This window comes from Gossypium raimondii, chromosome 12 (assembly GCF_025698545.1).
Source record: "Gossypium raimondii isolate GPD5lz chromosome 12, ASM2569854v1, whole genome shotgun sequence".
Classification (NCBI taxonomy): domain Eukaryota; kingdom Viridiplantae; phylum Streptophyta; class Magnoliopsida; order Malvales; family Malvaceae; genus Gossypium; species Gossypium raimondii.
This window is the reverse complement of record NC_068576.1, coordinates 12,939,450-13,004,653: the sequence shown is the minus strand read 5'-3', so window position 1 is coordinate 13,004,653 and position 65,204 is coordinate 12,939,450. Positions and strand designations below refer to the sequence as shown.

Below are 65,204 nucleotides of genomic sequence, written 5' to 3'. Positions count from 1 at the left end.
TTGGGGCATGTGGATGAAGCAGTCACCGATTTATTTGGTTGGCTTGATAAGAAGGTTACACTGATTCCGGCAATTTTGGCAGAAACCTTCAGGTCATTGAGTGCATGCCGAAAGACGGGTGAGGGTAGATTTATCGGATGTGCGCAGCTTTTACTCGTATGGTTTCACAGTCACTTTTGGAAGGTGGATAAAGTTTCGTATCGGGTCTTCTCTGAAAATTATTCACCACTAAAAGAGATAGTTGCGATGCCGAGGAGGGATGACATTTCGGAGGAAAAATGGATGGCAATTCTTCAAAACCTTCAAGAGGAAGACGTTGAGTGGAGAGCTCCTTGGTTACTTCCAGATGAGATCCTATATAGGTGTGGTAATCTCGATTGGGTACCTTTATTGGGTATTTGTGGAGTTGTCGGATATGCCCCATTATTGGTGCTAAGGCAATATAGGTCAATGCAGTTTATACTTGCGACACAAGAGATAGCTGATTGTGAATTTTCATACAAAAAGGAGGGTTATAGAAAGAAGATTCAAGAAATGTCTAATGCGTGGAAACAGACTCACCGAATGAAGAGGTTGGCCGTGGGGCTAATGACAACACCTGAGTATTATGGATGGTGGGCTAAGAGGATTAATGATAACACACCTAAGTTAAATCATGAGGACGGCCAGCCAATAGAAGAACATTTGCGAGTCATCCCTTCGGAATTAGAAATTGTAAGACAAGATTTTGAGAGGAAGAACGCGGATTTGGAGAAAAGGATAGAGAAAATGGAGGCGGAAAAGACGAACTTGAGATTGGACATAGATGTTCAGAAGCTTGAGAATGAAAAGTTGAAGAAAGAGAAAAACAAGTCTGATGAGGAACTGGGCAGTCTAAAGACGGATTATAAAAAGTTGCGTTTGTCAATAAGAATTGTTTGAAATTTGGGAAAGACGCCGAAACAAGAGCGAGCGTAAATCCAAGAAGAAAAGGACAAGGCCGATAGATGGGAACAGAGATTTCAAGAGATGCAAAGGCAAAATGAGGCTTTAGAAAAGAGTTTGTCAGAAAGCTAGAAGGAAAAGCGCAAGTTAAAGGATAGGGTGATTGTGTTGGAAAGATCTCTTCGTCAGTATCAAAGCCGAAACTCTACGATAGAGTTGAAAGCAAGCTTGAGCAAGATTGACGAAATGAAGAAAAGAATCAAAAAGCTAGAAACGGTGCTGCAAAATTGTGAGATTCAGATCAAGCACTTGAAAACAAATGAAAGTCGTAATAATGAACAGCTTCACCACTTCCAGAGTCAAGTTAGAAGCAGAGATCATCTTATCGAGGAAGCTGCGGTCCAGATTCGAGAAGTAGCTGATCATATACAGACTTTAGCAGTACAGGCTGACACGCTGAGTGTGAAGTATGAATTAGAATTGAATCGGGGGCAAGAATTAGCTTTGTTACTTAGGAAGATTAGAGTTCTGGGTACTAGGGAAAAGTCTTATTTGTAATTCGCTTTATGTAAAGAAATTTGCTTTCTACTAAGGTTTTCTTATATGGAATTGAATCAAAATTGACGTCTTTTTTGCATTCATGCATTGCATCACTTCATATGCATTTAAAAACATTAATTGATTCTAATTTATTCAAATCACTCCTCAGTTAATCTGGAAACCAATCAACCTACCAAACATTGCTACGGTACTCGATCGAAAACTAGAGACATGGACCAAAGGCTAGAACAGTTCCAGAAGGAAATACAAGAGCAAATGAACGAGCAACTTGAGAAGATTCAACAAAAGATGATGGATAAAATAATGGAATCTGAGGGGAGTATGATAGCTAAGTTGACTCAGTTATTGGCTGGAGGAGTAGACAAAGGGAAGGGCTTGGTGCTCAACAATGAAGAAGGAGACAACGAGGGACCTGTTTATTCCTCAGGACTTACTTCTCAACAAGCGGGGATATATCCGCACAAATCCTCCGTCACTATCAAGCCTCAAGATGGTACTGAAACACCAATAAACTTTCAAGCTAGAGACAATCTTGCTAATCCTGTTATCCCTGACTTCGACGAGACAATCGAGAAAATGAATGGTGAATTGCCGAAACAGCTCAAGGAAAAGTATAAATGGCTGGAAGAAAAACTTAGAGTGATGGAAGGTACTGAGAGCTACCATGGAATTGATGCTAGAGATTTGAGCTTGGTTCCAGGTTTGGTACTTCCTCACAAGTTCAAAATGCCAGAGTTTGAGAAGTACAACGGGACTAGTAGCCCCGAAGCCCATATTACTATGTTCTGCAAGAGGATGACTGGATATGTTAATAATGACCAGTTGCTGATACATTGCTTCCAAGATAGCCTCACAGGGGCTGCATCCAAATGGTACAATCAACTGAGCCATACCCAGATTAATTCATGGAGAGATCTAGCACAGGTATTCTTAAAACAGTACAGCCATGTGACCGACATGGTACCTGATAGAATTACTCTGCAGAACATGGAGAAGAAGCCTGGTGAAAGTTTCAGGCAGTATGCACAGAGATGGAGGGAGGTTGTTGTCCAAGTTCAGCCATCTCTTCTAGAAAGGGAGATGACGATGCTTTTCGTCAACACATTGAAGGAACCATTTATTACACATATGTTAGGAAGCGCTACTAAAAGTTTTTTCGACATAGTTATGAATGGCGAGATGATAGAAAATGCTATCAGAAGTGGGAAAATAGATGCTGGAGAAAGTAGCAGAAGGGCGGCCTCGAAGAAGAAAGAGAACGAGGTTAACAACACAAGTTCATATTCAAGACGATTCATGTGAATCACCGGAAAAGTGGTCATTAACCAAAAGGATCATCAAAGCAGAGATCTGATACAAGACAAAATACAAAAAAAATTTAATTTACGCCAATACCAATGACGTATAAGGAGCTATATCAGAATCTATTCAATGAACACGTGGTTGCCCCTTTCCACTTGAAACCCCTACAGCCTCCATACCCCAAGTGGTACGATACAAATGCACGGTGTGACTATCACGCGGGAATTGAGGGGCATTCTATAGAACATTGTACGACATTCAAAAAGTTGGTGAAAAGACTTATAAGCTTGGGCGTGGTTAAATTGGATGATTCACCCAATACAGAAAATCTGTTACCTGATCATAATGGAGTGAACATGATAGGTGGGAGCATGGGTAGAAAGATCAAGGAAGACATATCAGAGGTGAAAATTCCTTTGAGGTGGGTCTGGAGAAGTATGGTAAAAAGGGGATTGATCATCCCGAGTTCAGAGAGAAGCTTCTAAAGGGTGGAAAATTACTATGAGTTCCATCACGAGGAGGGACATAAAATCCAGGAATGCACAGAATTCAGAGCCTTGGTTCAAGACCTGATGGATAACAAGGAGATGGAATTTTATGAAGAAGTTAAGGAGGATGGGAGCATTTGTACATCAGAGTCTTCGAAGGTTCCAAGAGTAGTGCAGCCTGTGGCCATTATCTCGCGACCCAAGAAGGATGAGGTGAGAACACCAGCAATGCCAAGGATCATAATAAAGAAACCTGCAACCTTTCCTTACCAAGACAGTAAGAAGGTCCCATGGAACTACGAGTGCAATACGACTGTCCCAGGAAAAGAAACTGCAAAGAGCCAGTGTATGAGTGCCAATCCAGAATCTATGAAAGAGGCTACACCAGGGGAGCAAAAAAGGAAAATAGTTGAGCCAGTGAAGGAGAAAGAAGCTGTGGAATTCCTCAAATTTTTAAAGCATAGTGAGTATAATGTCGTTGAGCAGTTGCATAAACAACCGGCCCGCATATCTGTACTGTCCTTACTCTTGAATTCAGAAATACATCGAAATACGTTGATGAAGATGCTAAATGAGACCTATGTGTCCAAGGATATTTCTGTCAGTAAGCTAGATCGGTTGGTCAATAATATCAGTGCTGATAATTTCATATTTTTCAATGATGATGAAATACCTTCTGGGGGCATGGGATCTACCAAAGCTTTACATATCACTGCACAATGCAAGGGGCGTATTTTGCCAGGAGTACTGATTGACAATGGATCAACTTTGAACGTATTGCCGTTATTCACACTTAACAGGCTACCCATAGACAGTTTGCACATGAAAACGTGTCAAAATGTAGTGAGGGCATTTGACGGTATAGAAAGGAAGGTAATGGGAAGAATTGAGGTACCCTTACTGATTGGTCCAACAGTTTATGAGGTAGATTTTATTGTGATGGACATTAAACCTTCTTATAACTACTTATTAGGAAGACCATGGATACATTCAGCGGGGGCAGTACCGTCATCATTACATCAGATGTTGAAGTTAGTGTCAGATGGTCGCCTAGTGACAATAAAAGCTGAAGAGGATATAATAGCAGCTGTATCCAATGAGATGCCATACGTGGAGACCAATGACGAGTCAGTTGAATGCTCATTTCGATCTTTGGAGTTTGTAAATGCGGCATTTGTTCCTAAAGGGAGCAAAATTTTGGTTCCAAAATTATCCAAAACCACAGAGATGGGTTTATAATTGTTGGTAGGAAAAGGAACTTTACCCGGAAGAGGGCTGGGGAGATATCTCCAAGGGAGGACTGAGGTTCCAATGCTGAAAGAAAAGCAAGATCATTTTGGCTTAGGATACAAGCCGGATAGAAGACAGAGAAAGAAGGAAATAGAAAAAAGACAGGAAAGAAGAAGGGCGCGTCTGAATGGGGATGAAGCTAAGTGGGAGCCAATGATAATTCCCTACATATCCAAAAATTTCGTATCTGGAGGAATTATTCATCAGGAGAGAAAGAAATCGGTTGAGGAAAATATCGAGGATACGTTGGGAAATATGCACATTAATGCCATTAATGAGCTTGGGAATGAAGAAAGAAGTTGGCTAGACATTCGTCCTTATGAGCCTGGGAGTGTTCTATACAATTGGACTGCGGAAGAAATACCTAAAGTCTTTTGAACTGTCTCAGAGTAATATTCAGAACAAACTTGTTGTTTTAGCCTAGAAATAACAAGAATTCTTTTGTGAAATAGGCTTATGTTTAAAAATCATTATTTTAATAAAATACATCTTTGCAATTGTTTCGAGTAAATATTCCTTCATTCTTCCCATATGCCTAAATATATTCTTTCATTACATAAATAATTGTACATAAATTCATACATTTTTTTGTGACCATAATAGGTCTCTGTGTATCAATGACGTGAATGACACTGCTACGAGCTCAGAGTGCCCTTTTGAACGAAACGTGTGTTTAGAGGGATCGCACGACTTTGAAGTTGATGAAGAGGGTGGTTTATCTTTGGACTTGTTGAGGATGGTGGAGCAAGAGGAAAAGCAAATCCTACCTCACAAAGAGTCAGTAGAAGTTGTGGGCTTGGAAGAAGGGAAGGAGGTGAAAATTGGAACTAAAATTCTCGCAGAGACAAGACGAGTCCTCATTGAATTACTCCATGAATTCAAAGATGTCTTCGCATGGTCATACCAGGATATGCCTGGATTGAGTGCTGACATGGTAGTGCATCGCCTACCCATAAAAGAGGATTGCAAACCAGTTCAGCAGAAGCTCAGAAGAATGAGGCCTGATATTGTGCTCAAAATAAAAGAGGAGGTTAAGAAACAGTTTGATGCTGGTTTTTTACAGGAGGTCAAATATTCTGAGTGGGTAGCCAATATCATCCCAGTCCCTAAAAAAGATGGAAAAGTACGAATGTGCGTCGATTACAGGGATTTTAACAAAGCAAGCCCAAAGGACAACTTCCCATTACCGCATGTTGATACTCTGGTGGATAATACGGCGGGATTTTCGTTGTTTTCTTTTATAGATGGGTTCTTAGGATATAATCAGATAAAGATGCATCCAGAAGATATGGGAAAGACTACGTTCATTACTTTATGGGTAACATTTTGCTATAAGGTGATGCCATTCGAATTAAAGAACGCGGGAGCAACATATCAGAGAGCCATGGTAGCCTTGTTCAATGACATGATGCACAAAGAAATTGAGGTGTATGTTGATGATATGATTGCCAAATCCAGAATAGAGGAGGAGCATGTGCAGGTCCTGAGAAGATTGTTCTTAAGATTAAGGAAGTTTCAGCTCAAGCTTAATCCGACAAAGTGCACTTTCGGAGCCAGGTCAGGGAAGTTGTTAGGCTTTGTAGTCAGTGAAAAAGGAATCAAAATTGATCCAGACAAAGTTAAGGCAATACGAGATTTATCGCCACCATGTACCCAGAAAGAAGTTCGAGGCTTCTTAGGAAGACTGAATTACATTGCTCAGTTCATTTCACAGTTGACTGAGAAATGTGATCCTATATTTCGCTTATTGAAGAAACATAATCCTGATGTATGGAATGAAGAATGCCAGAAAGCCTTTGAGAAGATAAAGCAATACTTATCTAACACTCCAGTGCTGTCACCACCTAGCCCAGACAGACCCTTGATTTTGTATTTAATGGTGTTCGACAACTCTATGGGATGAGTACTGGGTCAACATGATGCGACAGGAAAGAAGGAAAAGGTGATTTACTATCTCAGCAAGAAATTCACTGATTGTGAGATGAGATATTCGCCTATCGAAAAATTGTGTTGTGCCCTGATTTGGACGACCAAGAGGTTGAGGCAATACTTACTCTATCATACTACTTGGATAATCTCAAAATTAGACCCTTTGAAGTATATGATAGAGTCGACAGCATTGAATGGAAGAATGGCTAGATGGCAAATCTTGCTCTCTGAGTTTGATATCGTATACGTAAGTCAAAAGGCCATCAAAAGGAGTGCGGTAGTAGATTTCTTGGCTAGCAGAGCTCTAGAAGAGAATGAGCCTCTAGACTTTGATTTCCCGAATGAAGATTTGATGTATGTGGCAAATGCTGAAAAGGATCCCCAAGAGAATCATTCTTGGAGATTAAACTTTGACGAAGCATCGAATGCACTAGGCAATGGGATTGGGGCAGTCCTGGTGTCTCCGAATGGAGATTATCATCCTTTCACCAGTAAATTAGACTTTGATTGCACTAATAACATGGCTGAGTATGAAGCTTGTATCATGGGAATACGGGCAGCCATAAATCGGAAAATCAAGACATTAGAGGTGTACGGAGACTCAACATTGGTAATATACCAGCTAAGAGGGGAATGGGAGACGAGAGACCCTAAATTGATCCGTTACCGGAGATTGGTTTTTGAATTGATCGAAGAGTTTGACAGCATTACCTTCTGTTATCTCCCACGAGAAGAAAGTCAAATGGCGGATGCTCTTGCTACTTTAGCTTCCATGATTAAAGTGAATCAATTAGATGACATGAAGCCCATTCAAATTAGTATTTATGAGATCCCAGCCCACTGTTACAATATTGAAGAAGTGGAAAAGGATGATAGTCCTTGGTATCAAGATATATTGCTATATGTGAAGAATCACAAATATCCTGATCATGCAACGAAGAATGATAAGAGGACATTGAGGAGGCTAGCTATTGACTATGTCTTAGATGGGGAGATCCTATACAAAAGGGGAAAGGATCGAGTACGGTTGAGATGTGTGGACGCTGTAAAGGCCAAGGAAATTTTAGAAGAAGTCCATGAGGGTGTTTGTGGAACGCATGCTAATGGATTCACCATGGCTTGACAGATTATGAGATTCGGGTATTACTGGTCCACCATGGAAGGAGATTGCATCAATCATGCCAAGAACTGCCATAAATGCCAAATTTATGGGGATAAAATACACGCGCCTCCTTCTCATCTTCATGTTATGACTTCTCCATGGCCTTTCTCCATGTGGGGTATGGACGGAATTGGATCAATATCACCGAAGGCTTCTAATGGACACCGTTTCATTTTTGTTGTTATTGACTACTTCACTAAGTGGGTAGAGGCAGCCTCATATGCTAACGTCATGAAATCAGCAGTCAGTAAGTTTTTAAAGAAAGAGATCATATGTCGATATGGAATGCCTGAAAGGATCATATCTGACAATGCGCTGAATTTGAATAACAGTACAATAGCAGAAGTTTGTGAACAGTTCAATATTAGACACCATAATTCGTCACTGTATCATCCAAAAATGAATGGTGCAGTAGAGGCAGCCAACAAAAATATTAAGAAGATTGTGGCGAAAATGGCTGAAACTTATAAAGATTGGCATGAGAAGTTACCATTCGCTCTGTTGGCTTACCGAACGTCGATCAAGATTTCTACTGGGGTAACACCTTTCTCGTTGGTTTATGGAATGGAGGTAATTTTACCCACTGAGGTTGAAATTCCTTCTCTCCGAGTTTTGGCCAAGTTAAAATTGGATGAGGCCGAATGGATCCAATCTTGGTATGATCAACTGAACCTGATTGAAGAGAAAAGATTAAAAGCCATTCGGCATGGCCAAATGTATCAGAAGCGAATGATGCGAGCTTATAATAAAAAAGGTTCGTCCTAGAGAATTTCATGAAGGGGATTTGGTTCTGAAAAAGATCCTCCATTTACAAAAGGATTTCAGAGGGAAATGGATGCCAAACTGGGAAGGACCTTATGTTGTGAAAAAGGCTTTTTCCGGAGGCGCTTTGATATTGAGTGAAATGGATGGCAAAAATCTTCTGAATCTTGTAAATTCAGACTCGGTTAAGAAATATTTCACTTGAAGAAAGGGAGGAATCAAAGTGAAAACCCACAAAGGGCGCTCTGATTTCTAAAAAAAACAAAAAAAAACAAAAAAGGGGAGAGGCCAAGGTGAAAACCAGAAAAGGGCGCATTGAGACCAAAGAGGGTTTGAGTTGAAAACCCGAAAGGGCGGCTCAAACATTGTCAGATTGGGGCATATGGTGATCTTGCTTTGCTAAAGTCAACAATAAAAGGGTATACGACGTCTTGGGGTATCGGCAAAGTACTGTAGATCCCCTAAACACATGTTAAATTCAGAATGGTTCTCGGCTCGTATGGAGAAGTTCAAGTGACGATATCCAAAGCACCTACTTTTCATATTATTTGTACCAAGTTTGTTGGTTCTTGTAAAAACTTCATTCTTTGCTGTTCTTGAATACTTTTTCTTTTCAAGACACTTACTATCAATAAATTCTTGAATTAATTCATCTCTCACTCAGTATTTTTGATTTTTGTGCAAGCATGTCGCATTAGAATAATGATTGATGGACTAATAAACTTTCACAAAAGAAGTTTTGTATATTACTTTGGGAATTTCTAAATAATTTAGTAACCTGAAACAGAGCTATTGTTTAAGAACACCCCAAGTTCAAAGGTTAAAGAGCCTAAGAAGGAGAAGTCCAAATTAAGACTGCTTTTTTGGATTTGGTTGTCTAAATATTGAATGAGACAGTAAGAAGTCTTGATGGGGTTGGAGGAAGTCCCCTATAGAAAAGAAGCTCCTCATTTGGGCATGAACATTTGGTAGGACACCCTGAGAGGGGTGTAAAAAAAATTTCATAATTACGTTAGGAGAGGATTGAGAAAAGTCAAAATTTTCCTACTCTTAAGTCACGGTGGAAGGAATATGGTACAAATTTTGCGTCTTACAGGGTTGAGCTTTGAAGTGCACAATGGGGGGCTATTTGATTAAGTATTTCTTCGGAGATATCAACCAAGCAAAAGGCGTCCGCGACAAAACCTTAATAAACTTTGAGAAATGATAATTCTTGAAAAATGACATTTTGCATTCATTCAAATGTCATTCATGCATGTCTAGTTAGGAGCATTGAATTCATTTTGATCATAACATCCTAATCACTAGGCATAATTAAGTTCACGGAATGAATTTTTACAGGTCATGTTCCCTAGAGAACAGATCGGTGGCCAATAATCCTATCTCCCTGAAGTTGCAGTGGAGCAGATTAAAACCTTAGATCTTATCTCTCTGAAGTTGCAGAGAGCAGATCGCATCCAGTCTTATCTCCCTGAAGTTGCAGTGGAGCAGACTAAGTAAGCAAGTCTTATCCTCCTGAAGTTGCAGTGAAGCAGACCGAAGATAGCAAATCTTATCTCCCTGAAGTTGCAATGGAGCAGATTAAAGTCGATAATCCTATCTTCCTGAGGTTGCAGTGGAGCAGATTAAAACCTTAGATCTTATCTCTCTGAAGTTGCAGAGAGCAGATCGCATCCAGTCTTATCTCCCTAAAGTTACAATGGAGCAGACTAAGTAAACAAGTCTTATCTTCCTGAAGTTGCAGTGAGGCAGACTGAAGATGGCAAATCTTATCTCTCTGAAGTTGCAGTGGAGCAGATTAAAGCTGACAATCCTATCTCTCTGAAGTTGCAGTGGAGCGGATTAAAACCTTAGATCTTATCTCTCTGAAGTTGCAGAGAGCAGATCGCATCTAGTCTTATCTCCCTGAAGTTGCAGTGGAGTAGACTAAATAAGTGAGTCTTATCCTCCTGAAGTTGCAGTGAGGCAGATTGAAGATTTCAGATCTTATCTCCCTAAGCAGTAGTGGAGCAGATCGAAGATGGCGAATTTTACCTCCCTGTGGTTATAGTGGAGTACATTGAAGCCAGTAATTCTACTTCCCTGGGCGACAGTGGAATAGATTGAAGATTTCAGAAATCTTATCTCCCTAAAGTTGCAGTGGAGCAGATTAAAGCCGACAATCCTATCTTCCTGAAGTTGCAGTGGAGTGGATTGAAGTACCAAAGCTTACACTTCGGAAGACGCAGAAAGTCAGAATGGGGTTGAATAAGAAGAGCGCCAAGGTCCAGCATGACCGGCCAAAATTGGGCATTTTAAAGTCTTTGCTCTATTCCTGTTACACGATAACGAGCAAAGAGGGGCAGCTGTAATGCCTAAATTTTGCCTGGCCCTTAATAAATAAAAGTCTAGTTTTTTTACAAGTCCAAAACCAGATAAGGTGGCCCAAAATACATGGCCCAAACTGAAATAAAACAGGCCCAAATACAATGGCCCGAAAAAAATTAAAAACCCTAGGGTTTCTAGGTCATCTGCGCCGCAACCACCAAGATCGTTTGCCCTGTAGCCGAATCTTCACCTGCAAACACAAGAAAGGAAAGAAAATCAAATCGAATCAAGATCAAATCAAGCAAATTTCTTGTTTCTATTGTTGTTTTAGTTTCATATGGCTATAAAAGGCCATCGAATATACTGTAACGAAGGCCGGATTTCGAAATCAATAAAAAAGCTTTTTTTTACAACACAAGGAGAGAAACAAACGAATCGAATGTTGTTTGCAGTTTTTACTTATTGTTGTATTTATTATTATTATTTTTACCAGTATATGCATGCAAATAAAATAAATAGGGGAAGAGAAGACACAACCTGTGTTTCGGAGCCCTAGATCGCTGTGGATGGCCGAGGGTGTCGTCTCCGATGAAAGACGACCGGAAGCCGAAAGGTTTCAGTGCTTTTAAGGGGACTTCCGTTGGTGTTTTGTGAGATTTAAGCCCGGATTTAGGCCCAGGGGGTCTAGAGGGTCAAATCGGGAAATTTTCCCCTTTTCGGCCACCGCAGACAGTGGTGCCGGCGCTGGAGATCGGCGGCCGACGCGGTGGCCATGATCGGTCATGATCACCCATGGCTCAAGACCGAGGGTGAAAGAGTTTTTTAGAAGAATTTGGTTTTTTTTTAAAAACTGTTTTTGAAATGAAATTTTTGTTTTAATTTTGGCTTAAATAGCCAATTGAAAATGGTACCGTTTTGAGGAGAGGATCAGCGTGTCGACCCGACCCGAACCCAGGATCCGCACGTTTTTCATGTGGAGGGGCAAATTGCGCTTTTGACCCCTCCGCCTTTTAATGAATTTTCAATTAGGTTTTTTTGTGTTTTTAAATTTTTTCTTTAATTTATTTTCCATTTCAATTTAATCCTCTGAACGGCGTCGTTTTAGAGGAGAAGGAAAATTTCCTTCCAAATTCTCTATGTAATTCGTATGCTCAATTTAGTCCTTTGATTTTTACTATTTATGGATTTTACCCATTTTTTAAACGCAATTCAATTTATTTTTTATCATTATTTTTTATTATCAATTAATAATATTTTTCCTTATTTAAAAAAACATATATATATGTATATTTTATATATTTATTATTATTATTATTTTTGCAACTAATATTTTTATCATGTGTATATATATTTATTCATTAACTTAGATAATGTAGATATTATTTAGTTCTTTTAAACCTATATATTTCTATGTGTATATGTATACATTTTTTATTTATTTCAATTATTTTTCCATTGATTTAGGTTTACATATTTTTATTATCTTGCCCATTTATTTGATATTTTGCATGCCATTATTGTACTTATTTGTTTATATATTTGTATTATTTCTATGCTATCATAATATTTATTATTGCATTATATATTTAAAGTGGCATAACATTACATTTTTTACTCAATTTTTTTTAAAATCAAATTTCTCAAAATAGAGATAATACTCGTATTTAGGATTTCTCAAGGAAATTGAGCCCTAACGTATTGGGTTTCGATTTTTTTGAAAATCTAATGATTGAGGATTGCTCTTTAAACCAACTAAAATAAGAACTCATTATTGGGAATTCAACACGTTGTGTCCTAACGTATTGGATGTGACGCATTGATTTCTCGAAATGAAGATTTTTTAAAATAATTAATAAAGGAAATATTCCGAGTTTGGGATTTTAGAGGAATCGTGCCCTAACGTATTGGGTGTGATTTCTTAAATCTTGGATAAGTGGATGTTCTTTTAAAGTAAAGGAAATATTCCAAGTTTGGGATTTTAGAGGAATCGTGCCCTAACGTATTGGGTGTGATTTCTTAAATCTTGGATAAGTGGATGTTCTTTTAAAGTTTTATTGCACTAGTATTTTGGCCCAATTCATTTTGGAGGAAATTAGAATGTTGTGCCCTAACGTATTGGGTGTGACATTTTTGCTTCTCTAAATTGAGAAGAGTTTTAATACGGAATGCTTTAAGTTTTTTTAAAGATTATATTTTTAAAAATTTTCAACCTTAAGACACTAATCCTTCCTCGTACGTAACTGACTCCCGAACCTGTTTTTCTAAAACTCGTAGATCAAAATCATTGTAGGTGATCTAATCACACGATAATAAAAGATTGGTGGCGACTCCCAATTTTCATTTTTTAAAGTCGACAACTTAAAAATTTTTTGTTTTCGAAAAATGGTTTCGACACAACTGTTTGGTTGAATGGAATAGAATAGAACTGTAATAGTATTCTTGTGTTTGGTTGAATGGAATGATGTTGTAATAACATAAGGAAAAAAACTAAAATGACTAGAATACCCTTAGCAGAAATTTTTTTAGGTAGATAATTATTGTTATTGTTATTAAATTTTAATAAGATTATTATTAAAAATAATTGCATAAAAATAATAAATAATTTAACCATATTTTAACATAATTATTATTAAATATAATTTAATAAAATAATATATAATTTAATAAAATTCTTAATATAATTATTATATGAATTAAAAATCATAATATATAATACTATAAAATAATATATAATCTACTTTATTATTTTTAAACTGTAGTACATATTTAATGTGCTAAAATATCATTAGTGAAATAAATAATTTAATTATTCTACAATAAAAACAAAATATTAGAAGTAATAAATAACTCGAGAATTATATTTCACATCCAAACATAATATTCATATATTAATAAAAAGTTACATAATTTCATTAGTTTATATGTCATAATCCATATGTTATAAAATTTTACAACATCAAAAGTTAAACATTGTAATGACATTCTATCATGTCATTATACCGTCCAAATATTACAAACACAAAAGTTACCAAAATATCATCAACATAACCATGATTTTTAATGGTCAAGAAGAAATCTTCTTTTGATCCATAAAAATAAGTTTGCAAATCGATGACTTAAGAAACATGTAAAATCTAAACACATAATTGACTCTTTTTTCCTTTTTCTTTTTAAGAAGAGGATAATATTAGTACAAATATTTTAGTAAATAAAAGAATTTGATGAATTATAAGATATGTAAAATCTAATAATTTTGTTTAAGAAGAGGATAATATTCTAAGAAAGGAAGTTTTGATAAATCAGGCTAAACAAGCCAAATATTTTAGTAAATTTGATTGTAAATCGGGATTTTGGCAAATCATGCTAACCGATGAATCAAAACCTTTAACAACCTTTAGTGTTCCTAATGGTCATTATCAATGGAAGGTAATGCCATTTGGTCTATGTAATGCCCCACAAATTTTTCAGAGATGGATGGATTCCATTTTTAATAAGTATAAAAAATTTTGTGTGGTATATATAGATGATATCTTAGTCTTTTCAGAAACACTGGAAATGCATAGAAAACATCTAAACATTATTTCTCAAGAATTCCTAAAACATGGAATTATATTAAGCCCTAAAAAGATAGAGCTAGAGAAAACTGAGATTGAATTTTTAGGATTAAAATTATCTGCAGATGGTCTTAAACTCCAAGATCATATTATTGTAAAAATAAAAGAATTTCCTGAAAAATAGAAGATAAAAACATCTTCAACAATTTTTAGGAATTGTTAATTATGGGAGAAACTTTTTCCAAAATTATCTGAAAAATAGGTATATTATATGAAAAATTAAAAAGAATATTTATTAGTGATATAATATTTTATTATATGATGATGTTTAGCTTTGATTTATCAAAACTTCCTTTCTTTGGATAAAATATCCATCAAAATAGTGTTTTGATTTAATCTCTTATAATTAATGACCATCCTAGCTTTTCCTCTTTTAATTTCAGCATGATATCTTACCATGAAAGCGGATGGAATGATGACTATTAGTTTTTCTATTAGTCCTTTTCTAAAATTTCATTTATTTGAACATCAAATTCATCTATATCTTGTTTAGTATAGATTATAGGTTTAACCCTAATGATTTTATTAGGATTTATCAATTTTATTTCACAAGATCTAGGACTATTTTTCCATAACTTTAGTGGTTCATCACTAAAATTGTTTCCTAATATTTTAAACAACCAATGATTTATTTCTAGTTGTTTAATTTGTTCTTTTCTAGTTGGTGTAAAGTTTTATTACACACAAACTTATGGTTTTCTACCGTTGATATTTCCACGAGAATTTTTCTACGACAAAGTAACCAAATTTTTATCTATAGAAAATGGTAGATGATGATATATAAAATTATTTCCTAGTAATATATCTCCATGCATTTCAAGGAAATATAACATCTTAGGAATTACAAATCTAACATTGTTTATGTAGATTGGTATATTTCTTGTCTTATATTGGATTATGGTTTCTTTATCATCTATTCCAATAGCATTAATAGGATTTTCATTAATTCCCATTTTCTACAGAATAACATTTTTTCTCGCAACTACTTGTTGTAGCTCCAAGATTCAAGCAAAGCGTGCAAAGAATATTTTTATATTCTCTAAATTGAAATGTGAATATTTTTATATTATCTAAATTGAAATGTGATTTCAATAGAAGTATAATATTTCTTAGCTTGAAAATTTGAAAATGTGATTATATCATTTTTCCCAATTTTCATTTGTCAAGAACTGCTTTTAATTTTTCAATTCTAGTATTTCTAGAATTTTCTAATAAAAATATTTTTCATTTTTATCGATTCAATTTTATAAGGATTTATTTCCTTTTTATAACTTATTTCTAAATCTTGTTTTTCAAGACTATTGATTCTTTTTCCAACTTCTTTTCTTTTGTTAGAAAAGTTTTTGACTATATGACCTATCTTAATATCTAAAATATCTTTAAGTTCTTTAGAAGTTTTCTTCTAGAAAACCGACTCTTAATATGACCAGCAAATTTTTATTTTCTAGTTTCCTTTGACTTGTTTATTATATTTTTCTTTTTATGCCTATGATGAGTATTAGGTTTTACACTTAACCGTCCTAGTGAAGTTCTATTAATAAATTCTCTTATATTTTTAGGATCTTTCTCATCAATAGTTAAATTTTTATATTACTAGTCAACATACTGGTTGTATATTGAACTTTACTTAAATCTTTAATCGATAATCATTTTTTGAATATCGACTCCATTTTCCTTTTTCTATATGGATCTGTTGGTTCAGGAATATCTATATTTTCATCTTCAGATGAAGTGGTTTCTTCATCAGAATTATAAGTTGAGACTTTTATGTCTTCATCTTGATCTGTTGAAGTTTTTTCTTCATCAGATTGACTTTTTAATAATTCTGTGTTTTCAGAATTACTCGACTTACTACTGTCTCGTATAATTATATTTTAACATATAATGATAATTAAACATAGAAAATAGATCTTTATGTTTTCATAAAGTTCTTCAATTAATTTTAAATATTCAACCCTCTCAAGTTGATCATTACTATTAGTAAATTTTTCTTTCCAATGTTCTATAAGGGTTTTATAAGACCGAAATCATATTCTTTTGTTTATCATCTTTTTCCGATTTTTATGTTTTTATAATTTTTAACATAGATGACAACTCATCGGATGAAGTGTTTTCTTCTTGATAAAACTAAAATATTATCCTTACCATTACCATAATATAAAGGACCTAAATCTACATCAAACTCGATACTATTATTAAAAGCTTGTTCTAATTTATTAGTAATATTAGTTAATATTTCTTCGACTCATGGTTTAAGTCTAAATTTTAATATCTCCTAAATTATCTATCTTTTCTTCTACTTTACTGACCTTTTTACATAACTTAGAAAAATAAAAAGAAGTCATATCAACAAGACTATTTATACCCTTACTCAGAGATGAAATGTTATTTTCATTTCTAGAGTCTATATGCGTAATATGATTACAAGTTTTATCTTGAAATTGACACTCAATTTGTTCCATAATGTTTGTTCCTGGTACCTAAGACCGTCTATTATCTATATCGTCTTCACACAACGCCTAACGTCCTCCCTGGACTCAACGGCAACAATAAGATAGAATAACAGATATATGGGTTTTGAAACAAACAACTGTGAAACAAACGGAAATGTAAATCAAAGACAAAAACTTACAATGGATATCATCATCATATAATAAAATATTGGTATAGCTTTATTACTATTATACTTATATTGAAACGTTCTATTTTCCTAAAATAGTGTTATTAATATTTTAGTATTCCTAAAATACTAAACAACCTATTTAGTATTATCTCAAGAACAAAACACTTCTTCCGATGAACCAACATCTATGTTAAAAATTATAAAAATAGAAAAAAGGGAAAAAGATGATAAACAAAAGAATATGATTTCCGGTCTTATAAAACCCTTATAGAACATTGGAAAGAAAAATTTACTACTACTAATGATCAACTTGAAAGAGTTGAATATTTAAAATTAATTGAAGAACTTTATGAAAAACATAAAGATCTATTTTCTATGTTTAATTATCATTATATGTTAAAATATGATGATACGGATAGCAGTAAGTCGAGTAATTCGAAACACGTAATTAATAAAAATCAATCGATGAAGAAAAACTTCAATGATCGATGAAGATATAAAAGTCTCAACTTATAATTCTGATGAAGAAAACACTTCATCTGAAGATGAAAATATAGAAATTCCAGAACCTATGGATACTGATCCAACAGATCCATATAGAAAAAGGAAAATTGAGTCTGATAATCAAACAGATGATTATCTTAGGCATTTAAATAGAGATTTTAAAATTGATAATGATAAAATGAGAATTTTAGTAATAACACAATAGACGGTCTTAGGTACCGGAACAAACATTATGGAACAAATTGAATGTCAATTTCAAGATAAAACTTGTAATCATATTACGATATAGACTCTAGAAATGAAAACAACATTTCATCTCCGAGTAAGGGTATAAATAGTCTTGTTGATATGACTTCTTTTATTTTTCTAAGTTATGTAAAAGGTTAGTAAAGTAGAAGAAAAGATAGATAATTTAGGAGATATAAAAATTTAGACTTAAACCATGAGCCTAAAGAAATATTAACTAATATTACTAATAAATTAGAACAAGTTTTAATAATAATATCGAGTCGATATAGATTTAGGTCCTTTATATTATGGTAATGGTAAAGATAATACTTTAGTATTATCTCAAGAAGAAAATACTTCTTCGATGAATCAACATCTATGTTAAAAATTATAAAAACATAAAAACGAAAAAAGATGATAAACAAAAGAATATGATTTCCGGTCCTATAAAACCTTATAGAACATTGGAAAGAAAAATTTACTACTACTAATGATCAACTTGAAAGAGTTGAATATTTAAAATTAATTGAAGAACTTTATGAAAAACATAAAGATCTATTTTCTATGTTTAATTATCATTATATGTTAAAATATGATGATACGGATAGCAGTAAGTCGAGTAATTCTGAAAACACAGAATTATTAAAAAATCAATCTGATGAAGAAAAAACTTCAACAGATTAGGATGAAGACATAAAAGTCTCAACTTATAATTCTGATGAAGAAACCACTTCATCTGAAGATGAAAATATAGATATTCCTGAACCAATGGATACTGAACCAACAGATCCTTATGGAAAAACAAAAATAGAGTCAGATAGTCAAATAGATGATTATCTTAGGTCTTTAAAAAAAATTTGAAATTGATAATGATACTATAATAATTTTTGGTAATAAAACCGATAATATAGCAACCAATGAAGTAAAACCTGAATATCCAGGAGAAACTTCTAATAAACCTGTTCAACAAAGAATAGATGATTTAAATAAAAGAAATGTGGCCCAAGGTGGAATTTATTTAGATTTGACCAATATTCCTATTGCTAATTATGAAAAAATTATTGATGATTGGGCACAATCTATGACTATTGTTGTAAACAACAACACATGGTCAAAAGAAAAATTTTTAAATTACTTTGTTGGAACATTTCAAGGAGATGTTCTACAATTTCTTGACGTTGGGAAGAGTCTGAGAAAGGTAAAGAACAAAAGAGGCGATTAATCAACCAGATAGGAACCCCTAAGGATCTTTTAAAAGGATTAACCTGAATTCTAAAAACAAAATTTTGTGGATATTTTGATAAAAAAGATCAAGATAGTACATCTAGTTAAAATTATCTGATATTAGATATTTAGAAGATTTTTCTAAAAAATTTCTTCATGAATATCAAAAAGTTAAAAAATGAAAATATAGAATTTTGGAAAAACCAATATTTTCATAAACTACCCCCACCCTGGGATGAGATATGTATAAACAAATATTTGTCTTATGTGTTTAGATTTTACATATAAGAGATTTTACATAGTGGTCAAATCTAACTAAATTCCACCTTGGGCCACATTTCTTTTATTTAAATAATCTATTCTTTGTTGAACAGGTTGATTAGAAGTTTCTCCTGGATATTCAGGTTTTACTTCATTGGTTGCTGTATTATCGGTTTTATTACCAAAAATTATTATAGTATCATTATCAATTTCAAAATTTTTGTTTAAAGACCTAAGATAATCATCTGTTTGACTATCTGACTCTATTTTTCTTTTTTCATAAGGATCTGTTGGTTCAAGATCCATTGGTTCAGAATATCTATATTTTCATCTTCGATGAAGTGGTTTTTCATCGTAATTATAAGTTGAGACTTTTATGTCTTCATCCCGATCTCACAAGTTTTTCTTCATCGATTGATTTTTAATAATTCGTGTTTTCGTAATTACTCGACTTACTACTGTCAGATCATCATATTTTAACATATAATGATAATTAAACATAGAAAATAGATCTTTATGTTTTTCATAAAGTTTTTCAATTAATTTTAAATATTCAACTCTTTCACGTTGATCATTACTATTACTAAATTTTTCTTTCCAATGTTCTATAAGGGTTTTATAGGACCGAAATCATATTTTTTGTTTATCATCTTTTTCCGCTTTTTATGTTTTTTATAATTTTTAACATAGATGTTGATTCATCGTAAGAAGTGTTTTCTTCTTCAAATAATACTAAAATATTATCCTTACCATTATCATAATATAAAGGATCTAAATCTACATCGACTCGATATTATTATTAAAAATTTATTCTAATTTATTATTAATATTAGTTAATATTTCTTTAGACTCATGGTTTAAGTCTAAATTTTTATATCTCCTAAATTATCTATATTTTCTTCTACTTTATCGACCTTGTTACATAACTTAGAAAAATAAAAAGAAGTCATATCAACAAGACTATTTATACCCTAACTTAGAGATAAAATGTTGTTTTCATTTCTAGAGTCTATATGCGTAAGATGATTACAAGTTTTATCTTGAAATTGACACTCAATTTGTTCCATAATGTTTGTTCCTGATACCTAAGACCGTCTATTATCTATATCATCTTCACACAACGCCTAACGTCCTCCCTGGACTCAACGGCAACAAGAAGACAGAATAACAGATATATGGGTTTTGAAACAAACAACTGTGAAACAAACGGAAATGTAAATCGAAGACAAAAACTTACAATGGATATTACGATATTATTTCTCTAGAAACTCGTTACACCGGCACCTCTGATACCAGTTCTGGTGGCTTAGTGAAGGGATAGAGAGTATGACCGGAAGGGAATATAGACTCTTTTATTACAAAAGGAAAAGTTTACAAAAGAGAGAACTGAAAAGTAAAGTATTTGGTAATTTACAAGATCTTATTATTTGGTAATTCTAAGATGTCTATACAACTGATCTTTCCTCCCTATTTATAGAGGAGTTTTAAAAATTCTATACAATCGTATTTTGAATCCCGAACAGTGTTTCTGATAAGGATTCAGCTTCAAATGGATGTGGCTGCTTCCACGTCTCATTTGTCTGCTTGTAACTTTAATTGCATGCCTTGGTTGTTTCCACGTTGCATGCTTGAATTAATGGCTGCTTCCATCACTTGCTTGTCTCATGGTAGCTTCCGTCATTGCTTGCATCATCATTGGTTTGATGAAATCTTCCACGTTGCAAGACTTTTTGTCTGCAACTGGATGTCATTGATTAGCCTTTATGGTTGCTTCCATTATAGCTTACATCATCATGATTTCCACGTTGCCGAACTTTTTGTTGGAATGTGGATTGCCTTTCTTTCAGCTTGCTATCTTTGTTGACTTCAACATTCTTGTATATTATTGAGATTCATTTATTCAATCTCATCCAAATGTAAAGAATCTGATGAAAGTCTTGGTGGTGAGTTCCAAGTCTCCCATATATTTTTGATTTTTTTTATAATATGAGATGGAAATTCTTCTATCTCCGTTTCAACAATCTTTTTTAACAACTTCACAGATTCTTCATCTCTTTCCTCTTGGATGTTTCCATTAGGAAATGCCAATATCCTTCTTCCATCCATCCATAATTTATAAACATCATCATGGAGAAGATAATGGGCTTGTGACAATAAATCAATTCCTGTTTGGACTTGATAATGATCAAATTTATTATAACATTCATCAATAGTTTTTGACAAATGATCTTTGTCTTCTTTAACAGTAGATAATTGGGGGGTTCCAATCATCTTTTTAATAATCCAAATTTGATACGGCTGATAAAATTTTTCTTGTTCAGCTATACTAATTAGACTACTAATTTCAATATGAAAATAGTAATAAAAATCATCATTGTTTATGATGTTTTGTATAACTGACTTTACAATAGCTGGAAAATCTTTTAAAAGATGAAAAGAGAGATTTTGCACAACTACTTCTTTAGTAAAACCCCATTCAATATTGGTTATATCAAATGGTTCATGATCTAATCTGTATTTTAAAGTAGGAAATTCATTATCTAAATAATCATTAAAACATATGCTTGTAGAAAATATTCTAAAAAGCTTTTTGAAATTGAATTTGTCATTCGCAAATTACTTCATTTATTTTTGTGAATATTTCTACCGATAATAATTTCCTAGCTTTATTATACATACATATTCTATATATTTTATTCATAATAGAATTGTTTATCCCTTTATGAATAAAATATCGAATAATATAAAGAAGATTGTTTATCTCCTTAATATCCATAACAAAGAGTTGGAAGTCATCCCAATCTCTCAGATAAAATAGATTTTAATAATAAATCTTTAGCTTCATTTTCTTTAGTTGTTTTCAACTAAAAATAATGAAAATCCGTAAGAGCTCTTCTGAAATTAGCTCTTTGATTTGAAATATGGGTTTTCCATATCTCGTTTATAAAACTATAATTTTCTGGTAATAATCCAGGATTATAAAAATCTTTTATCTGTAAAATTTCTTTTTCTTCTTCAATTTGTTGTTTTTTCAACAAATTTTCTGATCCTTTGATCATATCAGCATAACTAGTTTGTGATGCTAAATATGGATCTTGGGACATTGGTGATTGGCCCACCAAATTTGAAAAACTGTTTCCAACTGGTTGGTTTACCATTGGATATTTTAAAACATTTGGTCCAAGTGGTTGGTTTACCATTGGATATGACACATAATATCCTTGGTTAGGATAAAATGGTATTTGTGCAGGTACAAATCCGTTTTTAGAGTTTGATACTGCTTTCCCTTTGTTGGGTTTTTTGTGAACAGTAGTCCATTCACCGACTATTTCTTTTAGAGGCTGTTTACCTCTATCCATAGAACCTGCTAAGATAATCAACAATTATTAGTAATAATTATTAATTATCTAATAGTTTAACTGATGTAAAATTTTTATTACACACAATCTTATTATTATTATCAAGAGGTATTTCTAAATTTTTTTTTTACTAATAACCAAATAGAATGTTTATCAATAGTAAAGGGTAAATATTTACAAATAAAATTATTACCTAATAATATATCTTCCTCGTATCGTAGGAAAACATACTATTTTAGGAATTACAAATCTAACATTGTTAATATAGATTGGTATATTTTTAGCTTTATAATTTATAATGGTTTTACTACCGTCTATACCTCTTATGATTATAGGTTTTCTCATTAATTCCCATTTTCTCTGTGGATTGCATTTTTCCTACAACTACTGATTGTAGCTCCAGATCTATTAAAGCATTTAGAGAATATTTTTATATTTTCTAAATTGGAATGTAACTTTAATATTAATTCCAACCTTTGATTTTTATCAATTTTGAAGATTGAATTTCTTCCATTCTAGTTTTTCTAGAATTATGACTAGGTTCAATAGGAAATATAGTAATTTGAATGACTTTAATTCCTATTGGTGTACTATTTGTACTAATATTATCCTCTTCTTCTTCTAGTTGAGAACTGGAGGGTAAGGCTAAATTGTCATTTGTATTGGTTATAAAATTATTTTTAAAATATAGTTTATTTCCTGATGACATATATTCTATAGTACTTACTGGTTTAGAAGTACTAGAACTATTTATTCTTTCTAACATCCAGTCTCTTGGAATTGAAAGATCTCTTAAATCTAATAATTTCGGCTGTATTTCAGTAGTAAACCTGTTTGGTTCAAAGAGTTCAATAATTTTGTTATTAATCTCTTTTATTTCTACTTCTGTCGTATTTGTATATTCATTAATAGAAGTCCAACTGATTGCTAGATCTTCTGCTAAATCATTAATATCAGAATTTTTTGTCTGAATCCTAAGGCAAAGACACTCTTCTATTAGAGGATCTGTAATGGAAATAAAATAATTTGGTTTAACTTTAAATCCTATTACGCTTGTATGTAAATTAGACTAAATACCTCCAATAAGTGCTTTTCTTGAATTTTCAAATCTTTTATCTAAAAGGGCAGCTATTATAGGAATACCATGACCTCTTCTAAATAAGGCTCTAATAGTAATTATGATTATACCTAAATGTATATATTTGACCTGAGGATATTTCTTTCTAATCCTCTTAATTTTCTCTTTAGTAAAGAGAGGGATTTACAGCCTGAGGATATTTCTTTCTAATCCTCTTAATTTTCTCTTTATTAAGGAGAGGGATTTCTGTTAATCCTCCTCTTGTATCCTTAGCGACTGTGTTACCGCTAATTTTTTCTATATGTCTCTGAGTCCATATTTTAAAATTAGAGATCTTATATATTTCCTCTTTAGAAATATGATTTTTATTAATTTTTTCTATAATTTCATCGAAAAGTCTTTTTCTTCTCCGATTAAATTTCCTAATTTAATATCTTGTTTTTCGTAATTCGAATTTCTCCTAATTGATTATTAGAACTACTTCCTATATTAAACATAAATATATATTCATCGTTATTATCGTAATGCTTTCGATATTAACTCATATAATATTTCTTCAGGATTTATTTCCTTTTGAAAACAAATTTCTAAATCTTGTTCTTCAAGACTTTTTATCATTTTCCTAGCATTTTTCCCTTTGTTAGGACAGTTGCTAGCAATATGACCTTCTTCATCACAGATGAAGCACTTACAAATTTGTTTCTTTGGTTTATTAGAGGTTTTTCTTCTAACAACCTTTTGATTTTTACCAGAGAATTTTTTATTACCTGGTTTCCATTTTCTTAATTTATATTTTTTATGCTTTTTATAAATATTTGGATATATTTGTTTACAACCAAATTCCCATTCATTTTCTAGTATCTTACTACAATGCCTATCACTTAATTTATGCTTAACTTGTTTAACAACTTTACTTTGCAAAAAATGTAAAGTTATTCTTTCACGTGCAAAGTTTATCCTATTTCCTATAGTATCTAGATTTTTTGTTGGAAATCCGGATGTTTTACTGTGCTTTTCTAAAGAAGACACATATTTGTTTATACGTATCTCATCCCAGGGTGGGGGTAGTTTATGAAAATATTGGTTTTTCCAAAATTCTATATTTTCATTTTTTAACTTTTGATATTCATGAAGAAATTGTTTACAAAAATCTTCTAAATATCTAATATCACATAATTTAATCTTAGAAAGGATATAACTAGATGTACTATCTTGATCTTTTTTATCTTCATCATAATTTAAGAACAATCTTTTATTTTAGAGAGTATGAGCGAAAGGAATATAGACTCTTTTATTACAAAAGGAAAAGTTTACAAAAGAGAGAACTGAAAAGTAAAGTATTTGGTAATTTACAAGATCTTATTATTTGGTAATTCTAAGATGCTATACAATTGATCTTTCCTCTCAATTTATAGAGAAATTCTAAAAATTCTATACAATCGTATTTTGAACCCCGAACAGTGTTTCTGATAAGGATTCGGCTTCAAATGGATGTGGCTGCTTCAACGTCTCATTTGTCTTCTTGTAACTTTAATTGCATGGCCTTGGTTGTTTCCACGTTGCATGCTTGAATTAATGGCTGCTTCTATCACTTACTTGTGTCATGGTAGCTTCCGTCATTGCTTGCATCATCATTGGTTTGATGAAATCTTCCACGTTGCAAGACTTTTTGTCTGCAACTGGATGTCATTGATTGCTTCCATTATAGCTTACATCATCATGATTTCCACGTTGCCAAACTTTTTGTTGGCATGTGGATTGCCTTTCTTTCAGCTTGCTATCTTTGTTGACTTCAACCTTCTTGCATATTATTGAGATTCATTTCTTCAATCTCATCCAAATGTAAAGAATCTGATGAAAGTCTTGGTGGTGAGTTCCAAGCCTCCCATATATTTTTGATTTTTTTTGTAATATGAGACGGAAATTCTTCTATCTCCGTTTCAACAATCTTTTTTAACAACTTCACAGATTCTTCATCTCTTTCCTCTTGGATGTTTCCATTAGGAAATGCCAATATCCTTCTTCCATCCGTCCATAATTTATAAACATCATCATGGAGAAGATAATGGGCTTGTGACAATAAATCAATTCCTGTTTGGACTTGATAATGATCAAATTTATTATAACATTCATCAATAGTTTTTGACAAATGTTCTTTGTCTTCTTTAACAGCACATAATTGGGGGGTTCCAATCATCTTTTAATAATCCAAATTTGATACTACCGATAAAATTTTTCTTGTTCACTATACCAATTAGACTACTAATTTCAATATGAAAATAGTAATAAAATCATCATTGTTTATGATGTTTTGTATAACCGACTTTACAATAGCTGGAAAATCTTTTAAAAGATGAAAAGAGAGATTTTGCACAACTACTTTTTAGTAAAACCCCATTCAATATTGGTTATATCAAATGGTTCATGATCTAATCTGTATTTGAAAGTAGGAAATTCATTATCTAAATAATCATTAAAACATATGCTTGTAGAAAATATTCGAAAAGCTTTTTGAAATTGAATTTGTCATTCGCAAATTACTTCATTTATTTTTGTGAATATTTCTACCGTAATAATTTCCTAGCTTTATTATACATACATATTCTAAATATTTTATCCATAATAGAATTGTTTTTCCTTTATGAATAAAATATTGAATAATATAAAGAAGATTGTTTATCTCCTTAATATCCATAACAAAGAGTTGGAAGTCATCCCAATCTCTCGTATAAAATAGATTTTAATAATAAATCTTCACTTCATTTTCTTTAGTTGTTTTTTCAACTAAAAATAATGAAAATCCGGTAAGAGCTCTTCTGAAATTAGCTCTTTGATTTGAAATATGGGTTTTCCATATCTCGTTTATAAAATCATAATTTTCTGGTGATAATCCAGGATTGTAAAAATCTTTTATTTGTAAAATTTCTTTTTCTTCTTCAATTTGTTGTTTTTTCAACAAATTTTCTGATCCTTTGATCATATCAGCATAACTAGTTTGTGATGCTAAATATGGATCTTGGGACATTGGTGATTGACCCACCAAATTTGAAAAACTGTTTCCAACTGGTTGGTTTACCATTGTATATTTTAAAACATTTGGTCCAAGTGGTTGGTTTACCATTGGATATGACACATAATATCATTGGTTAGGATAAAATGGTATTTGTGCAGGTACAAATCTTTTTTTGGAGTTTGATAATGCTTTCCCTTTGTTGGGTTTTTTGTGAACGGTAGTCCATTCATCGACTATTTTTTTTAGAGGCTGTTTACCCTTATCCCTTAGAGGGCCTGCTCAGAAAATCAGCAAGAGTATTTTCAGCACTTTTTATATATATAACTTCAGAATTAAAAGAACATAAATCATTATACCACCTAATTCTTCTTGGAACAGTTTCCAAACTGTTGTTAGTTAGAAATTGCTTTACCGCCTGATTATCGCCTTATAATAAAATTTTCAGGTGCTAGATATATAAGAAAAGTTTTATTCCTTTTTAATAGCTAAAAGTTGTTTTTCATAAATAACATAATTAACCTCATTTGGTTTAAATTTTCCGAACTATAGCCATATATTAATTCTTCATTATTAGTAATTTTAGCTTTTAAAATACATCCCTAATAGTTTTGGGACGATCTGTTTCTAAAATTAGTTTATCACCTTTTTAGGTAAATAAACTTTTGGATTGTGTTATTTCGCTTTTATATTTCTTATAATTTCGCATCTTGATTAGACCGTAAAAATAAATATTCTTTTTAATTTTCATATAATATACCTATTTTTAAGATAATTTTGGAAAAAGTTTCTCCCATAATTAACAATTCCTAAAATTGTTGAAGATGTTTTTATCTTCTATTTTTCAGAAAATTCTTTTATTTTACAATAATATGATCTTGGAGTTTAAGACCATCTGCAGATAATTTAATCCTAAAATTCAATCTCGATTTTCTCGGCTCTATCTTTTAGGGCTTAAGATAATTCCACGTTTAGAATTCTTGAGAAATAATGTTTAGATGTTTTTATGCATTTCGGTGTTTACGAAAAGACTAAGATACCATCTATATATACCACACAAAATTTTTATACTTATTAAAATGGAATCTATCCATCTCTAAAAATTTGTGGGCATTACATAGACCAAATGGCATTACCTTCCATTGATAATGACCATTAGGAACACTAAAGGCTGTTAAAGGTTTTGATCAAATTTTTCAGAGATGGATAGATTCCATTTTTAATAAGTATAAAAAATTTTGTGTGGTATATATAGATGATATCTTAGTCTTTTCAAAAACACTGGAAATGCATAGAAAACATCTAAACATTATTTCTCAAGAATTCCTAAAACATGGAATTATCTTAAGCCCTAAAAAGATAGAGCCAGAGAAAACTGAGATTGAATTTTTAGGATTAAAATTATCTGCATATGGTCTTAAACTCCAAGATCATATTCTTGTAAAAATAAAAGAAATTTCTGAAAAAATAGAAGATAAAAACATCTTCAACAATTTTTAGGGATTGTTAATTATGGGAGAAACTTTTTCCAAAATTATCTTAAAAATAGGTATATTATATGAAAAATAGGTATATTATATGAACAATTTTTAAAAAATCTGTACGGTCGGAGGCCTTGCGTTGTTCATGGCCGGTTGGCTCGCCATTCTGCATTCAGAGGCACCAAAGTAATTGGAAATCATTAGGCATCAAGACTTTGTGGTAAATTTCGTAACAATTAGTTTGTTCATCTAGAAGGTTCTGTAATGATAAACACAAACAACCTAGTCACGCCATTCAACTGTAAATACTTCTAGAATGGGAATGGCGTTTTCATAATACTAAAACACTATTCAGGAAAAAGACTATGGATGTACCTATCCTTGATGGAAGCAGCCATGGCCATGAAAGCCTGTTCCACGTTCATGGAATCTTTTGCGCTGGTTTCCATAAAAGGTATGCCGACTTCATCTGCAAACGCCTGAAGGAAGAAAAGCAGCCATATGGAAGAATGGATGAAAATGCAGCAAAACACCAACCAGTAGTTTGTTAACATTATCACTAGCATAACGATCAATTTCATTCAGCCACCGCTTGACATTGTTGAAGCTTTCTTGGTCTGTCACATCATAAACAACCTAATAGGGGAGCCACCAGTAAATGGGAAAGAAAAATATATAAGAAAAGATGTTTATGAGAAGCATAAATAAGCAGTGGAAGCCACAAAAATGGAACTGAAAGGAGAAAAACTAGTAAGGAAAAGATCACCCACAATTATGCCATGAGCCCCACGGTAGTAGCTGCTAGTGATTGTCCTAAATCGTTCTTGTCTAGCAGTGTCCCACCGTACATTTAACCAAAGAGCAAACTAACTAGTAAAACGCAAAGTTAAACTGAAAACACACAGAAATGATTAAACCAAAAAAGGAAAAAAGGAAATAGCAGTACAGCATGCTAAAACATACAATTTGAAGTTTAATGGTCTCCCCATCCTGCTCCACAGTGCGTATTTTCTACCCAAAAAGAAAACCAGAAGACAAGAAATTAGAATAATTGCCATAAATTTGGCATTCAGAAATTAGTACCAAGGACTGGTTTTACTCACAAAATCAACCCCAATGGTGCTTATGTAACTACCTATGTATGAATCATCCTGCATCAAAGAAATTACATAAATTGATTAGGTTGAATAATTAGTCCCACATAAACCTCTGAAAATATCCAGATATACAACTAAAAGTAAAACAAGATTCTAATGCCAAAATGTACTCAGTCAAATCATGAAACCGTGTCATCATATGAAGGTATAAATTTTACTCTCAATATGCATGGTACATATGTAATGAAACTTTTTAATCAATTACTAGTGCAATCTAAACATCAAATACGAATGTAAAGATTGAAGGTAATCATATAAACATCTATTAATGTGCAACTTAAAAGTAAAGACATTTACTTTCAAATGCCAATTTGAGTCTAGAAACTTACAGCAAATCTCAAAAGGAGACAAGACTTTCCAACACCAGAATCTCCAATAAGCAAAAGTTTGAACAGATAGTCGCTGCGAAAGAGTGCAACCAGATTATAATAAAATACTTTTCAATGATGCAAAAATAGAACATCTTCAATTATACCATGCATAGCATAAACTTGGTTTCTACAAATGTGCCAAAACCCCAATTCCCGAACATAGACATTTTTCAGAAACCACAAACTAGTGTCATGGGTTGCGCATGGGATCTCGCAACCATGACGGATTCGTGCGATCCATTGCATTCGAGGGAGGTCATTTGGCCCAACTGGACTGGTCCATTGCCTGGAGGAATTAAAAGCCCATCTCCGGAGCTTGGCAAATAAGGAAAGTGATCTTTTGAAGATATGCTTGACAAATATGGAAGGTGATCTTTTGAGATATGTGATCCTAGATATTAAATGAAATCTTTAGAAGATGCGATTATGTAATCTTAGAGATTTGATATTGTAATAGCTTTTAATTGTAGCCATTGATGGATTTTGATTTAGACCGTTGATTTTGGAGAGCCTCAACTATAAATAGAGGACTCTCTGCTCATTGTAAATCATTCAGTTGTTAATAAGAATTTTGAGAGTATTCACTCAAACTTTTCTCTCAAGTGTTCTTGCTTTTGTTCATATTTCAAGGCTCATTCTTACTTCGTTCTTCTCATTGCTCTTCGTGGAAACCTTAAGGAATTCATTGAATCATTTATTGTTGCGAGTTAAGCTGACTTAGGCGTTTTTACTGTTGAATCCTTTATTACTGCAAGTTAGGTTGACTTAGGCGTTTTTGAGCAAAGAAACTACCTAAGGCCGCACGGATCAGTGAGAAAACTCTAAGTCCGTGACAGTTGGTATCCGAGCCAGTGTTTGTAGGTACCACTGAAAGATGTCCAAAGAAACTGCTGAGAATGTTGAGGGAATGGAGACCCGTGGGAGGGCTAGGAAAGCTAGTCGTTCGAGAGACATACTGTCAGCTTTGGAGGATCGAGTCATCACTCTCGAGGATTCCATGGGAGACATCAAGGAGAGGATTGATGATGTCGATGATAGGCTCCATGGTGGGTTGCAGTCCATGCAGGAGCAACTCAAAGAGTATGTGTTGGATAATGTTGAAAAACTGAATGGCAGAGATGATGCCATTGAGGCTATGGTAACAGCCTTGAAAGAGGAGATTGCGGAGCTCAAGGGTGAACTCACAATCTACAAGGTTGCTTTGGGCAATGGAGGGTTAGCTGCTGTAGCACCCAAGCCCAGTGTTGATGTTCCCAAGCCAAAGGAGTTCAAGGGAACAATGTCTGCTAGAGATGTGGACAACTTCCTTTGGGGAATCGAGCAATACTTTCGTGCCAAAGGGATTACGGAGGATGCCACTAAGGTAACTACTGCTGCTATGTATCTCACTGATGTTGCTTTGTTGTGGTGGCGTCATAGGTCCACTGATTTGAGTCGTGGTGGGACTGAAATTGGAACTTGGGAGGAGTTTCGACGTGAGTTTAAAGCACAGTTTTACCCAAAGTATGCCGAGGATGAGGCTCGGGGAAAGTTGCGCTGGCTTACGCAACAAGGCACTGTGAGAGAGTATGTGCAGGAATTTAGCGAACTTATGCTTCAAATCTCAGATATGAGTGAGAAAGAAGCATTCTTTTCCTTCATGGATGGGTTGAAACCGTGGGCAAAGCAAGAGTTGCAACGCCGAGGAGCCTAAGAGCTTACCAAGGCGATGTCTTTGGCAGAATCGCTTGCTGAATTTGGTGGGAAGAAAGACAATGCGAATTCTTCTAAGCCCAGATTCAATCAAAAGGGTAATAGTGGGGGAGATAAAAGAGTCCCGCTAGGAATGACAACGGTAAGAAACCTTGGGACAAGAGAAAGAGTGGGCCTATAAGTTGCTTTTACTGCGATGGTCCACATATGATCAGGGACTGCCCAAAGAAGGCCGCTCTCACGGCTATGGAAACAAAGGAGGAGTCAGATGTGGAGGAAAACAATCTCGGTTCGATACTAGGGGGTGTCGAAGATAGAACGAGTCATGGATTGATGTTTGTGGACATTATTGTGGCCGGCAGAAAATTGAATGCGCTGGTCGACACTGGAGCGTCTGATTTGTTCATGTCCGAAGAGGCAGTTCAGAAACTTGGGCTCAAGATAGAGAATGAGCTGGGTCGGATCAAAACAGTGAACTCAAAAAGTGTCCCAATTAAGGGTGTTGCCAAGGGAGTGGATCTTCAACTGGGTGATTGGGCCGGCAAGGTATCCATTAAGGTAATACCACTCGATGACTATGATTGTGTGGTTAGACTAAGTTTTCTTGATCAGGTTAAGGCACTTATTGCCTCTTCAAGTGATTACATGGTGATTACGGGTTCGAACCATCCATGCATGGTAAGAATGACAAGGAAGAGAAGCTTAGAGGGAAAAACACTGTCAGCAATTCAATTTGCTAAAGGAGTACGCAGGGATGAAGTCTCTTATTTGGCTACCTTGAAGATCGAGGATACCGTTAAGTCCGTTAGTGAAATCCCGAAAGAAGTGAGCCAATTATTGCAGTGCTTTTGGGATGTGATGCCTGCTCAGTTGCCAAAAAGTTTGCCACCAAAGAGGGAGGTGGACCACAAAATTGAGTTAGTGTCCAACGTGGTACCGCCAGCAAGGGCCCCCTATCGTATGGCTCTGCCAGAGTTAGAAGAATTGCGAAAACAGCTGAAGGAGCTATTAGATGCAGGATTTATTAGACCATCTAAATCCCCATACGGTGCGCCAGTGTTGTTTCAAAAGAAACATGATGGGTCCTTGAGAATGTGCATTGATTATCAGGCTCTAAACAAGGTCACTATAAAGAACAAGTACCCTATTCCTCTTATTGCAGATTTGTTCGACCAACTTGGTAGTGCAAGATGGTTTACCAAGTTGGATTTAAGATCAGGGTACCATCAAGTTCGGATAGCCAAGGGGGATGAACCAAAGACAGCTTGTGTGACACGATATGGTTCGTACGAGTTCCTTGTGATGCCTTTCGGACTCACGAATGCCCCAGCTACCTTCTACACCCTAATGAATAAGGTACTTCAACCTTTCCTTGATCGTTTTGTGGTTGTTTATCTTGATGATATTGTGGTGTATAGGAAGTCTCTCGAGGAGCACGTGGAATACTTGAGGGAGGTGTTCCAAACTTTGAGGGAAAATGAGTTGTTTGTTAAGGAGGAGAAGTGCTCATTTGCCCAACAAGAGGTGTCATTCTGAGGCCACATTGTGGGAGGGGGTAAGATCCGAATGGATAAGAGTAAGGTTCGAGCCATTTCTGAGTGGGAGCCCCCAACCAAGGTGACAGAGTTGAGATCTTTTCTTGGGTTGGAAAATTACTATCGACGCTTTATTAAAGGCTACTCGAGAATTACCACACCCTTGACGGACATGTTGAAAAAAGGGAAGGTATGGGATTGGAATCCGGAATGTGAGAGGGCCTTTAATCAATTGAAGCAAGGGATGACGAAGGAACCTATGCTTGCCTTGCCAGATTTTTCGAGGACATATGAGGTACACACAGATGCATCAGATTATGCTATCGGGGGAGTCTTAACGCAAGATGGACATCCTATTGCTTTTGAGAGTTGAAAGCTTAATGAGACGGAGCGAAGATATACGGTCCAAGAGAAGGAGATGACTGCGGTGGTGCATTGTTTGCGCACTTGGAGGCACTATTTATTGGGTTCTAGGTTTGTTGTCCTTACCGATAATGTTGCCAACAGTTATTTTCTAACCCAGAAAAAGTTGTCTCCTAAACAGGCTCGTTGGCAGGTCTTCTTAGCTGAATTTGACTTTACCATGGAGTATAAGCCGGGGAGTGCCAACATTGTGGCTGACGCACTGAGTCAAAAGATGGAATTTGCGGCAATTAGCCAACCTGATGGTTCCTTGTTAGAACGTATTCGAGAAGGATTGTCCCATGATCCCACAGCCAAAAATCTGACGGAGTTGGCCAAGGAGGGAAAAACGAGAAGATTTTGGCTTGATGGAGAGCTGCTATACACCAAAGGGCGTCGCCTCTATGTGCTTCATTATGGGAAGCTACGTAAGGAAGTCCTGAAAGAGTGCCATGACTCGAGATGGGCTGGCCACCCAGGGATGCACCGTACTTTGGCCCTTTTGGAGGAACGTTATTATTGGCCTCACATGGGTGATGATGTGGAAACCTATGTGAAGACTTGTCTGGTTTGCCAACAAGACAAGGTTGAGTTAAAAACCCCAGCCGGTTTGCTTAAACCCTTGCCCATTCCGGAAAGACCATGGGAGAGTTTATCCATGGATTTTATTGTTGGTTTACCTAAGTCTGACGAGTTTGCGAGTATTCTTGTTGTGGTGGACAGGTTCTCGAAGTATGCGACGTTCATTCCGGCCACCAAGGAATGTCCTGCTGAGGAGGCAGCTCGTTTATTCCTTAGAGATGTGGTAAAATATTAGGGCGTGCCATAGTCGATTGTCAGTGATCGAGATGGGCGATTCACAGGTCGGTTCTGGACCGAGTTGTTCAAGTCAATGGGCTCAGACTTGAACTTTTCCACGAGTATGCATCCGCAAACCGATGGGCAAATTGAGAGAGTAAATGCATTGTTAGAAACATATCTGCGACACTATGTGAGTGCCACACAAAGGGATTGGCCAAAGTTGTTGGATGTGGCTCAATTCTCATATAACTTGCAGCAAAGTGGGGCAACGAACCAAAGTCCGTTTGAGATAGTGACGGGCCAACAGCCAGTCACACCCAATGCTGTGGTAACTTGTTATACAGGACCAAATCCGGCAGCTTATCTTTTTACGAAGGATTGGCAAGAGAAGAATGACTTGGCTAGGGCTTGTTTACACAAGGCAAGCAAGCGCAATAAGAAGTGGGCCGATCAAAACCGAAGAGACGTGCAGTTTCAAGTGGGTGACTCAGTCCTTGCCAAACTACACTTGATGTTGCAATATACGGGCTTGCACAAAGGGCTCGTGCGAAGGTATGAGGGGCCGTTTAAAGTTGTTAAGAGAGTGGGCAAAGTGGCATACAAGCTTGAGTTGCCTCCAAAACTTAAAATCCACCCAGTGTTCCATGTAAGTATGCTTAAGCCATTTCATTGGGACCAAGAAGATCTGAATCGGGGCAAGTCTGAACGAGCACCAATGGGGGTAAAGGTCTCTTACGACCGCGACGTGGAAACCATTCAGGCACTGTGTGATTAGATTAAAAGTACCATCGACCGCGCATGAATACTTAGTTCGATGGATGGGACTTCCGATAGCGAAGCAAGTTGGGAACCCGCCAAGGCATTGTGGCGCTTCAAGGAAAAATTGACCGCCCATGAGGAGGACACGACGAGGGCGTCGCTAGAACAAGTGGGGGAGAATGTCATGGGTTGCGCATGGGATCTCGCAACCATGATGGATTCGTGCGATCCATCGCATTCGAGGGAGGTCATTTGGCCCAACTGGACTGGTCCATTGCCTGGAGGAATTAAAAGCCCATCTCCGGAGCTTGGCAAATAAGGAAAGTGATCTTTTGAAGATATGCTTGACAAATATGGAAGGTGATCTTTTGAGATATGTGATCCTAGATATTAAATGAAATCTTTAGAAGATGCGATTATGTAATCTTAGAGATTTGATATTGTAATAGCTTTTAATTGTAGCCATTGATGTATTTTGATTTAGACCGTTGATTTTGGAGAGCCTCAACTATAAATAGAGGACTCTCTGCTCATTGTAAATCATTCAGTTGTTAATAAGAATTTTGAGAGTATTCACTCAAACTTTTCTCTCAAGTGTTCTTGCTTTTGTTCATATTTCAAGGCTCGTTCTTACTTCGTTCTTCTGCTGTTCTTCGTGGAAACCTTAAGGGAATTCTGTTGAATCCTTTATTGTTGCGAGTTAAGCTGAATTAGGCATTTTTACTGTTGAATCCTTTATTACTACAAGTTAGGCTGACTTAGGCGTTTTTGAGCAAAGAAACTGCCTAAGGCCGCACGGATCCGTGAGAAAACTCTAAGTCCGTGACACTAGTCAGTAGCAAAAAGTTGGACCACCAAATTAATTGCCCAAAGATGAACCCTTATAATCCCAAGTCATTGTCAAATTAGACCGAGTACATGTTTCCTACACCAGTCCATGAAAAATAACACCACATCAGTTCCATTCGAAGTGCATTCTCCGTAATTGTCCACTTGCCAAAAAGGGCAAGTGATGTTATTTTTTTTTTAGTTTCCAGTTCAGGAACTCTACTGCTGATTATGTTGTGTACTTTGAATGCCCACTTTTTAGGTGCTCCCTTGTTTCGGACGGAAATTGGCATGGTTTGAATCGTACTCTCATTTAATCTATGAACTTCCCTTATATTATCAAGAGCCTATTTTCCACTTAAATCCATCTATGTGACAGCACTTAGATAACATAAAGGCAACATATGCATAATGAAAAACACATCAAAGCTCCCACCTTTTTTAAAAATTAAATTCAATAAAGAAATCCCAGCTGCAAATAAGACAATAATAGCAACAAAAACATAATAGGAAATAACACCTCAATTCCTTTCAACAGGGAGCATGACAGTTTGCATGAAATATTGAGGAATCACTGAAAGCACCGTCTTGGCAAGTAATACTGAAAACACCTCAACTCGTCTCACCTTGACCCCCAAATAAATTTGCGAATAATTTTCTATATTTTAGAACATATGCTAACAGGGAGCATGATAGTTTGCATGAAATATTGAGGAATCACTGAAAGCACCGTCTTGGCAAGTAATACCCGTCCTGCCTTGGATAGAGTTTTCGAAACCCACCCAATCAACTTATCATTCAACTTATCAATTATGAAATGGTTCATACTACTCAACTTTCGACCATGAATAATAGGCGTACCAAGATACTTCCCCAAATTTTCAACTCTTTGAAATCCAAGTCGTTGATAAATCATATCCACAAGACTAGCATCAATATTTGGTGAGAAGAAATTTGTGTTTTAGCTGCATTTACTCATGTCCAGAGCAATTACCAAATTGATTCAACATCCTAGCAACAACCTCCATTTGTAAGTGGGCAAAAATAATAAGATCATTGATGAAGAACAAATGTGAAATCGAATTACCATTTCGAACTAATCAAAACAACTCCCATATACCCTTATCAACTTCCTTATCTATGCTATGACCCAACCTCTCCATACATAAAAAAATAGGCACGGTGTGTTGGATCTTATGCCCTAAGTGTAATATATTTGTTTGAACACTTATAATTTTTTTGAATAGATTGATTAATAAAATTATTTATGAATTACATTAATATCCTTTGTATAATATACTCATGTGATTTTTGCATATAAAGAAAAATAAAATTAAATATTAGCTCACTAATTGTCTAATGTTTAACTAATACTAAGCACTATTACGTGGTTTGATCGTAATACAAAAAGACAAATTTTATTAGTAGTAAACCTAAACATGTCCTTATTTTAATTGGAAATGAGCAAGCTGATTGAAAGACTAATATGCTTTATATCAAATCCAATTGGGGAGATGCTTAGTCATGGGCATCGGAGTGGACGACTCCCAAAAGATAGAGACATAAATGTGACTAACTAGACTGACAGTACATCGAACAAGATCCAACTAGAATAGATCTTGAATCCGTTTATGGATTTACTCACTTGTAACGTTCATAGTGTGACAAACCTTAATCCTGAGTCGATGATAGATTATGTATGCGTGACTCGTATACTTTGATGCAAGTAAAAGTCTGAGTTCGAATAGATAAGGAATTGAAAGCTAGTGCGTTGGACATACGACTTCTATAGTATGTAGCATCATTCACAATAGTGGAATTCATAGCCTAAGGCATGGGCAAATGATATCCTCTCATTAGCATTATATGATATATGAAAAGTAAATGTGACAACGGATCATTTGTCTTTATGATAAATGACTTAATTACTATTTGATAGTAGTTGACTTTTAATAAAGGAAGATGTAATTACTATGAGATAAAATAGGATCACATTGGGAGAACAATTTATCTCAAAGAGATTAAGGATATCCTATGAGGATAACACACTTATAACAATGTCATTGGACGAGCACTGGTCAAGAAGATTTCATAATGGTATGTCATTAGGGAGAGCTCAGTCACGATACTATAATGGAATGACTTCATGACTAAATGACTTTATAATTAATAGGCTAAAAACTTAAACTTAATTATAAATAATTTGAGCCTTAATCACATATGTTCAATTGGTCCCTCCGCTAGCTCGTTGAAACCAGAAATGAATTGCATGTTGAATTAAATGAACATAAATGATAAAGTTAGAGAAGTGAGTAACATTTGGAAATGAATCTGGTGTTCTCACTAAGTATGGAAATGACTTGAGAATTAATTTCTGGTTTTTCGAATTATTGTTTAATTAAATAAATAATTGATGTTCAAAAATAAAATAAAATAAATTAGTCATGGTGAATTTGTTGAATACAAAAAAATTAAATATATTTTCTCATAGATCCTTTTACGGTAAAGTTACAATGATTTTAACAGAATCAAAATTGGGTTGAGAAAATTATTTAATTGGAAAATTAATTTATAATGTTTATTTTGAGAAATAGAAAAACATGTATTGGGTTAGATTGAATTATAAAGTGCTAAGTTAAAAGCTCAGGAAGCACTTATAATTGGACCTAATACAGGGGAGACCCAAAGCTCCTCATATTGAATATAATGGGACGACAAACCCTAGTATTTTTAACTAAAGTTGCCACTCCTCTCTCACCTAGTTCAATTAGGGGATTGTTTTTCTATTAAACATGCATTAAATGCTTCTACTAATTCAACTAGGGTTTTACTTCCTCTCCCTATAAATAGATGGCACTGATAGGGCAAAAAAAGGAATAAGTTACATACAACTTTAAGATATTATTATTCTACTAGAAAGTAATGATAATAGAAAATAAATTCTACTTTCTAATAATAATGATTTTACCAGTTTATATTAAGAAAGAGATTTACTTTCCTACTTAAATTAAAGAAAATATTCCATGGTTCTGTGTTTGATTCAAAAGTGTTCAAGCCCACACTCGAAGCAATTCGTGGTTCGAGAATAGCGAAGAAGGTTGTTAGGTTGAAAGTTAGGAATGACAAAGATCCGTCTAGCCCAAAACACAGATGTGATTTCAGGGAAAAGTTTATTATTATAAATATCACAAACCCGCTTGGTTTTCAAAATTGTATTTTTTCGTTGTGTAATAAAATCGTTTTCAAATCATATTTTTTCCAACACGGTGATAGAGGGTTAGCTTATCTTACTCCTCATAAAACAACCATTCAACTGAATCTTTATGGTAATTGTCAAAACACAATGCATAATGGTCTGAATAATGTTCAGAGTGAATTGAGCTTCAAATAAAGAATCGACTATGAAATCCTAATAAATCCTATCATAAGCCTTTTCTAAATCCACTTTGATAGCCATCCAACCCTTATTACTTTTATATCGTCGCATGGAATGAATCACCTCCTGAGTGATAAGAATGTTTTCAGTAATATTACACTTTGTAATAAAACTATTTTGATTCTGCGCGATCAGATAGGGCATAATCCATTTCAACCTTCGTACAATTACTTTGGTGATAACTTTATATAACACTGAGCACAAACTAATTGGTCTAAATTGAGTAAAATTCTACGGCTTGGTGACTTTAGGAATCAATACTAGTAATGCTCTATTTACTTCTGGCTCAATGGCACCACCTATACAAACATCTCGTACCATTCGACAAATTGATTCCCCAACAATTCCATATCTACTTTAAAAAGAATTGTACATACGGGCTATCTAAACTCAGTGTTTTCAAAGGAGCCATGTCAAACATAACCTCTGTAATATCCTCATCAAAAGGAATTGAACCCAAAGTTTATAAAACTTCACTTCGTAACTCAAGAAATTTACCAACAATTGGAAATTTGTCAAAACTCCTATCCTCTTTCTTGTAAAGAGTACTGAAAAAACAAACTGCCTTTCTCTGTAGAACTTCATCGTCAAAACATCATTCCCCATCAGCTAGTTGAAATGTAGATATTTGATTGTGTTTCTATCTCACTCTAGCTTTATTATGAAAAGATTTAGTATTTTTAACAAATGATGAACTTTTGGAATATTACATATTCCATGATCCAATCTAATAAAAGTTTTCCCATTGTTAAAAGCAAATTTTGGTCCACTATATCCCATATCCATTAGCCCCCAATTAAACATAAAATCTTGAAAATCTCTACAAGGTCTCATAGAGTTTGAACATCCCTGTCTATATTCAAAATGTAAAATGGCATTAAAATCACCTACCACAGTCCACAAACCAATTACAAAAACAACAATATTACTTAGATTATCCTAAAGGGCTTGTCTCTTAGACTTATTCGAACTTCCATAAACAAAAGTAACAAAAATAGGGCTAAATGAACTAGGAACGTGGATCTTGCAATGAATAAACTAAAAGTGACTAACTAAAACCTCAATTGACACAAACTTCTGCCAACACACCCAAATTCCCTCCAGAGAAACCTTGAGCTTCAACTCAATATGAAAATGAAATACCTAAGTCTGCAATAACGTTATCAGCTTTATACCCACTAACTCTCGTTTCAAAAAAAGGTTAAAACATTAGGTCTATGTTCACACACATACTGTTTAACCACTTTACTAAATTTTGGGTACCCACAATCTTGAACGTTCCATACAAATAGGCTTAAATCCATAGAAAAATGTAAAAAATAGGCACTTACCTAAAATTTAAATGATTGGTGCTCGTCGAGTCTCTTTTTAATCGGCTCTACTACTACTGCTTTCCCATTGGCACCCTCGAAATTGAAATTTCTATTAGCGTTGAATATACCAACAAAAGCTTTAATTGCATCAATTACTCGAACTCTTTAACCCGTATCTGTGACCACGTCTATCTCTTTCTTTCGCATATGTTCATTTATATTGATTCTACCCCCTCTATCTTTATTCGGGGAGTTGAAATTTCCCAACCGTTTTCCCCTCTCACTTGTAAAGCCATTATGAGAATTGTTAGCTAGAATAGTCGACGAGAGCCTTTTTCCTCATCAATTACTGATAGGCATCAAAATCACCAAATATAAATTCTTACGAAAAAATACTAATAAATAGTAGTATAGAGTAGTAGGGTCGATCCTATAGGGATTGGGACTCCTAATTTTCCTGTTTTTGTGACCAGATTTCTAAGTCTAGGCAGCTGTCGTGCTTTTGACTTGAATGTGCGGATCTGTAAAATAAATAACAAAGGGGGAAATTTAGTTGATAAATAAAATAAAATAAACAAATATATAATAAAATAAAATAAAAAAGAATTATGTTTGCAAAATAAAGTGAATTAAATTAAATCGGTAAACTGAATATATTTAAGCCTAGCCTCAGCCTTGGTACACTATGAACTTGAACCGATCCTTGAAAAATGAATTTTCCCTTCCAAGCGATAAGTTGGTTATAGCGATCAAGAACGTCCAAATCACCAATTCTTCCTTTTGTGGTTGATTTTGATACGACTTGCAAACCAGCCCTTACCGATTGTCTAATTACGGAACACGCATTCGTAATTCAAGACCCTGACAGCCTTCCACTTTGAAGAACCCAACTCGAATCAACGACATCAACTGCGTGGGTCGTTTAAATTCGATCACTATCTCCCTTAATGAAATCCAATTGGATTTTTCCACCTAAACACGCCAATTTGTTTGTGGGAATTCGAATACAACATGGTCGACTCGACTTCCCAACTATACGGCAAACAACTCCAACCCAACGTGCGCTTTTTGAATTGAAGTTAAATTGACTTTAAGGGACGAATTTGTACTATCCCATATACTAGAGAGATATCGAATGCCGTGTTGAAAAGGTTTTAGTGCGAGTTCATATCTCAGATTGTATTTGTAACACCCCAAACCAGGCCTAGACGTTATGGCCGGATCTAGGAATGGTACGAAGAAGGGTTTTGAAATCGATCTTATTTTGTCAAAATTTCTCGTATTAGATGTTACTAAAAGAGTTCACATTTTCAGAAAAACTTATTATTACACTCTTTAATAAAATCGTCAGTTATTGCCCTTTTAAGTAGAACGTAAAATTTGTAGCGGAAGTTTGTAAGTTGTTATAGTTGACAATCGAGCTTGTATTTTCAAAACCATTTGTTTGCCTAAAACCGTTATTTGCAGAACGTTGTGGTTTAAAAGTCAAAACGCATCCAAAACCCCAAATTATAAACAAACAGTCCAGAGAGTCCATAAATTACAAAACCCTCAAAATATCTAGAATTTAAATAAAATCATTAATTAAACCAATTCATGAACTCGTGGTCATCACTGAGACTCAGTCGCACCGACTCGCCTATGTCTGAGGATTACCTAGACTGAACAGACAAACAGATGTGAGTTTTCATAAAATCAGTGTGTAACTAAACAGAGTCATCATACACATAAACTCAGATTTCTTAGTATATCAGAACAGAAGCAGACATAAGTCCTTAACAGAATCAGATCATATCATAATCGAATTATCAGAAACATACAGATATGCAAAGTCCTACCCCCATCCTCTACACACCATCTTTGACCATCCCAACACAATGTGGGGTATAAAACACCCACCCATCCCTATACACCACATAGTGTCTTTACGACACTTATCAGAATAGTTTGCAGCCAAGCTGCCAGTATATCGGTGAAATGTTGCCTCACAAAACACTTGCTCTACATAAACAAATCCCACCCCATATACAGATACATAATATAGATATACAGGTATAATAGAGTTAACATGTCCCACATGTTCATATACATATAACATTTATGTTATTACGAACCAGTCAAAACATACATATCAATTTCTAAATGCTCAAACTAGTCTATCAGAATAACAAATATCATCCATTAGGGCTTGTTTTGCCCTTATTGACACTACGGAAGGCTCACAGTCGATCAAAACGACGTATGTGACTCTAGGGAAAATTTTAGAATTTTAGGCCCACATGCCCAAATTGGCCTTGCCCGTGTGGCCCACACACTTGTGTGGCATGCCCGTGTGGGCCTACACACACTAATTTGCCTACCCCGTATGACCCACACGGCCACACACACTCCCGTCACACAGTCGTGTGTCACACACGGCCTACCACACGGCCGGGTACACGCCTGTGTGACGTCGACATGCCACTTTTTAAAAAAATTTTTAGCATTATTTTCTCATGTTTCTGTTACAGACCTGGTTTGATTTTTGTAGCAAGTTAAACGATGAAATTCCCAGACCCTCGAGACGGCGATCCACATAATCACTCCGCCGAAAGAGCACCTACTGACACATGATTCTCTCCAAGTTATTCAGTAAACACAAACCGAAGAAAAAAATTAACAAGAAAAACCCTTCAAGACCATCAAAACCCCCAATCAATCATCAATTCCATAATGACAATTAAACCAAACCACACACTTACCAAACGAAAATAATCGAACTCAACGAAAAAGATTCCCAAACAAAACTTGAATTTTCGTTTGAATTAGAAAGGAAAAGAAACAGAAGGAGAAAAATAAGAAAGAAAAAGAAAGAGAGAAAAAATATGAAACATGAAAAGTAGAGGCTAATTTTTAGGAAAGAAGAAAAAACAAAAATTAATTAATAAAAATAAAAATCAAATCATATCCCCCAAATAACTAACCACTCCATCCCACTCTCAGATAACTACCCAGAATTTAATTTCAAACCCAATTCTAGCCCAACACACTTAATCCAAAACTTGCAAAAAAAAAAAAAATCCCTTGTTGCACATGTCATGACTTGAACCCAAGACCTCAGACACACATCAACATTACTTAACCACTAAAGCAGATACTCATTTATAAAATAATTCACAGAAACAATGTTAAATAATTCAAGGTGTTACAGTATTGTCTGAGTAATAACCGGGCCAAAGCTAAAATGGAATTAGTTAAGCATGAGATTAATCATGCTAGTTGGCATATGAAAATGATTTTAAATGAAAATGGTGGAAATTGGAAAAGGAATTAGGAAGCAATTTTTCCAAAATAGTAAAATGGAGGAAAAAATGGCAGAATGCCGACAACTTAGCACTAACGCATAAAAGAAAAGAAATGAATAAATTTTATTCAATTTCCAAGTGTGTTCAAGTGTGTTTTTCAAAGGCCATCGCACACCCTATTTATATACATATCATATATTAAAATTAGCCTAACTCACCTAAAAACCAATTACATGAAATCACACTCATATCAGATTTTTTCTTCTTCTAAATATGGCTTTTACAAAGTTAAAAATCTATCAGCCCTTAAATATTTCCAATTTTTTTATTTGACCCCCTCTTTTATTCATCGTGCTCCAATTTAGTCCTTTTCTGCTTGTTTTTGAATTAAAGGATCCGAATTTCGCCTTGACAGAATTTAAACATAAAACCACCAATTTAGCGGGAAGTAATTTAAGAATTAATTGATTTGAACATGTAAAATATGCAAAATAAACATGCTATCAAATCCCTATTAGTTAGCCTATGCTTGTCATCAAGCATATTGTATGTTCCTATATTAGAATCTATCCAATAATTTATCAAAAACCAAGCCTCTCTTCTACAACCATGACCAATGCAAATAATTTAGGTGAAAATGAATAAGTGTTGAAATACTCAATTTAATCAACAATTTTCCATAAAATTAAAACATGTAAATTCAATCATTTCACTAAAGGTATTTATTCTCAATTAATTATGCAATAAAATTGGGACATAGTCAAACCTTTTTACGCGAAGTGAGATGACAATCCAGGCACCTTATCCCGATTACTCAATTTGACATGTCTCTAAATGGGCTATTTTTCCCTACTCATGGTAGCTCGGTTAGCAGAGTGTTTGCAAGTTCCCTGTTCGTCACTCGAACTTTTTTACACGAAATGAGATGACAACCCAAACACCTCATCCCAGTTACTAAATTCGGTCACATTCTCAAAATCTTCACTCATAACTTGAACCATCAGTAGAGTAGAATTAATTATTCTTTTTTTATGTTTTTTTAAAAATATATTTAAAATAAAATAACTAAGAATGATATAATTACCAAGCAAATTTATAAAGAATCAATTTTCATGAAACTATCTAATTACAATATTTCAACTTTATAACACACACGTCGATTAAACTAGATAATGAACATTTTAATTCAAGAACCACCCAATTATCTAAATTTACTAAGCGTTGGAATTAGAGGCTCAATGTTAAACAAATTAACGAATAAAACTAGCATAAGAATTAACAAATGCAAAAGAGAAACAATCATGCATACTTACTAATGTGTAATAATAAAAGAATAAATAAGAAAGAGAAAAGTCAAGTATACTATTCATGTCCTAGCATAAGAATTAACAAATGCGAAAGAGAAACAATCATGCATATTTACTAATCCAACACCCCCTACTTAACCCACATTACTTTCAATGTGTAATAATAAAAGAATAAATAAGAAAGAGAAGGGTCAAGTATACTCACTGTATATGTTTAATTCAATAAAGGGTGGTTTGGGTAGATCGGGTTGGTTCTGGTCAGTTCGGTCCTGGGTGTATGTTTCAACTAATGACATTACTGAAATTTCACAAGGCGTGCCCATGCCACAAAAGAAATTCCTAGAAAAAAACACATAGATCAAATAATAATCTTATTATTTTTTATTTTCAATATAAATTAAACTGAAATTCAAAATTAAATAAATTAAAATACATATGGGCTGCCTCCCAAAAAGCACTTTTTTTTAACATCGTTAGCTCGACGACCTGAAAGTTTATTCAACCGACTCCTCGAAAAATAATTCCTCCCCCAAATGTACTTGGAAATTTTTGTAAAAGAGTTTTAACCTTTTCCCATTGACTTTAAAACATTTTCCAAACTCCTCGCTTTTAATTTCAACTGGACTATGAGGAAATAGTTGAGTTATAGCAAAAGGACCAAGCCATTTGGTTTGAAGTTTACCTAAAAAATTCTTAGTGTAGGATCGTAAAGTAAGACTTTCTGATCAACTAAAAATTGTTTGCGAGATATTTTCTAGTCATGGAACACCTTGGTTTTGTCTTTATAGACTTGGGCATTTTCATATGCGTCACGCTGGATTTTTTTCGAGCTCTTGAATGTTTAATCTCCAATTATCCCCTGCACTATCCAACTCCTTGTTGAATTGCTTTACAGCCTAAAATGCCTTGTGTTGCAACTTTACTGGAAGTTGACACGGTTTACCGAATATGAGTCGGTAAGAGGACATGCCTATGGGTCCCTTGTAATTAGTGCGATAGTCCCACAGTGCATTGTTTAATCATAAGCTCAGTCCTTTCGATCTGGTTTCACGGTCTTCTCTAGAATTGACTTTATTTTACGGTTTGAGATTTTCACTTGTCTGTTTGTTTGTGGGTGATAACTCGTGTCCACACGTTGTGTTATCCCATACTTTTTTAATAGTGCACCAATTACCTTGTTGTAGAAATGTGTTCCTCAATCGATGATCAATGCTCGCGGTGTGCCAAATCTGGAAAAAAATAGAATTCTTTAGAAAATCCACTACAGTTTTAGCATCAGCACGACGGGTGGCTTTAGCTTCTACCCAATTAGACACATAATATACAGCAAGAATAATATAAATATTACCAAAATATGAAACAAACAGACCTATGAAATTAATGCCCCACACATAAAAAATTTCGCATACATGTATAGGAGTTAGGGGCATTTCATTCATTCGGCTTAAATTACCCACTTTTTGGCATCTCTCGCAAGTCTTACAAAATAAGTAAGAATCACAAAAAATATGTGGCCAAACTAATCCACATTCAAGTGCTTTGTAGGTAGTATGTTTAGGGCCGAAATGCCCTTCACAAGCGTAAGAATGGCAAAAATTTAGGATAGATTGTACCTCAGTTTCTGCGATAGATCGTCGAATTACCTGATTAAAACAGTGTTTCCATAGGTATGGATCATCCTAAATATTAGTCTCGCTTGATTTTTTCCTTTTTAGAACGTGATGAGTCGGAAGAAATAATACTTGTAGCGAGGTAATTCACCATATCTGCGTACTACGGGTAAATTGCTTGGGCTGATAGTAAATTTTCATCTAGGTAATCGTCCTTAAGAGGAGTGACGTCTTTTGGTAAGGGTATTCGGCTCAAATGGTCAGCTACAAAGTTCTAACATCCTTTCTTATCTTTAATCTCGAGACTAAATTCTTGTAAGAGTAGAATCCATCAGAATCAAATATTTTAATGCTGCATGATTAGAAAAAACAATAATTTTAGTACCTATCAAATATGATCTAAAATTTTCCAAAGCAAAGACAATAGCTAATAGTTCTTTTTCAATGGTGAGTAGTTTTTTTGGGCGGCATCTAATGTTTTAGAGGCGTAAGAAATGATGTGGAGTTCCTTCCCAATTCTTTACCTACGGACGGCTCCCACACTATGGTCACTAGCATTGCACATAAGCTCGAAGGAATAATTCCAATTTGGTGGTTGTACTGTGGGAGCTGAAATAAGCTCATGCTTGAGTGTGTCAAATACGATCTTACATATTTGATCGAATTTGAACTTTCTGTATTTTTGTAAGAGGTTGTAGAGGTTGTGAAATCTTTGAAAAACCTTTTATAAAGCGATTGTAAAAGCCTGCATGACCAAGAAAAGAGAAAATTTCCCTCATAGTTGTGGGGTATGAAAGTGAGTTGATAACATCAGTTTTGACCTTATTAACCGCGATCCCTGCAGCGGAGACAATATGTCTTAAAATTAATCCCTTATCTAATATAAAATGAAATTTTTCATTATTTAGAATGAGATTAAATTCTAGCCATCTTGCTAAAATTTTAGTGAGATTTGATAGACATTCATCTAAAGAATTACCATACATCATGAAATCATCTATAAATGCCTCAATTATTTTCTTGACATAGTTGAAAAATATGCTTACCGTACACCTCTGAAATGTTTTTGGCATATTACAAAGTCCAAATGGCATTTGTCTATAGGCAAATGTGCCAAAGGGTCACGTAAACATCGTATTTTCTTGGTCATTCGGTGCCACTGGAATCTGAAGAAAACTTGAATATCCATCAAGACAGCAATAGTGAGATTTTCCAGCTAAACGTTCTAACATTCAACTTCTTATAATCTACGCAGACTCTCTACTCGTATTGGACTCGAGTGGGAACTAATTCACTTGCTAAATTTTCTATTACAGTTACACCGATTTTCTTGGGTACCACATGGACCGGGCTCACCCAATTACTTTCAAAAATGGGATAGATCATCCCGGAATCTAGTAACTTTTGAATTTCATTTTTCACGACCTCTATAATTGGTGGATTGAGGCATCTTTGAGCTTCTCTTTTTGGGCTCACAATTCTCTTCTATCAAAATTTTGTGCATACAAGTTGAAGGACTTAAACCTTTAATATCGACAATCATCCACCCAATTGCCCTTTTGTAGTCCCTTAAGACTTGAACTAAATTCTCCTCTTCTAGTCTCAAAATTGTACTAGATACTATCACTGGTAAAGTGTTCTCATCACCCAAGAAGACTATAGGTGTTTCGGTAATAGTTTGAGTTTCAGTTCTGAAGCCTGCAAAATAGAAGGCATGAGTTTAGTTTTAGAAGGAGACAGTTCAAAATATTTACCTTAACTTCTAGGAACTTGTGGAGTCTCCATAAGAATAAAGATTTCACGAATTTGGTTTTTGTACATCATTAATTCCTCCAATTTATCTATAATATCGAGGTCTAAACTCTTGCAAAGCACGGTTTGCATCTCATCCTCTTTATGATATTCAAAATATAATTTTGTTAGTGGTTCAGTGATATCAACACTAGAGACATTCGGCGTTGTACTAGGTTGGCCCATTGACTGATAAACATTAAAATTCAGCACTTCACCATCAAATTCCATAGTAAGTGTTCCACTTTGAACATCAATTTTCGTACGTGCAGTGCTTAAAAATGGTCTCTCGAGTAGAATATCAGAATAATTTTTTGAGTTGTCATCCTTCATGTCGATGATGTAAAAATTTGTAAGAAAATTTAGTTCATTTACCTTGATGAAGACATCTTCCAACACTCTTTCTGGATATAATACTGACCTATCTTCAAGCTGAATGACTACACATGTTTCTTTCAAAGGACCCATGTTTAGTAGTTTATAATTGCACATGGCTTTTTTAATTCCAATATTGCCTATTTTGCAAGATATAGAAAACATACATGGATCCTTACACTTAGGCTGGATTTTCTTTTGTAAAATAGTTGAGACGTTTCTCCGTCACTCACCTTTTCATTACGTAGGAGTTTTTCTTACTTGTGTATAATTCTTTTAAGAATTTTGCATATCGTGGAATTTGATTAACCGCATTAAAAGGAGGAATTTTTATTTCTACCTTTCAAAAAGTGTCAAGGATCTCTTTTTGTTCTTGCTTCTTTTTATATTGGACGAGTCTTCCAGGAAATAGGGGCGGTAATACAAACCACTTTTGAGGAGTTGAATCTGTAGTGGATGCTGGATTGGGCTTCCATTTTTCACGTTCTGTGTTACAGGTACCATTCGTGCCAGGAGCTGACTCCAAAATTGTTCTGCTTCTCAATGTCAGAACACTTACATTATGTCGAGGATTAGGTTTAGTTTGAGGTGACAACTTACCTTGGGACTCTAAGCGACTTACCGTGAGTGCAAGTTTGCTCACTTGCTTATCTAATTCCTACAAATGCATGTCAATTTCTTGTTGAAAATTTTTATTACTATTGGCTAGCATTACCACTATGGATTCCAAAGATGATTTTGGAGGTTTTAATTATTGATTTGGAAGTGACCTTTGTTGGTATGGCTAATTGAATTGAGGATTTGACCCATAACTTAGATTTGGATGATATTTCCACTCCACCCTGGAAAGTTTCTGACAACATTCGCTTATTTTGTCGAACTCTCGTGTAAAATAGGACATGAGCCCGTTAGATGATCTGGCATAGCACAAATTCCACACAACCACGCTGGGCTTGTTTTATTTGTAAGCAAATTTGAAGAACATTAGTAAGCTTATTAATTTTATCTTCTAACCCATGAACCCGTCTCGTTGGTTCTGTAACCAGTCGAAAATGTTGGGAATTTGCAACCATGGTCAAAATCAACATCTTTTTCTCTCTAGGGCATCATATTTACAAGTGCCCCTCCACTAGAAGCATCTTTCATCTCCATTTCCATTGATAGTAACCCCTCATAGAAGTACTGGAAAAGTGACTGTTCAGCCAGTCCATGTTGTGGGCAATTTGCACACAACCTTTTGTACCGCTCTTAGAAATCGTAGAGCGATTTAGTCTCTTTTTGCCGAATTCCTACGACTTCTCATCTTAATTCGGCTACCCGAGTTGCTGGAAAAAATATTTCAAAAAAAAAAAGAGAGATATCAGACCATGTATTAACCGAACCAGGAGGTAAATAAAATGACTACTATCTAGTAGAGTCAGCTAATGAGAAAGGAAAAATACGAAGTTTAATTTGATCTTCACTCACTCTTTGAGGTTTCATACTTGTGCAAACATGTGAAATTCTTCAAGATGGATATGCGGATTTTCATTTTGCAATCTGTGGAGGGTGGGCAAGAGATGAATTAAGCTCGATTTAAAATCGAATGGCGTCCCTCCTGCCAGATAAGTTATGATAGTGGCTGTAGCTTATCTGGTGCTGCTACCAGTTGGCGTATAGTTTGATATGCCATTTTGTTCAGTTCATCAAATGAGAAAATATCCTCAGTATAAGATCTTGTTCCGGACTCAGGATGTGGTCATTTACTGCGTCGAATAGCTTCTCTTCACAATTTTTGGTCCAACTTCTCTATTTTTGGTTCAAATTCTAAAGTCCTCGGTTCTGACTTGGTCATAAAGAAAATAATGAAAATTAAAAAAAATATTTCCAATCCTCGACAATAATGCAAAGATTTGATGGGCGTCGAAACCACCAAATATAAATTCCTACAACAAAATAATATTAAATATTAGTATAAAATATTGGGTTCGATCCCATAGGGATTGAGACTCCTAATTTTCCTATTTTTGTAACCAGATTTCTAAGTTTAGGCAGCTGTTGTGCCCTCGACTTGAATGTGTGGATCTATAAAATAAATAAACAAAGGGGAAATTTAATTTATAAAGAAAATAAAATAAACAAATATATAATATAATAAAATAAAAACAGAATTATGTTTGCAAAATAAAGTGAATTAAATTAAATCAATAAATTAAATATATTTAAGCTTAGCCTTATCGTCAGTACACTCTGAACTTGAATCGGTCCTTGAAAAATGGATTTTCCCTTCCAAGAGATAAGTTGGTTGTAGAAATCAAGAACATCCCAACCGCCAATTCTTCCTTTTGTGGTTGATTCTGGTACTACCTACAAACCAACCCTTGCCGATTATCTAACTACAAAACACGCGTTCGTAATTCAAGACCCTGGCAGCCTTGCGTTCTGAAGAATCCAACTCAAATCAACGGCCTCAACCATATGGGTCATTTAAATTCGATCAGTACCTCCCTTGACGAAATCCAATTGGCTTTTTCAACATGAGGACGCCAATTTTTTCGCAGGAATTCGAATACATCACGGCTAACTCGACTTCCCAACTAGACGCAAAACAACACCAACCCAATGCGCGCTTTTTAAATTGAAGATGAATTGACTTTAAGGGACGAATTTGTACTATCCCATAGACAGGAGAGATAGCGAATATCGTGTTGAAAAGTATTTAGTGCAATTCACATCTCACAATTGTATTATCGTAGCGATAACCAGGTCAAAGCTAAAATAGAATTAGTTAAGCATGAGATTAATCATGCTAGTTGGCGTATGAAAATGATTTTAAATGAAAATGTTTGAAATTGGAAAGGGAATTAGGAAGAAATTTTGCCAAAATAGTAAAATGGGGAAAAAATGGCAGAATGCCGGCAACTTAGCACTGACGCGTGAAAGAAAAGAAAGGAACGAAATTTATTCAATTTCCAAGTGTGTTTTTCAAAGGCCACCGCATACCCTATTTATATACATATCATATACTAAATTAGCCTAACTCACCTAACAACCAACCATGAAATCACATTCATATCAGATTTTTTTTTCTACATATGGCTTTTACAAAGTCAAAAATCTGATTAGCCCTTAAATGTCTCCAACACCCTCTTTTATTCCTTATGCTGCAATTTAGTCTTTTTCTTCTTGTTTTTGAATTAAAGTATCCGAATTTTTTATGAAAGAATTTAAACATAAAATCACCAATTTAGTAGGAATTAATTGATTTGAACACGTAAAATATGTAAAATAAACATGCTATCGATTACAACCAATGAGTGTTTTGACCAGTTAAGAATTTTTGTGGGCCCAAAAAATATTTTATTAAAATGAGTCCTTTTACTATCATGCCTTACTAGCAATAATTTAGAACGATGAACCACTGTTTTCTCATTGACTTTGGTCCATACACGAGCCTTAGGCATGCCTGCAATAGATTTCCATTTTGAGTGGCTAGAACTATCAGCCTTAAACTCAATCCCAAAATTTGATATATCCATGAAAGCCTGAGAGACAATTTGTTGAACTACCGTAATTTGATATGGAAAATTAGCCTTTCCTGGTATACTTAAGGAGTTTATTCTCAAGCAAAGTAACATTTTTTTTTCGTAATTTTTTTATTTTAAGTTAATTAGTGTAAACGTCTCATTTTTACTCATTTTGAGACCCAATTTGGACAATAGTGTCATTTGGGGATCTAACTTGTGGTTAAGTGGTGTAAGGATGTGTTGAAGGTTAAAAATAAGTGAAAACGACACCACAATAAAGGGTATCACAATATCCAAAGCTTGGAATCGTGATACCTCTAACAGACTTGAAGATTGGAGACCACCCTTCAATGGTACCGCGATATCCACCCTTCAAGAAAACCCTTACGTTTGAAACTGACAGGGGTATCGCAATATCCTCTTATTGGATATTGTGATAACGATATCGTGAGGTGGAAAAAATTGGACAAAAAGGATAGTCTTTGTTCACTCGACGCACTAATCACATAAGGCTCGTATAGGGGTAATTTTAGTTACAAAATTTCATCAGCCATCAGCCTAAAACAACCAATTTTGGCTGAGGAGGGAGGAGACACATATTAGTTTAATTTTTTCTAGGCTTAATTTTTTGTAAGTTTTTTAGGGTTTATATTTTTCTCGTATCCTTTCTTAGTTTTATAGTTTGTTTTACTGCATTTTCTTATTGTTCTTAGTGTTCTTGTAGTTAGTTAAGTTAGTTATCACTATATTTTAAGGTTATTTGCATCTTTAGTCCATGTACCTTGGTTGTAAGACATTTTCAAATTTAGTGTAATGTATTTCAGTTTCTTTTACTTTGTAGTTGTTAAAGTTTACTCCTTTTATGCTTATTGTTTTATATTTTCTTGTTGAATGCTTTTCTTTACATGTCTTTTAGATTTTCTTGCATAAAAACCTCAAATTTTATATTTTTCTTAAGCTTTAATTTAATGGCTTCTTTGCTTTTCATTTCCTTGGTTGTTAGTTGTATTTTCAGCATGAGAAGCTAAACCTTTAAGGGGGTTGGTTGATGGAAATGTGGTGAGTTGATTTTTGGATAAGGACTAAATCTTAATAAATTGGATTAATTTGAATGAACCTAAAAACTTAGGATTGATGTCCCTAAGGGAACATTTAGATAAGTGAGACCGAGAGGTAATCTTGTTGTGCACAAATTCTTTAGTCTTGGATTACCTGGTGAGATCGAGAGATAAACTGAACTAATTTATGTAATTTGGTAAAATTAAGATCAAGAGATAAAATTTATTCACTTTAGTCATTTAAGTGATTTAAGTTCTTCCTTCGAAAATTTACAAACCACATCGAAGTCATCGACCATCGTTAGTCATTTATTGATTAATTTTGTAGTTTTGTACTCTTTACAATTTGGCCTGTAGAGTAGCATATTTAATTTCCTTGCAACATTTTCTTGTTATGATTTTTTGTACTATAAAATCGTACCAGTAGTCACTTAGACTCTAAACTACATGTTATTTATTTCTTAATCGCCATCTCCTTTGGGTTCAACCCCTTGGAATACTTCATGTTCCATCAGAACTATAAATATTACAATTGACATTATCTCCGTGCAGTTAAAGCACGCGTTTCAAGATAGTTTTCTAAAATCATTCGTTTTAAACTGCACGCGCGCCGGTGGTCAAATTTGTTGGCACCATTACCGGGAAGACGGTGCAAGATTGAGCAATTTTTGTTGTGTACCTTTATGTAGAGATAAGTAGCAAAAGTAGGATTTTTAGTTAATTTATTTCACTCTCTTGTTCTTGTAGGAGGAGTTGTATGACTCGAAACGGTAATGGTGTCTTACCATTTGAGCCGAAACCATAGCGTTCCATCACACACGTAAAGAGGGTTCAACATCTGAGAGATGCCCAACCTCCACAAAAAGATCAGCCTCTTAAAGATCTATGAGTACATATTCAACCACCACGACAACCACCCATGGAGCAATGTACTTTGCGCGACTACACGATGCTTAATTTTGATGTTGTTTGAGGTAGCATTAATCACCTAGTGATCAATGCTAAAAACTGCAAAATCAAACGGCAATGATCCAAATGACACAAGCAAACCTTCAACTTCGAGAGTCAATGAATGAGGAACTAAACCAACATCGTAAGAGATTTCTAACCATTTGTGGTACCTTTAAATATAATGGTGTATTCGATGACGCTATCTATCTTCAGTTATTCCTTTTCTATCTTACTAATGATGTATTTATATGGTTAGATTCACAACCAGTAGATGCCATCAAGACTTAGGACAAGCTAGAGAGCAAATTCTTAGCAAAATACTTTCCCTAGAGTAAGAAAATGAAGTTTTGTATGTATAGTATGAATTTTCAAAAATTGGATAAGGAATTACTATACGAGGCATGAGAGCACTTTAAACTCATGTTACGTAAGTTTCCATATCATGGCTTGCAAGATTGGCTACAACTTCAATTTTTTTATAATGGGCTTGATGGAAATTTGTGCTCTAGTCTTCACAAAGCGTCCATGAGGGCATTCATGTCGAAGACATACGTCGAAGCTTACCAACTCATTGAGGATATGACAATAAATTCATACATGTGGCTAGCTGAGAGGTTCACATATAGAGCCAAACAATCAACCATGAATGTGGTTAATAGCAATGACAAATATCAACAAGTTCTTGAAAGGCTCCATCAATTGGAGATGAGTTTGACCAAGGTGCAAGTCCAAAATCAACCAATTCTAACCCATTCTAATGTATGAAATGATGGTGAAGGCACTATGTGAAGAATTCTAATGAGAGCAACCAAATGGAGGTTAAGTATGCGGGGAATAAAGGATATAACCCATACTCTAACACCTGTAATCCGAGGTGGCGTGACCATCCTAATTTTAGGTAGAGAGGCAACCAAGGAGGTCCTTCCAATCAAGGAGTCCAAAATCTTAATCCTCTTAGACCTAATGCATCTTATCAACCTCTATTACCTTTAATAGTGACCCTCCGGTGTCGATTAGGGTAAGCAAGGTAGAGGAAGGCTTGCATGTGGTGCAAGCCGATGTGTGTCAAATTTGTGGCTAATTAGATCAAATCGTGTAATTATTGCAAAACCATGCATCGTCTAACATCCCTAGTAATACCGAGCCAAACTTGAAGAAGGAAGGAAAATAACATGCCAAGGTAATTACCCTAAGATCTAGGGTTGTGGTTAAGGAAACTATCTAGCCAATTAGTGGGGAGAAGGATATGATTGAGAAGGATAAGAGCACACACACTCCTAGTGTTGGAGATGGGGTGGGAGAGAAGGAAGTACCTGAGAGTGAGCCCACACGAACTGAATCAGAGGATAGAACCATTCCAATACAACAACCAAATCGAACCCCTATACCCTTTCCAAGTAGACTAGAAGAGAAGAAGAAGCGAGACAATAGGGAGTTTCTAAACTTTCTTAAGATGTTTAAGGCTCTGAATGTCAACCTCCCAATTGCTTAAAGTCTTAGGAAAAGTGCTGAAATATGCCAAGTTCCTTAGAGAAGTGATGTCTAGGAGAAAGAATATTGGGAGAGGAGAGCAATTCGCTTTTAATATTGAATGCAACGTTGTAGTATCTAGAAGAGTTCCCCCAAGATTAATGACTCGGTGGCTTCACCATCCCAATAGAGATAGGAGGAGTGAGTTTTATGAAAGCCTTGTGCGATTTACGAGAAAACATTAACCTCATGCCATTGTCAATTTATAAGAGGTTAGGTGTAGAGGATCTTAGGGAAACGACAGTAACTTTGTAATTAACTGACCAATCTTTGGTACATTTCAAGGGAGTCATTGAGGACGTGTTAGTGAGGGTTAGACAATTTATTTTTCCTATTGACTTCATTGTGCTAGATTTTGAGAAGGATCTCAAAATTCCTATCCTTTTAGGGAGACCTATCTTGGCCACATCTAGAGCTACTATAAACGTAGGAAAGGGAGAATTGACCAAAGACAACAAAGGAGAGAGAAATTGTCAAATGTGTAGAGATCAAGCCTAAGTCTAAGGAGGGGTTGCCATAACAAGGGTATGAGTGTCAGATGGTTGAGACGAAACCTTGTCTTGCTAATGAATTTGTAATTTTTATGGAATGGTGTAATTTTTCTGATGTTCGTTCGACATGCAAGAGGATCTAGAAGCGAGCAATAATGAAGAAGCCATTACGATTGTCAAGAGGCCTCAATCAAAAATTGAACAAAAGGCATATCCAAGTGTCGAGGGCACTAATAAAGCATCATTTTTGGGGCGTAACTGATTGCCCCAAGTTGCATTTTTAATTTGCAACATATGGCAATTGAACAAAAAAAATTATAAATATTTGGATTATTGGGTATGGACTCCACATGTTTTCTGCATTTTGATTAGGATTTTAATTTATATTGGTATGTTTGTAAGTGTTTTAGGGTCTTGTTCAGTGAAATCATGATATCCAAGGAGGGTATCATAATTTCTTGAACAATTTCGATTGGGGGCAAAAAATATTTATGGGCATCGCGATATCGGACCCCCTGGTATCGTGATACCCTGGAATTTCAAAAGTAATTTTTTTATACAATGGTATCATGATACCTCGAACATAATGAGAATTGGAAGGGCCCCAAAATAGGGGAATCAGAATACCAACCCTTTGGTATCGTGATACCTATGTTGGGTCAGGCGATACCCAGTTTTAAGCATCGTGATCCACATGTTTTGGAGGCTTAGCCTCCAAACACCCTAAAACCTCTCATTCCCTTCATTTTCCCCTAAATTTTTAAACCTACATCCCTATAAACACTTCCCCCTCTCTACTTTCTCTCAATCTCCCTTTCAATCTCTCCATTTTCTTTGCAATCTATTTTCTTGTTACTCTGCTTTGGTTCTTTTTCTTCTTTTGCAACTTTTATTATCTTATTGCTTGGGAAACACTGAGCTTCATGGTATCGACCAACTTGGCCATTTCATTCACTTCGGTTTAAGTTTTCTTTTCCTTTATATTTGTGCACTTATTTTTACTATTTTCACTTTATTTGTTTTTACTGTTGTTAGCATTTTTATTTTGACTGTTCTTTCTATTTTTGCTTTTGTTAGTTTTAGTTTAGTTTGTTGGTTGATTGCTTATGGCTAGTTGGTTAGTTTAATATTATTTGGTTAAAATTGTGAAAATATAAAAATGCCCCTTAGACAACAAAACGGTATCAATCCTAACCGCCTTGGGTTCGTCATTGGACTTCAATGGCATTAAATTTTCCCAAAAAGAGGTCACAGATTTCTATCAGATGATTCAAGGTCGGACGTTTATCCCTGGATGTGGTTTTGATTCAGCCTCTTCATTTAACAATGAAATTTGGGATGATATCTGTTTTTCCCTTGAGGCCATTTGCAAATATTATGGCATCCCATGTTACGAAGAGGACGACTTGTTGTCCTTCGATTTAACTCATTTTGCTAACGTAGACATTATCGCGATTTTGAACTACCTTACGAAAGGTAGACGCGAGTGGATGTAAGAAGCTTCATTAGGGCCACCTCTCTTATTTAAACAAACAATAATCTTCCCCGTTGTAAAAATTTGGATGGAATTTGTATGTACTCATATTTTCCCACCACTCGACATTAATAACGTTAATGTTTTTAGAGTAACCTTATTGTACTTTATTTTGCAGCACAAAAGAATTTTGGTAGGTACATGGATAAATCAACACTTGAAGTGTTGCATTGTAGGCGCCAAAGTGGGTATTTTTTTCCCGCATTTTTTCACTGATCTCTACCGTAAGCTTGGACTAGCATCACATCCACTGAGTGGACTCACTATCCCATTCATAACAACATTGGTGATTCCTTGCTCCACCAATTACAAGAGCTTCATAGTAAGCAAATTCAGGAGTGGAATCAATGACGCAAAAACAAAATGGACATGCCTTAAGGAGCAAAGAAACTAAGCGACTAAAAGAAGACTGATGGTGAGCTTACAAAGTGGGAACATAGGCTAGGTGGAGACGTGCGATACAACACTCGTATGCTAAAGGCAATGAAGCCATTTGTGGATACATTTATGGCGAGTCAAGAAGTAGAGGCCATACAATGACCGGACATGTCAAGTGATTCATCCTAGGATGATAAAGACGAGGAGGAGGAAACCAATGTGAAGGGAAGTGACGAAGGCAAAATAGCTGATGACGAGGTGACATAGGGTGATGATGTGACACCGTATGCTGATACCACTGAAGACATTTTCACCCCTGCATGTCCAACGATCGAAGGTGTTGTCATCTTTTGAACCACTCCCAAGAGAAGAAATAGTTAGATAATTAAGGAAACCAAATCGGAGGAATACACGACGAATGGTTAGTTACATGTTTTCATATTTCATTTTATTTTTATTTATGCGACATTATCTTTTGGATTTATCTTTTGTTTTTAGATTTTGTATTTTGGTTCTTTTGTGTTTTATTTTCATGTTTTTGTTCTATGTGTAGTGAATTACCCTGAAAAACTATACTACATTCGTGAATTTCAACAAGGAGATAGATCCCCGAGCTAGTCTAATGCTCCTTCTAAGGAAGTCCGGTAATCTCTTATCTTTTTTAGGAACACTTTGGGGAGAATGTGTAGTCTAAACATGGGGGTGCACATAGTTTTATATGTTTTATTTTCCTTGCTTTTAAGTTATTTTATGTGTTTATTTCTAATTTTTTGCCTTTTTCAAAAAAATAAAAAAATACCGAAAAGATTTTTCGTTTTTCTTCATTTATTTTGTGTAATTGCATGGTTCTTGGACTATAATTAGGTAATAAGTCATTAGTTGTATATATTGAATAAGTACATATAATTGTCAAACTTGTACATTTTGAATGTTACTAGATAATTTACTATTCTTAATTGTAGACTAATTAATTCATTTAGTTAATATGTATAATAGACTATAAGCAATAACCTAAATGAAAATGTATAAAGTGTACCATAGGATGAATAAAGTATACAGATCCTTGTAGATAAATAATTTGAATTGTTAATTGTTCGTATAAATATATGTATGCTTGAAAGAATTGGTGTTAGATGATTGATTCGGGAAATACCTTAGGCATTATTTGAAATAGCTTAGAGCCAAAAAGCTTACTTGTTGCTATGTACCTCTAGTTCCCATATCTTTGAGCCTCAATTACCCTTTCCTTGTAGCCTTAATATCAAAGCCTTGAGCTTAAACGAGTCTAGCACTCAAACCTTCTCGGCCTCATTCTTTAAAATGCACTATGTAATAGACTTCGGGCCATAAACATTGAGGGCTAGGTAGAGACATCTTGGCCACTTTGTGTGAGGAAAAGAAAATGAAGAGATTACTAAATTAGTACATTTTGTTAAAACAATAGGTGAAGGAAAGATCGTAAAATAAAGAAAAAGAGAGCTAAATCAAAATTAAGCTCGAAAATGAAAATATTTCGATTCACATTTACAAAATTTTGTATGTACTAATCTCGTGCAATACCTTCTAACATTTTGGAGAAATAAGGTAGGCGAGGGAAGAAGAAATAAGTAGGTGAGCTCGTGAATAAATTGGGGGCGGGTAGAGAACAAGGTCATGTGCTTAATCATTTCTAGTGCTTGAACCCATTTTGAGTATCTTTTGTTTGAATTTCAAACCGTCCTAAGCTTCAGAACATTACAAGCCTAGAAGACCTTCGGTACCTGAATAAGTCACCAACACAATAATTCATAAATAGCTTGCATTTGTTTGAATGAATATGACTAGTTCTTTTTAAATATCTATGAGCGAACTGCATAATTTATTTTGATGGATAACACTTGTACATATGTTCATTCCATTGCCTCTACATATATTGACATTTTAACTTAGTGAACTAACTATGTTCTCATTAGGAATAAACAAATTAACTAGATATCGCTCTTAAGTTGCATGTAAGGTAGTTCTCGTACGAGTTCAATGTTTTACCGCTATGCGACTTAACTGTCTGATTTAGTCCAAGAGTCATATTTTGTTTTGCATGTTTGGTGTGTTTGCTTAAGGACAAGCAAAGAGTTAAGTGTGGGGGGAGTTTGATTTGTCGTAATTTGTAATGGAAAATTAGGCTTTCTCGATATACTTAAGGAGCTTATTCTCAAGAAAAGTAGCGTATTTTTTGTAGTTTTTCATAATTTTTAGATTTTAAGTTAATAAGTATAAATATATAACTTTTACTCATTTTGTGACTCAATTTGGCCAATAGTGCAATTGGGGGCCTTAACGTGTTGTTGAGTGGTATAGCAACGTGTTGGAGGTTGAAAATGAGCGAAAACAGCACCAAAGGCAAGGATATAGTGATATCCAAACCTTGGAATCGTGATAACTCCAACAGACTTGAACATTGGAGACCATCCTTTAGTGGTATCGCGATATCCACGCACCAAAAAGACCCTCAAGTTCAAAACTGACCGGGGTATCGCGATACTTGTATCATGAGACAGACAAAATTGGACAAAAAAGGTAGTCTTTGTCCATTCGACACACGAATCACACAAGGCCTGTGTAGGGGCAATTTTGGCAATTAAAATCCATCAGCCATCAGCCTAAAACAACTAATTTGGTTGAGGAGAGAGGAGAAACACATTAGTTTAGTTTTTAGCTTAGTTTTCTCTAGGTTTTCTCTTAGTTTTTTTTTGCAACTTTTTTAGGGTTTATATTTTCTCTTATCATTTCTTAGTTTAGAGTTTGTTTTACTGTATTTTCTTCTTGTTTTTAGTGTTATTGTAGTTAGTTAAGTTAGTTATTATTGTAGCTTAGGGTTATTTGCATCTTTAGTCCCTATAACTTGGTTGTAAGACATTTTCAAGTTTAGTTTAATGTATTTCAGCTTCTTTTACTTTGCGTTATTGAAGTTTACTCCTTTCATGCTTATTGTTTTAGATTTTCTTGTTAAATGCTTTTTTAAATGTCTTTTACATTTTCTTACATAAAACCCCAACTTTTATATTTTTCTTAATCTTTACTTTAATAACCTATTTACTTTTCATTTCCATGGTTGTTAGTTGTATTTTCATCATGAGTAGCTAAACTTTTTAAGGTGGTTGGTTGATGAATATATGGTGAGCTAATTTTTGGATGAAGGACTAAATCGTAATAAATTGGATTAATTTGAATGAACCAAAAAACTTAGGATTGATGCTCTTAAGGGAACATCTAGACAAGTGAGACTGTGAGGTAATCTTGTTGTGCATCAATTCGTTAGCCTCAGATTACCTGGTGAGATCGAGAGATAAATCGGGCTGATTTTTTCTAATTTGGTAAAATTGAGATCAAGAGATAAAATTGAGTCACTGTAGTCATTTAAGTGATTTAAGTCCCTCATTCGAAAATCGACAAAACACATCGAAGTCAATGACCACCGTTAGTAATTTATTGATTAATTTTATAATTTTTTACTCTTTACAATTTGGTCCCTAAAGTAGCATATTTAATTTCCTTGCAACATTTTCTTGTTATGATTTACCGCACTATAAAATCGTACTAATAGCCGTTTAGACTCTAAAGTGCACGTTATTTATTACTCAATCACCATCTCCTTTGGGTTCGACCCCTTGAAATATTTTGTGTTCCATCGGAAGCATAAATATTACAACTGACACTGTCTGCTTGCAATTAAAACCCGTGTTTCAAAATAGTTTTCCAAAATCGTTCGTTTTAATCAACACGTGCACGGGTGGTAAGTTGTTTATCTGCCCTATCTTCATTATTAACATCTCCATCATTCAAAAATATCCGCAAGAGAAACGAACTTCCAGAATTTTCTTCTTTAAAAAGATAATTTTATAGTTGTTCGATCACACCTAAACAAATATCAATACAACTCCCTAGTTTTTAAATAAAACCTCGTGTCTTTTTGAAAACATAAGATTTCTTATTTTTCAAGATACTATCAAGCTAATTTTTAATTACAATTTAAAATTTGTTATGACATAAACAACCCACAAAGAAAAACAAAATTAGAGCAAGAAAACAAATAAATGAGAGATAAATACTAATATCTTTAGATTATAGATTGGAGAAAGTTTGTAAATCTTTAAATGAAACCCAAGCTATTATTGAAACGATGAATTACAAACAAAAGAAAATACAAAAAAGTTAGAGATCAAAGAAAATAATTAAAAAAACTTGAAAAAACTTAAATTCATACATGATTTTAGCAAAAAAAAAAAACCTAAAAAATATTTCCATGGAGAAAGTGAGAAAGGAAGAAATCACGGTGAGGGATTGAAAATAACTGAATGGCAGGTTATGTAGTTTTTTTTAATTTGTGAAGGATAAAATTGGAAAGATAATGTTTAAAATGTTGCAGAAACTCCTGTAAAAAAAACTACCTTTGTTTATTTGGTAACAAATTTTCCCTCACTTTTGATTAGTAGGTCACGTGACCATAAAAAACTTTAGTAAGGAAAAGTTGCTAATTATGCAACCGGCTATTTTTATTGGTGTAATAACATATATTGGAAAAATAATACTCCAATCAAACTTGATATGAGAGAGTTGAAGAAGTTCCTCAAGTTGTTACACATTTACATTAGTATTACACCCTATTTTGGTTCATTCTTTATATATATATATATATATATATATATATATAAATATATAATAACATTATATGTTAGAATTGTAATATTGTTGATATCTAATTGAAAACATAATTGAAAGCAATCATATATTATATTTCCTAATAAATGTCATTGATGCGTAGAAAGAATCCAAATATATGTGAGATTACATATATTTGCATAAGTTACCAAAATATATATTTCACTATGAGACTAAAAAAGATTTTCTTTGCTTACTGATTATGTGTAATTTCATACATTCATACAATATATATAATTATTGAAGATATATATTTTTGGTATGTTAGACTAGAAATTCTCAATTTTTTTAAAATTACGTTTCAATCATTAAATTTTTAAATTTTATAAAATTGTCACTAAAATTGTCGAGTTGTTACAAAATAGTCATGCAACCGTTAAGTGTTATTAATGGGGTAATGTTCATCTTATATGGTATGTTAGATATGCCTTGTATTTTTCTTTTCTTTTTTTCACATGAAGCCTTCTTTTTTTTTCTTTCCTTTTTTTCTTGAGGAACTTGTGAGAGAAGCCCGGTGAGAATTTTGAGAGAAAAACTAAGAGATACACTTGTGAGGAATTGATAAAAATAGAATCGGGATCAAGAAACCTGTTTGTCTTAGCCCCACCTGTGTTTGATGGAGAGAATTATCAAGCATGGACTGTGAGAATGCAAGCATACATGGAGGGTTGTTATTATTGGGAAGCTGTCGAGGGAGACTATAAGGTGGCTCCACTTCCCAATAATCCAGCTATGAACCATATCAAATTAAAGAAGGAGAGAACCATCAGGAAGGCAAAGGCAAATGTTTGCCTTTATGTTGTAGCTTCACCAACCATATTTAATAAAATTATGGCTTTTAGATCAGAAAAGGAGATATGAGACTACCTTAAGGTTGAGTATCAATGAGATGAGAGGATGAATAATATAAAGGTGTTAGAATTGATCAAGGAATTCGAGAAGTTGTAGATGAAGGAGTCTGAGTCAATCAAAGAATACTCAAAAAAGTTGATAGATATTGCTAACAAGGTAAAGGTTATTGAAACTGATCTCTTTGATGGTAGTCTGGTGCAAAAAAATACTAGTTTTTTTGTTTTTTAGAAATATGAAGCAATAATTGCTTCTTTAGAGAACACCAAGGACTTGGCTCAACTGAGAGTAGTAGAGTTGATTAGTTCTTTACAAGCATAGGAGAAGAGGAGGCAAATGAGGCAGGAAGGAAAAATAAAAAAAGCATTGAAGGTTAAGATACAGTAGGGTGAATGAAGAAATGAAAAGAAGTGGAAAGGGAAGAAGAGTGGTGGTAGTAGTGGTTCAAAAGTTGTTGCAAAAGGAAGTGGTGTTGGAAATTCCAACAAGTACTCTTCATGTAAGTATTGCGGAAAGCATAACCATCCTCATTTCAAGTGTTGGAGAAGGTCAGATGTGAAGTGTAGAAGGTGCAACTTGATGTGGCACATTGAGAGGTTCTACAAGGAAACAAAAAATCAATAGTAAGCTGGAGCACATGCTACAGTTAAAGAAGAAAAGAACCAGCTATTTGTTGGCTATTGCTTCTCATGAAACACTCTATGTCACGATTGGTTAGTTGATAGTGGTTGCACTAACTACATGATTTGTGATGAGGAGCTGTTTAAAAACCTTGACAAGTCATTAAAGTCAAGAGTGAGGATAGGAAATAGAGACTACTTAGAAGTGAAGGAAAAAGGCATAGTGGCAATAAATAGCTATGCTGGAACTAAGTTGATCTCAGATGTTTTGTTTGTACCTGAGATTGATCAAAACTTGTTGAGTGTGGGGCAATTGGTAAAGAAAGGGTTCAAGGTGATGCTTAAAGACGGAAGGTGTCTGATTCTTGACTCTAGTGGAAAAGAATTGTTTACGGTCAAGATGCAGAAAAAGAGTTTCTAACTCGAGAGACAAGTGACATTCAAGTGTCAAGTTAGTGACTAAATTATGGTATAAGATGTTAGGTTACTCTCATCACAAATGTCTGCAATTCATGCAGAAGTATGAGATGGCAATTGGGCTACCAATTTTGGAGTTGAACTCGAGGTACAAAGCTTGCTTGACTGGCAAGAAAACAAGGTTGCCTTTCAAAAACTCAACTTTAAGAGCCAAAAAGAAGTTGCAGCTGATCCACACTAATTTTGTGGTCTACAAGCAACTCTTTCATTTAATGGTAGCTGGTATTTCATTATATTTAATGATGATTTTTCTAGAATGTGCTAGATTTACTTTATGAAGCAAAAATCTGAGGTTGCTGAAGTATTTTTAAAGTATAAGAGAAGGGTTGAAATTTAAAGTGGCT

At 34.5% G+C, this 65,204-nt stretch overlaps 2 protein-coding genes and 1 pseudogene across 2 annotated transcripts in view; 2 read left to right on the top strand and 1 right to left on the bottom strand.

Annotated features, from left to right (window-relative positions):
- Positions 1 to 6,696: 6,696 nt before the first annotated feature.
- LOC128035451 (uncharacterized) lies at positions 6,697 to 25,406 on the top strand. The gene is made up of 3 exons (XM_052625192.1): positions 6,697 to 6,928; positions 7,031 to 7,376; positions 25,325 to 25,406. Exons 1-3 carry the CDS (start codon positions 6,697 to 6,699, stop codon positions 25,404 to 25,406), a joined length of 660 nt encoding a protein of 219 aa, XP_052481152.1.
- Positions 25,407 to 28,215: 2,809 nt separating this feature from the next.
- On the bottom strand, positions 28,216 to 29,802 carry LOC105761993 (GTP-binding protein YPTM2-like; annotated as a pseudogene).
- Positions 29,803 to 64,163: 34,361 nt separating this feature from the next.
- Positions 64,164 to 65,204, top strand: part of LOC128035450 (uncharacterized) — a 2,413-nt gene continuing 1,372 nt past the window's right edge. The window contains exons 1-3 of the mRNA XM_052625191.1: positions 64,164 to 64,311; positions 64,482 to 64,777; positions 64,902 to 65,082. Of these exons, the coding sequence (XP_052481151.1) occupies positions 64,164 to 64,311; positions 64,482 to 64,777; positions 64,902 to 65,082 (625 nt within the window). The remainder of the gene's footprint in view (positions 64,312 to 64,481; positions 64,778 to 64,901; positions 65,083 to 65,204) is intronic.

Bases quoted from the DNA above. Each gene is read 5' to 3' on its own strand.
- LOC128035451 (XM_052625192.1), top strand. From the start codon at position 6,697: ATGGCTAGATGGCAAATCTTGCTCTCTGAGTTTGATATCGTATACGTA. The intron at 6,929-7,030 runs GCAATGGGATTG...CTGAGTATGAAG, and splicing joins CGAAGCATCGAATGCACTAG to CTTGTATCATGGGAATACGG. The intron at 7,377-25,324 runs GTATCAAGATAT...CTTCCATTATAG, and splicing joins GAAAAGGATGATAGTCCTTG to CTTACATCATCATGATTTCC.